Source organism: Nelumbo lutea, chromosome 4 (genome assembly GCF_056320005.1).
Source record: "Nelumbo lutea isolate HS-2025 chromosome 4, American lotus-T2T, whole genome shotgun sequence".
Taxonomy (NCBI): Eukaryota; Viridiplantae; Streptophyta; class Magnoliopsida; order Proteales; family Nelumbonaceae; genus Nelumbo; species Nelumbo lutea.
The window spans coordinates 26,379,673-26,438,609 of NC_142687.1; the positions used below are offsets into that span (position 1 = coordinate 26,379,673).

The following is a 58,937-nucleotide window of genomic DNA, read 5'->3' on the forward strand; positions in this document are numbered from 1 at the left end:
AAATATAGAAATAAAAAATAGAGCATTTTTAACATACATATTGAACAATAATAAGTATGATAAATAAAAAATATTTTTATTAATGATGGAAATGGAATGCAAATTTAAAACCAAAACAAAACCATTTTCTTCCATCTCGATGGTGGGCAAGCAATTATTCCATTTGGGGTCAAATGAATTAATAAATAATGATATAATTAAATAATAAATGATTAAAATAAATAATTATGAATTGTAATAAGTATTTTTAATAATAATGAAAATGGAATGATAAATTTAAAATCTAACTAGAAATGAAAAGATGTCATAGTAAAATAATAAAATTTTTAATAATAGAAAAATACAAAGACACAAATTATATATATATATATATATATATATATATATATATACATACTTACATACATACATACATATAAAGAAAATTTTGGCACATATCTAATGTTAAATATATAAACATATATTTATAAAAAATAAAATATTGGGTACATCTCTAATATTATGCATTCATTATATTGAAGAAAAATAAGTTTTATACATAAGAAATAATTTTATCAATGATGGAAATGTAATATAAAATTTAATGTCAACCTATAAATCAAACTAATTTTCTTTTTAAATGGTGGGTTAGTGTATTGAGTCAAATGGTACCATAGGCAAACAAACATTAAGTGCGATAAGTAAAAAACATTTTATATAATGTAAATAAAATATATAATTTAAAGGGAAAATTATAGTCAAAGTTGGTTGTACATTTAAAATCATGTTGTATGTTGGTCCAGAAACCAACAAAACTCTGACAAGCGGTTCTACATTTATAATTATAAAAAATCGCCCACCATGTCATCGGAGGCTTATGTGGTTGTTGCCAACAAGAGACTTTTAGTCCATGTTGGACACAACAAAAAACCTATACCGAAAATATGTTTATAGTTTCTCTCCCACTCCATCTCTCTCTTGATCTCCCACCCTTCTATATCACTCTCATAATTATTTCTCAATCTCCCACTCCCTCTATCTCTCTCACTCTTTCAAATTTGGTCTATAACCAAATTAGAACATCTCTTTCTCTTTATATCGTTCTCCCTCAATATTTCATTTTATTCTCACTCACTCTCCCTCTCGATCTATATCTCCTTCTCCCTCAACCTCTATCATTCTCCAGTTGATGTAAATTTCATAGCCAAGAGTTTTTTGTGAAGTTTTATCAAATTGGTGTAATGATTTTTGAACCATTATAAATTGCTCTCATGTTTTTTTATACAATATGATTAATACCATATAAGTGTGTAAGAAAAATAGAAAAAATAATGAGAGAGGGAGCGGAAGATAAACTGAGGGGGAACGATATAAATTAAGGAAGAAAGAGACATTGACTAAGAAAGAGAATGAGAGAAATTGATATAGATAACATAAATATAGAAACCAAAAACCATTGTTATTTATTTTCAAATCACATAGTTGTTGAGCGCATAAAGATGACTCTGGGCGTGAGAGAGTGTGAGGGAAATTAAGAGGGAGAGAGACTAAAAACCTTTTATTTTTTATTTTTCCAGTCACTCAACATTAAATGGCAGTTTCAGTATAAGCTTTTTGTTGTGTCTAATATGGATTAAGAGTCCCATATTGGCTACAACCACATAAGCCTTCGGTGACATGGTAAGGGTTTTTATAATTTGAAATGTAGAGCCGGGTGTCCGAGTTTTGTGCTTTATGGACCAACTTATAGCCCAATTTTAAATGTAAAATTAGCTCAAGCTACATTTTTCCCTAATTTAAAACTAATCCCAAAGTAAAGCAATTTTTCTTATCTAGATGGTGGGTCCATGATCCAACTTTTCAAATAAACTCATGATGTCATAATTGAGTAATAAATATTTAAAAAATGATAAAACACCAAAAATGAAAATGTAGAATTTTGTTGAAAACATTTGAGAACATTTCTCATATTATATATTCATCATATTAAATAACATAATTGTTAAAATAAAAGTTATTTTCTATTTATGATAAAAATGTAATATAAAATTTAATAACAACAACAACAACAATAATAATAATTGTTATTTGCTACAAGCATTTAATTTTATTTTTAATCATATTGTTACTTTTGTTAATTTTCAATTTCTATCTTAACTATGATATATCTAAAATTTAAATAATTAATATAAAGAAAAATTTCCCATGTGCAACGCATTTACTTAATTACTAGTGCATGACAAAAATCAAAATGATGCTTTTATGGAATGACATTCTCAAGTATCATTAAAACTAAAGCTGCATAAGTATTCACTAATCTATATTTTTATCTAAACTATTATTAAATTAAAAGTACCAATAAATGTATGGATTTTTTTACTACAATACCCATATTTATGAATTTAGTTTGTATCTAATTGTGAGGACTGAAAATGTAATTTCAACTATTATTTTTTACTTTATTTAATCCCCTTTCATTAAATGTTATATTTAGCGTATTAACTCCTATTCTCCTTCTCATTAAATCATGTATTTAAATTATTTTTTCACTAATAAATCACAATAATTAGATCTATGCTCAGTGCTTTTACGAATGTAAAACACATGACATAGTAGAAAACAAAACCATTAATTCTTATGTCCAAGTGGTGATGACTATGAAATTCAACCATCAAAATAAAAAATCAATCAACCCATGAATCCATTATATCATTGCCAAATAAATATATTTTTAAAATACAAATAAATATAGTAAATTATAAAAATGTAAAAAAAAAGTAGTCACATTTTTTATATTCTATATTAATAAAATTAAAGAGAAATGTGTGTGATAAACAGTAATTGCTTTTATTGACGATGAACATGAGATACAAAATTTAAAATTGATCAAAAATGAAATTGTTTTCTTATTCGGTGGTGAGTCAATAGTTTAGTTTTTGGGTCAAATGTGTTAACGTTTGTGTCATAATTAAATATTAAAAACCATTAAAGGATAAAAACACACAAAAAAAGAGAAAATATACGTGTGAAACTTTCTTGCCCCATTTAACCACGAGGGCAAAAGTATAATTTGAAGTTTGAACTATTCTATTCACTTCATTCAATCATCTCTTATTAAATCTTACATTTAAGACATTAACTTTCATTTTCTCTTATTATATCCTATATTTAAGGCATTTTTTTCTCATCAATAAATTCCATTAATTACATCTATATCCAATATTTTTAATAATATAAACCCGTGTTTTTTTTTTAATTGAGCAAAAAACAAAACCTTCTTTGATCCACATGGTGGGTAAACAATTTATCTATCCGAGTCAAATGGGTCAATCTGTGATGTTATATTTGAATAATAAAAAAATAAAAAATACATAAAATTTATAGAAGTACCTGTACACATCATCATCGTCGTCGTCTAAAATTGCCACGTGCAAAGCACGTATATTTACTAATACATCAAAACATTTAAGAACACTAAAATTTCATAAATCCATATCCATACCATTTATAAAAATGATGGTGGTAAGAATGTTTCGTCAAAAAGCCTGAATTTTCACTTTCCATTTTTACCCTTTATAGTGTTTTTTTTTTTAATTTTAAAGCTTGATTTTCACTTTCAATTTTTTACTCTTTATTATGTTTTTTATTTTTCCAATTTTATTTAATTAACCGTTAACACTTGTAATTGGATAATCTCTATACCATTTAAATGAGGATGGTGACAATATTTCATAAAAAAGTATAATTTTCACTTTCCATTTTTACCCTTTATCATGTTGTTTATTTTAAAGCTTGATTTTCACTTTCCATTTTTACCCTTTGTTATGTTTTTTTTTTATTTTTCAAATTTATTTAATTAACGGTTAACACTTGTAATTAGAAAAAGCAAATAAATAAAAAAAAATAATAATAATAATAATAATAATAATAATAATAATAATAATAATAATAATAATAATAATAATAATCCTTGCCTTATATGATCTTCTCCCGAAGCACCTACCCAATGAACCTCTTCATTGATTAGAGCCAACACGTGTCAAGTATCGGATGGTTTGCCCAAACCACGAATTTGAATTGAAGGGAGTAATGTATTTTTTCAACCTCTCTTTTCATCATGGAACAATCAATTAGATAATTAAATGAAGCTTTTTTTTTTCTTTCTCCATTTTTTTTTCAATTGTCTCCAATTAATGTAATAAGATGTATTGGATCAAGAAATACTCTTAAGTTCATTATATTGATTCGTTTTAGGGTATTTCTTTCTCGACGATCATCGGGCCAATCTAGTAATTTGACACCCTCCCAATGTAACACCATAGGAGTTATATTTGGTACGATCATACGGGGTTTGGAATGCATTTTGTTGGCAGGAGATCCAGACTCTTCTATATAAATCGAACGGATGTTCGATTCGAATCTGAATATAAACGAATCAAGATCAACCTATATCTTGGTGCTAACTGTTAGATATGCAAATAACAACCTCACATTGACAAGTAGAACGACAGAAGGCAAAAAGACCAAATGTCATCATTCACACATAAAGAGAAGACATAAATTCTAAAACCCCAGTTCTCTCCTTTAAACCCCTCTTTACATAATGTATATCTTATCCATTCCCCCTACTTTACAGTAGGAAGGAGGAAGAATTAATGGTGTCTCTCTTATCCTACACACATTTCTCCTCAAAATGAAGAAAACAATATAAATTACAAAAAAAAGACAAAAATTTACAAAAAATATAGAAAATCATAAAAATTTCTATATCTATACCATACTTAAAAATGAGAATGTTGCAATTGGTTTGATCAAAACACCCTAATTTTACTTTCCAACTTCACCCTCAACTTTATATTTTTCCCTATTGTGTATATTGTCATTGCAGAATAATTATGAAAAACATAAAAATGAAGAAAACAATATATATTACAAAAAAGCAAAGAAATACATAGAAATTTTACAAAAAAATATAGAAAATCATAGAAATTTCTATACCATACTAAAAAATGAGAATGTTGCAATTGGTTTGATCAAAACACATTGATTTTACTTTCCAACTTTACCCTCAACTTTCCATTTTTTCCCATTGTATATATATATGTCATTACAAAATCATTATGAAAAAACACATAAAACGAAGAAAATAATATAAAATACAAAAAAAAAAGAAACAAATAGAAAATTTACAGAAAAATATAGAAATTTATAAGAATTGAAGAAAAAACACAAATTACAAAAAAGAAAGAAAGACCATAAATTATAGAAAAAATGAACAAAAATTGTAGAATAAAATAAAAATTTATATCTACTACCATATATAAAAAATGAGAATGATTTAGTTAGTGTGGTCGAAAGACCCTGATTTTTTATACTAATTCTACCCCTTAGTTTTTTTTGTTATTCTGACATATCCTGATTCTATATGAGGGTGCATGATAGTTGTTGGCAAAAAAAAAAAAATTGTCTTTTCTAAAAAGAAATTGGGTGGGTTAGGTGCTTAGGTTTGGGTTGAGCTTTAACCCAACCCATCGGACCCATCAACTCACTAAGGACCCATTTTGGGTTCAACCCAAACCTACCATAACCCAACCTAACCTGCCCAACCCATTATTTTTTCACATAATACATAAATTCTAGAAAAAATATACCTATATAAATAAAAATATGAAATGTAGAAAAATAACATAAATTAAAGAAAAATAAAAATTACAAAATAATTATGAAAAAACACATAAACTAAAGAAAATAATCTAAATTACAAAAAACAAAGAAATATGCAAAAAAATTACAAAAATGTAGAAAATCATAAAAAATGATGAAAAACAACAAAAACTACAAAAAACCATAAATTACAGAAAAAAATGAAAATATAGAAATTTCATTCCATGGGCCTTGGACCTGTTTGTCAATTAGGCCCAAGTCTTAAAAGGGCATTTGGCCACTAGGACTGTATGTTATCATGCATGTGATTGTTAAGTAGGGCCTACAACTCATACCGTCAGTCGTATGCAACACTGTGACGCATTATGAATTGTGTGGAGGTGCTCAACATGCCTAGAAGGTGTTTGCATACATGTTAATTTAGTGGTTGGTTGATAAATTTTGCTTCCAACTAATTTCTTTATCTCCTCTTAACTAAAAAAGCAATAATAAAATGTTTTTAGGCTTAAATGTAAGTCATTTAATAGTTATCTTAGATAATGACTTTTGCTATTCAATGGTTACTTGTGTAAATTAGCATAATAACTTTGTTTACTTCTAACCATTAATAGTAATTATTTTTATAGGTTTCAAGTTATTATAAAATAGGAAATCGGTTAAGAGTGGCATCTCCTATTCTCCACAAATTTTGTGTTTCATTGGGATGAACTATATCTGTATATAATGTTGTTGAATGTAATTTTATGATTGATTTGGTGCATTAATGTTTCAATTTGATGCATTTTCAGCCAACATTGTATGCATATTATAAAATTTAGATCTTGACATTTTTGTGAGGGTAGTCTTTTTATGTATTATATAATTGTCTTAAGACTTGAATGATATGTAGGCTTTCATCTATGCCTGAAATATAAAAGTATAATCATACATCGCCATCAATATCAAATACCCCATGCATCTCAATGGCCATTCCGCTAATATTAAAAAAAAAAAAAAACTAACCTGACCCATTACAAAATCAGGTTTAGTCGAACCTGCCTTCAGAATACTCCCAATCCAACCTGAACCAAACCTGGGTTGAGCCAGTGGAGTTGACCTGCCCCAAGCTGCACCATTAGCCCCGATTGTGGGTCATCGGGTTAACGGGTCAATGTCATGGGCCTGAGTTACTCAAATGCCTAAATATGAACTTCTAAATTTGGGATGAAGATGGATGGGGTAAGAGTCAAATTATGCCCATTCTGACACTACACTCACCATGATATGGCCCAAACCCATGCTATTTTTCAAATGTAAATTTCGTAGAGGAATTATATTATGCCTAGATGAGGATGCAATTCCCAAGTCACTCAAAAATTTCATCCATGATTTGTATTTTGGAACCAGGGAATGCTCAACTGCGCGGAATTCAGGGCATTTAAGTCAAAAACACTTAGTAAATGGACAAAATATTAGGACACTTCGGCCAGAAAAAGATAGACCCTTTGTGACTTTGTCCCTTTCCTAGGCTAACAGACCAAAATGCCCTTCGACACTGTAGGATTCCCTAGATGTTTTCACAGTCAGTACGGAATGAAGTAGTGGCAAACTTGTCTTTGTGAATGTTGATGGTAAAAGCTGGCCATATTGTCCAAACAAAGAAATTGGGCCAGCATCCGGCGGATCCTGGGCGGAGATGCTGATCACATATGATAGTGGCCTAGTTTGATAGTCATACCCAATATTGTTTATTGGCCTTCAAATGTGGGCTCAAACTTAAAAAATGGTGGCACGTGTTCTATGGTTGTTGATATGTGGGAATCGAATGGGCTGGGTCGATCATTTAGACACATCCAGCTCGAATGCATTCCTGACTTCAAATGTGGGTTATACTTTGGATCGATCCGGATTTCCTGCCCACAACTCTCTATTACACTCCGCCCGTCTTGAATTGCAACCACACATCACAATCTTGTATTGTGAGATGTGTGGCTGCAGTGTACTGTGCATAGGGCGTGGTTAGAGAAGGTGAGTAGGAAATCTTTGTTCATATTTGGATACCAATGCTGTAATATCCGCTTTTTGTCTGAATATTATATGGCAAGGGCAGATCCATGTCCAATACAGATCTGGCAACAATCCTATTGGCTTTTTTTAGTGCAATTTCATTTGCCCTGGTGCAAAAATATGTGAATGCAAACGATTCGAGTTCAAATTCTGATTTACCTTTGTTTTGTTTCATTTTTTTTTTTACCTCATTTTGTTTGTTTGCAGTACAGATGAAGCAAAACAAAATCTGAAGAAAAAGTAGAGCAGACCTTAAGCAAAGATGGACCAGAATCTGAATTATTCCTGTCTGCACAGTGCCCTCTCATGTATTTGTACTAATACAAATAAAACTGTGCTACAAGCAAACAAAGCCGTAAGGTTCATATTCCAAATCCCCTAAACCATAATAGAGATCAAGTCCAGACATGTCATTATGTAATTCACCCACATCTTATGCAGTATATCAACCAATTTGTACTGAATAATTGTATGTAAATCAGTTAGTTTGTTTTCTGAGAAGGAAAAGGGAAACAGGATTCAATATTCTCCTTGAGCATCTCTGGCACATAGTAGCTGAGATGACAATTCAAAATGGATTATTTGTTTTCTCCACTGTCATCACCATCTTTTCAAGTAGTAAGTTCTACTAGTCCACACCCCATGCCACATGGTAACAATAATTGATGTTGTCATCATTGATCTTACCAAACCATCCACGTGGCCGAAAACTCGCCGGTGCAGGCTTTACAGAAAGTACAGGTCATCATTGATCTTTTGGACAGAGGTCATGGTACCTCTGTCCAAAAGACCAACTGGCTAAATTTCCACGCGGAAGAGAAAAGATACAATTTTCTCAGAGCAATAATAATACAATTTGTTTGGATTGTTCTCAGATTCAGATTCTTCTTTTCAACCACATTATTCCGATTTTCAAAAGACTAGGCTTTTGTCCAACTTAAGATTAAGATGGAGGCTAATTCATCTAACAGTCTGAGTGGGTTTCTCAGAACTTGATGGTTCTGCTAAGCACATTGAAAAATAATTCAGCAAGCAGTGAGAACACTAATTCCAGACTTCCAGCAGGGTTCTGAATAAGGTTTGGTTTAATTATTAGATGGACGAGTTCAGTATTGAATGGGGTCCTGACTCCTGAGTCGTTGATTGGTTTGGTTCTAATAGGGCGGAATAAGTGTGGTGCAACTTTGCTACTTTTGGGGTTCACTAAACAAGTACCTGACTTCACCAAAGACCAAGCCAAGTTCTGAGGGAGTAGTCAGAGAGATGATGACCATATCTGAAAGGACCGGACAATTTAGAGTTGAGATGAAATGGGCTGAATCAATATTGTCAGAGGAGTCTTATTCAATTGGGTTGAAACTTGAAAAGGTTGAATCTGTGCCTCTGGGGAAACCTGAGTCATGCATACACGGTTTCTCTTTTTTCTAGGAATGCTAGTACCACGAGATTGGGCTCCACATCGTGGTTCTTGTAGGGTTAGCATTTCACCTTCACATTCAATTGGTTTGAGGGAATTCGTTTAAATGATTTTTTTTTTGGTAAGAACGTTTATTATTTTAATTATTAATGCATTCTTATTTTATTATTATTATTGTATTATTTTTTTGGTAAACATTATTTGATTATTGTATTATTACTTTTACAATATTTTATTATTTAATTATTAATGTGTTGTTATTATTTCATGAAATGTTTGTATTATTATTTTATTAATTTAATTATATTGTATTCATTTTTTATTTATATTTATTGTTATTATTATTATATTTTAATAATTAATGTACACACGTGTTATTATTAATTTAATAATATTTTATTAATATTAGCGTTCGGGTTTTTTTTTTCTTGTCATGAGTTGTTCACTTATTGACAGGACAAACAGTTCGAATTTAAATTGGCCATTCCGATTCCAGGCATCTATTCCAGAAGACCAAACGACCCTTAATTGATATATATGTATATATATTAATATAATATAATCAAATTCAGATTTTAATCAGATTGAATGGAATTAGATCTACATCTTATCCAATTATTAATCAAATGCAAAATTTAAACGGTGAAATCTAGGATAATCGGATTGGATGTCAAATAGGGTATGGGACTTTTAGAATTCATTGGCAACCCTACTTAATAATTGAACCATAAGAAATCAATGCCAAATGAAGGTTTTCATATTCATCTTAAAATCAAGTCTCCACATCTCATTATGAAATTCGTCCTGTATATATTATGTTATTATTTCAACAAAGCTGATTAGACGTTACAAGGGCCTTCAACCACAAAAGAGCAAAAGAGCAAAAGAGCAAAAGAAAAAGAAAATATCACAAAATAAAGATGATTGTATTGGGTAATTGACTAGAGATCTGCTTGCCATCTGGATGAGAGTGAGGGAGGGGGGAGGGGACTGGCCCAGTACTACGGGTAGAAAATCAGTGGATTATTCAAACTCATGACTGAAACTACAATAAAAAAAACTCTCCAAAATTATAAACTAGCTAATGGAGAATCTGTTTCATAATAATTTGCAGAATGAGAACCCAAAAGGGTACATAGACAGTAGCCATGCACACAGGAACAACGAGTTTCGGAAAAGAGTTGCAGAACGAGAGGGCTTTGGGGTCCTGACTTCTGACTAAGGCATGGTTCAATCATTTGCTTGCCCAGAGTCATGGGTCTATGAGGTACTGAGTCGAGTGGCCTAATTCAACTGGGGTACGTACCTTAGCCTTTTTAGGGTTCATTCACAATGGCCCTGACTTCATGGACTAAGCCAAGCCTAGCTTTGAGACAGAAGTCAGAGAGATGGAGTGGACTATGTAGAGCCCATTAAGAGATGGGCTCAATAATTGTGAGAGAGGATGAATCAGTAAACAAATGAAGTTAAGAAAATTTGGTTAGTGGCAGGATTTGTAAGTTGAAATAGGCAGAGAGGAGGTTGGGCACTTGGGCCAAGCCAAGTCTTAATGAATTAAAGGGGGCCTATATTGGTGTTTATTGTTCATGGGCCAGCAGCATGATTGCTTTGTGGTGGTAGGCTTGGCTGGCACTTGGGTCCCAGGAGGTGCTTTAGCCAATGGGCCTAATTGGGTGGGCACCCCCTCCTCGTGAATGACCCATGAGTAGCACGAGACATGGGCCACTGTGTTCTTCAGAGGTGAATATTGGGTTTCTCCCAGAGAATGGACAAAGAAACCTTATTCTCCAGCTGGTTTGGCCTGGTTTTTGGAGTGCCATACATCAGGTGTTTGCCCCAGAACACAATCTGGTTGAGACAAAAATTCTTCTATTATAGATCAGAGTTGGAATCAGGCTGCCCCGGATGAACTTAAGTGATGGTTAGCCGGGTTATGACCCAACCCGTTTCAACCCATCATTGTCATTCGAGTCATTCCTCATCCTCAGCCCTCACTGAACTATAATTGATTAAGAAGACAGATGGGATTCTTCCACCTAGGAGTCCATTATTGAATCTGAGACTTTTTAGGGTTCAAAGTTGAAGCAGAGTTTGTCTTTTGTCGATAGTCCGGTCTACAGTGCACAGTGGCGGGTGGGAGAGGATATCGATGAGCACAACCATAGATGTGTTGTCTATTATAGCAAGAGATGTGGGGCCATGGAGGTGGTGGGGTGTGTGGGATAAGGGGTTGCACGTGGGCTTGATAAAGCTGCCATTTGACCCATCGCACTCTGTCGGGTCTCGGGTCGAGTTGGCAGCTCTTGGGTGGCAGGCAACAGAATATAAGTTTTGGGATTCATCTCCCGTGCGGACAATGCCCACGTCCGATTCTGACCCACAAAAACAAACAAACTTCTTCTCTCCTTTCTTCTCACCTCTCCCACTTCTCTTTCTCTCTTTTTGATCAGACCAAACAAGAGGCTATACTGTTGGATTTAGACCTATCTTTGTCCTTACACGTGGCACACGTCTATGTTGGCTGGAACCCATAATTGTACTGGACCCCACAAAATGGAGTTCTGATCATAAATGGACAAAGAGATATTAATCTGACTAGTCATGGTAGTACATCTTTTCAATGTAGTCAAAAAGAATTGTCAAACCAAATGATCAAGGAATGGATTAAATTGGATGCAGGATTCACTTATGAATTTAACTCATTGGTATAGTTCTGAGCTTGAGATTGGCCTTATATAAGATGGGGGATTTCTCTTGTTTGCTCATCACTTGTTTCTTTATATTCAGGACTACATGATTTTGGTTGATCAAGTGGTCTATTTTCTCTAGTAAGAAAATGAATTCATCAAGCTAATTGGTTTCAGAGAAAGCATAAAAGGAGATCATCATGCTTGACTCATCCACTAGCTCAAAAAGATGATACCCAACTTTAGTATACCCATGAATCCCATTGTTGTACCATGATATTGGAAACTACTTTGATAGCTTACTCCGGCAGTGGTCGACGTTACCGGAGACTGGCCGCAGGCCTGTCATTAGATACAATTTAAGTGTGATTACTAGTTTATAATACAATCAACCAAGCCACCAAGTTAAACCTCAAATTTTTTTTTGGGGATAATTTAGTAGGCTAATGAAGTAACAGTAGGGAAGACTGAACGGTTCAGACTTTACAAAAATTGGTATCCACATTGACTAGATCCAACCGGGAAAAAGGGTGCTCTGATAAATCTCCACCAAAAGAAAAACTTTTCTTGTGGATGCTGCAAAAGAAGAAAAGGTGGGGGCCCTGGGGATGTCCTTAACTCACTGATTTTTACTCTAACCAAAATTACAATATTTCACTGAATCCACAGTTGGGCTGTTTGTACCTTGTACGAATTGTTGAAATAATTTCTCTGCCTTCATTTTAAAGCAGGTAGTATTTTCATCAAACGTCCTGGATTAAGCCCAGAATTCTTTACCCAATTTTCCTTTGCTTTTGATGAATTTTTACCCAATTTTCCTTTGTTTTTGATGAATTTTTACCCAACTTTTCTGAATGAATCCAAAAGTTGTTTCATTATATTTGAATCTGAAATAAGCAGTACTCCAGAAAGGAAGGGCTACTCTGAGTTTATACAGATTGCGTAACAACTCTTTGTAAAACCTGGAGCAATCTCAAATTTCTGTGTTAAACTCTCCTTAGTAACCTCCCCCTATCAAAAAGAAAGAAGTTTTGCCTCTATATGCATCTCAACTTTTGAGTTTGTACTTTAGAAAAGCTTGGAAAAAGAAAAGAAAAGAAGTGGGTAATAGATAGATTAGTAATCAGTGCTGAAGAAAGATATATTTTAAGATTATCAACCATAGGCTAGAGGTATAGGCTTCAGAAAAAGAAATGAATCAAATCAAATGAGCAACTAAAGGTATGTGGGCATCTATCGAATGTGAAGTTCCCAGTAGAAAGAAAGACTGAAAGAAGCTAAGAAAGGAGGAAGAGGAGAGAGAACTTTTAATTTTAAAAACACAAGTTGCATTTAACTATTTATTTATCAAACTCCTAGATTGATCTCGAAATATTCTTGATGAAACTTCCTTGAAGAAACTCAGAAATTCTTTCACTTGTACTCGGATCTCAAGTACTGAAGAAAGATTGTCAAAGAAATGAGTTAACTCTATACTAATACAAGTTGCATCACAACTATCAAACCTCCTGGACTAGTCTCAGCTCTCAGGTAGTCCTTTCACACATTACACCTGCTGGAATATCAAACACCGTAGAAGTGTAACAGATCAGAAGCACAACCGATTTTGAAACAAACCCATGATAGAGATATGGGCTTGACAAAGAAAAACAGAAACCAGAAACAGTAACTTCTAACCCTGTGTCGAGGCCAGGGTTTTGGTGGCCGGAGCTGAGCAGTGGTTGAGATAATTCACCAACAAAAACAAGAACAAGAAAGGTTTGTAAGATAGAAATCTAGCTTCTCATTTAACTTCTTTCCCATGTACAAACAAGCCCAAGAGGGAAAAACTGATACAAAAATTTGCAATTCTTGAGAAAAATCGTCTTCTGCTATGTACACTCAAAAAAGGAAAAATTAAAAGAAGCGCCGCCTACATTGATTCATGGCGACTGGTAAAGACAGTCAGATCATCCTTATGTAGAGCCTGCTTCAATCATGCCAGCAAAGGAGCATGATTACACATCTCCTTATTATGTAAAGCCTACCTCTCTGCTCCCTGAGGATTCCTCCGAGTCCTCTGCTAGACAACCTTCTCTTGGAGCCTCCAATGGTGGCACTGCTCATCTTCATCTTCTTGAATTGATGTGGGAGAGAGACTGTTTTCTCTCTTTTCTACTTTTTCTACTTGGAATGACTTGGTTTGCTTGGTGTGACTTGTGAGTGAGAGAATGTGGGATTTATCCTTGTAATGTTGAATGGAATGGAAGGGTAAGGCCTTCTTATAGAGCATTGAGGGCGTGGTCCTGGATAGCCCTGGTCTACCAAAGGGGCATCCAGGAGAACACAATGCCCCCAAGCTCACCGAACAACACACTCTGGGCCCCCACCCACTTTTATTCCTATTCCAACCACGAGAAAATAGGTAAAAGAAAACAAACCCCCCCTCTCTCTCTCTCATATGTCAAAGTCGTTACCTTCACTCGTGTGGGCAACGCCCACCAACGTAAAGGGTCGGCAATTACTTTATTGGAGAATGGAGAAGCCAATTTCTTTAGTTTTAAGCCATTTCAATTTATTCATGATGGGGTGATAACTTGAGGAAGAAACTCATTTCTTTTCTTCTTGATGGTTCCACAGTTCCACTTAGATAGGGAATGCTCATGACTGGATCTTTTATTCTCTCTCTCAAATCCCACCTTCTCATATGTTTGATGACTTAACAATAATAAGAATTAACTACTCTAGCTATGGCTTATGTTATGTAATGGTTGATAAGGGTAAGCCTGTTTTAGTGATCATTGATGGGTCACCATCTTCTTTCCTTTCCTTTGTATTTTCTCACTCCCTTCCCCCTAACTTTGCTTTTGGGTACAGTGATTGGTCCCTTTAAACGGTGATGGTCATCTATAACTAGTCCATAAGCATCAATATCAGGACTAGGGCAGGAGGTCAGTATCCATCACATATCCACATGGTGTGTTGCAGTGGGTCAATACTCAAAAAAATTGTTTGTTATACTTGAAAATGATTTAATGGGTTTCTTTGGATGGTAAAACTTAAGCGTTTAACATAGATATTTGTATCAAACACTTCTTCCAACCATCCAATTGTATCGAGTCTATTGACTTTTGTTCTACTTCTACATGACACACCCATTTTATGGTCTGTAAAGGTTAGCCAGAAGAGTAGACATTACCCTTTCTTTTCCCCATGAATGTAGACTTTTAAAAACGTGATTTATGGAACACGCTATAACACGTACACATGCTAGCAACCATTGATTGGAATTAGAACCTCATCGGATTCCAATCCCATGGCTCACGACACTTGTTTAATTTCTTTTGAATAAACAGAACTGTGGGCAGTGAGTGAGCTTTGGGTATGCATGACCAAGATTCCACTTCCATACCCAATTGGGAACTATTTTTAGTAAATTTCTTCTCTAGAGGAGCCCAAAACTCAAAGTAAACATCGAACCCTAAGGGAGAGTAAGGGACATTTTCTTGCACCCAACTTCCTAAGCTCATTTATTTAACCAAAACTACTTTCACTTAAAGCAAATAAAAATCCCAGTTGCTTGGTCTGTGCTCCCCATTCCACAAGGGACAACGACTTCCATTCGCTTCATTCAAGTAAAAAAGAAAGCAATAACGATGAACACTGAACAGTTCGCTCCATTCAAGTAAAAAGAAAACAACAACAATGAACACTCAACAGTTCGCTCCATTCAAGTAAAAAAGAAAACAAAAAATAATGGGACCATTCGGTTCATTCAAGTAATTGATGATCAATATGTGACTTCTTATGGATTATACAGTTCAGAGTTAAATGGATGGATGGAATAAAAAATATTAGGGTTTGGGTGGGGAGACGCCCAAGGGCGGGGGCCTGAACTCTGAAGGAGACCAGGGAGATTAAATTAAGATAAACAAAAGGGGTGATGCTGGGGTTATGGGTGTACCTAAAACTATTATATAACATGTAAGCAAAAGCTAGTTGTACTGTACGGGTAAGTCAGTGGTGCACGTGAAGGTGTTTTTAAATACGGCCGTTGCCTGTTATGCAGGTGGCAACCTTGACTATTTTATTTTTATGGTTTGAGTTGAGTCACCTCCACCCATCTTCACCTTTCTTGTTAAAGCAAGTTACTTTTTAGGTGTTCCATCTTCAGGCTTCAGCAGTCACCATTCTTGTTCTTCTTGTTCAAGGAGCTTCGTGCTTATCACTTCATCACATCTTAAGGGTAAGGATTTAGGAATTGGTTAACATGGTCATTTATTTATTGATTGATTGAAAGTTGGAACACAAATGTGCATGTGAGAAGAAGAATGGTGGGTTTTTGTACGAATTGATTGGAAAGTACGTACAGATACAGTTGTTCCTTGGGCTTTTAATAGAAGAATTACGCAGATGATGATTAGGGGCATGAGGTTATGTGTGAATTATTACGAGTACGTTCAGTTTTGGCACGTTTAAGTCTCACTTTAATTGTCAGTTCATGTTGACTACCGACATGTAAATTGTAAAGATGCCAGCTGGGTTTCTGCTATAAAGGACAATTGGAACTTTAGTGACATTTTTCATGGGGCCGGGTAAAAAGTAAGCACAGTTGATGAGCTTACAATCTTGGGTCTGATGAGGGTTTTGTCACGCTTAATAATACTTTATACCTGGAAGCTTACAGTGTCATTTTTATATGTTATCTTATACATTTTAATTCCTGCATTTCTCAGATCAGTTTTCTTTTTTTTTTTTTAATTATTTATTTACTTTATCATGCCAACCATGCTTAGGTCATGCACAAATTATAACAAATAATTCCAAGAAGAAAATGGGAAGCGTCCAGGAGCCACGAGGAGCCATTAACTTTGATAGATTGGAACTGATAATCAGAAATTCCTAGCAAAAAGTTCTTTGTACGCGTTTTTCTTTTCTCCAATCCCTTTTAGTATTTTATTTTACCTCATAAAATTATGCACAACCATTCCTAAATCCTAATTGATCTGTTTTAACTCGTGCTGTCCTAAAAGTTGAGACAAACTTATTGAATTAAAGCATCCAGTATCAAGAATTTTTGACTGGTTTTAAACACACGAGGATTCTGGAAGGAAAAGTAAGACCATATGCATGTGGCGCATGTACCTGCTGGTGTTCACACAACAACCAACAACCAGTGTTTAGGGTTAACTTATGGCATTCTACGTATTGGTAGGTGATAATGGGTTGGGAAAGGTGAGTTGAATCTAAAATGAATAATGTATTAAACTCAACATGACAAATTTGGGTTGGGTTAGCTGCTACGTTTCTGGAAAAGTGGGTCAAGGAAGAAAGTTTGGGGGGTAGTACCCAAATTAAACCAGATTGGTCCTAGCCAGCTAAACCTGGGCATATTGTGTGGCCTTTGATGGATTGGGCCAAGAGTGAATGTAGAGTATGAAACTCATTATGCAATTCTTCTACACTGACTTGTCAAAGCAAAAATAAGGTGCAGCTTTTGACCGTGTGAAAAGGTGTATATAAGAAGCAAAAGTTGACATGCATTTATGCCTTTTTTTTTTTTTTTTAAATTCAGTTGTCACCTTTTTGGTAGGCAACTCCATGTAACATTAAGCAATCAAAGATTTAAAAAGCTCATTATTAGTAAATTAAAAGCCACTTCAATCATAACATACTGATAAAAACAATGCTGCTAATAACAACAAACATGGTAACTAACAACCAACAGCCAATTAATAACAAGCATGGTAACTAAAGTATTAATGCTAATGCTTCAAGAGGGAACAATGCTGCTAAAATGACAGGCATGGTTGTTACCAACCAACAGCCAATTAATATATGTCAGTCGTGTGGGAAGCAAGAATGATGATGCTCCGCTCTGGTAAGTAACTAGTTTGCACCTAGTTTCATGGTTTTGCACAGAATCCTGCCCCAATTTAACATAAAATTTATAAGCCCTTTGTTATATACATTTAAAAATACTCGGTTAAAGAAACTCTAGGAACATCTTAGAAAATGTCTTTAAATTCTTATAACAGCCAGATTCTTGGTTAGCTTTCTTCCAAAGTGATCTCTAATGCAATTTCTAAATTACAGTAGTTGGGTTGCATGGATCTTCTTTCTAAGAGCATGTGAGTTTGCACGGAAAGGTCTCAGAAAACACAAATTTGGAGCATATCATCATCCTTATCTAAATTAATGGCATGAGGGAGCTCCATAGTCCATTTGATTGCTCTAATACGGATGCAAGTATTCCATGTTTTTTCTTGGCTTCAATCGCAAAGGATAAGCAAGGTAACATCAGGACACAAATGATGTCTAAGCTATTTTTTCCCTATAGAAATACACAAAATGTTATACATTAAACTATATGGGGTTGGCTACATGAATCCTGTTTTGGCAATCTGTTCTATTTAAAGCCATATGAATTGTTATCCATTAACTCTAAAACTAAACAAATGAGTTGCATTCCCTGGAAGGCTGGAAGTTGTACTGCTGGTCTATGGCAAGAAAGAGATGATGCTAAGAGTTATTTACAAAATACTCTTGCATTGTTTGTCTTAGGTCCCTACCATATTAGAAGTTTCACCATATCACCTTCTGAAACTTGGTCACATAAAAGACTTGAACTTCAAAAATCTCTGTTTTGGGGAATTTATACCGACATATCTGAGCAGATATCAGATTTCTGATAAAACTGACTGTCCTCCAGGTGTCCATATTTCAATCATTTTCTCTCAAAAAATGTCTGATCCATTGTTAGATGCATGAGGATGATGCTTGCTGCATATATTGCAAGTTACAACAGAGAATTCAGTAGTAATCATCATAAAAAATGAGTGGAAATATACATTAGAATCTATACACCAGGTATGTTACAAACCCATACTGACATAGTGGGTTACAGGTTTACTGCCAATTGCATTGAATAGATTACACATTTTCATGACAAATAGATTCACTCAATTTGCAGAGCAGAAATACAAACATATATGACTTAACAATGACATGCAATTGACAATGGCTTTTGGAATATGAAGTAAGATATCCTTCTCGAGACATTAATATCAAAGGCAGCATATGCAATGGATAAGTATTTCGTGACTATCAAGTAGATACTTGATTTGAGTATTGCTTCAGAATGGACCATCTCTCACAGTGCACTCTTCCTGATCTTGAAGTGCAAAGTAGCAAATTTCCTTAAAAAAGCTAAGATAATGGTTATATTAGATACGAGTTATTGATGCCTTATCCTGGATATATGGTTTTACATTTTTAGGTACTAAATAGCAGAAGTTTAGGATTTAAATATATGCCCAACATGTTTATAACCCTGCCATTTTTTTGAGGATATTCTATCTGTAATTTGGAAAAGGTTTTAGAGTAGGATAAAATGAGTATCTTTAGGGACTAAAAAAGATGGTTGATGGTAATTGATAATAAGAATAAAGTTTTACAAGGGGGATGGTTAAGAAATGATTTTTGATCTACAAGGAGTTGTTAAATCTTGTCCTTATTAAAAAAGGTAAAAAAAAGGGGGGACATTGCTTGGTGCAATGATAACATCTCATACTAGCAATTGTGAGAATGCAGGTTAAAGTCTAAGAGTGTCCACTTTGTGCAAAAAATGCCAAAGGTTAGGCCCATATTAAGTCCACCCCCTCCCAAGATGACAGATAGCCAGGACCAACATTGGATAATGCCATTTTATTCAAGAACTTCAGGAGTTCGAGAACAAGACCTCTGGTCACTCAAAGGATCACTAAATTTGAATTCTATTCATTCTCGAGTAGTCATAATCCACATGCCCCAAGATCCTTCCTAACCTAGTCAATCCCTAACTTAAGTTCTAAAATCATCCTTAAACCCTATTCTAGATAACTGGTTCCTTCTTAAAGACACCCTTTAAGTCATTACCCCTACAATTCAGGATATGAGTAAGTAATTGTACATAACTTACTCCAACACCCTGCACCATCTTTATAATTTCTACATTCAAAATCTCCTAATGTAAAAGTCAACATGTCCGTCGTGGATTTGATTCATTAGCTCTCTAACTTTTTATGGAAATTATAGGTTAAATTTCATTTACAACTTCTAGCTGTTTTAAGCACTAGTGAAGGTGCATGGTGCCAATGGGTATTTTTACTATTTTATCAATAAATAAGAATAAAAGGTTACACTCAGCTAAGGGGAAGGGGCAAAGAAACAAGATGATCAAAATTTCCCATCCAAGAAGACAGATGATAAATATTCAAAACAAAGACTCCATTTATCAGAGTTTAAAGCATTCTTTATGGAAAGATATTAAAGCATATTTCTATATTTTTCAAGAGAAACTGCAGAGTGCAGTCGTACTCATTTGAATAGGACAAATGCACTACAAAAATATACAGAATCAACAATCAAGGTTGCCCAACTAACAAAGGCCATACCTGGGAAATACACCATATGCAGAGGGCATAATGGTTGCCGCTAATGCCAATAAAGGCTATATTATTCCCAGTCTTAAACACTATGACTTACTTGGACAGGTGCTTACTCAAGCTGTAGCTTGTGCCGGAAAATATTAAACAAATAAATCATTTTTGAGATCAAGGATAAATCATGACATTTTTCATTGTTGAAATAATCTAATGCAGTTATTTAAAATTGAAGGTGTTACATACTATTGATAGAAGGATCGTCAACAAACAGATAAAGAGGTATTAACAGCAACATAACAACAAAATAGTATAATTGAATTGATATGCATAGGGAATATGTGGTTGAGTTTGGCTTAATATTGAATTTACCAGATATTATTATCAGATGAACTTGTCGCAAGTAATGAAGTCTTCAACTCTTCAATATCATCCAACAATTTCTCATTTTCCCAATTTTGATGTTGTATTTCAACTTCCAAGGCTGCATATACCAACATCTTACAATAGAATACATAATTAGAGATGCATTCCTAACAAGATTAGCCAATATATTGAGAAAAATATACCTGAGCACTTTGAGCATTTTGTCAAAAAAAAAGGGCATAGTACTGTGCTATAAGAAAATGCTATGACCAGGATTAGTCAAAAAAAAAAAAAAAGAAGAAAACCTTGATACTGAAGAAAAGAATAATATGACAATGATGGCAGGTAATGGATACTCCAATCCACTTCAATGCCACTTCTTGGATATGGTTATAATGATGTCAGATGGATTTTTATGCCACTATATGAATTAAATTCAACACCTAGAATCAAGGTAGTATGGCTTATAGGATCAATAATTTCTAATAATTCCTTCAAAATGTTTCATTTCCATGTCTAATAAATAAAATTGTAAGTTGTAACATTTCCCTAACAAATTTCCAATGTTTGGATATAATTCATAACGTTCTAGAGGAGATTTTTGTAGTGAGAGGAATTCTGTCCATATCCTTTTTTTATCAGTGATTCTGTTAATATCCTTGCGCATCAATGAACATCCTCTCATGTACTCTTCTATTTTTGATATCTAATATAGTTCTCTTACCTTCTCTCGAGAAAAATATAGCACTAATAAACACTGGATAGTTGATGCTTCTAAAACACAGTTTTTCTTCTTTCCTATTATTGCTTATTCTTTTAAACTCCCAATAGTTCTCATATTAGTTGTAACCATCAAAAGGAACTATGCTTTACATGATCTTACTATAAGAAGTTCTGAACATTTTAACTTTGGCCCGATGCAAGTAGCTTAAGAAGCTTTAAACACATTAATGGAATGATTGTATTTGTGTCTGTCTAGGATTTGAGGATTTCAAGAACCGTAGCGCTGTCTCCAATATTAGACATATGCACCTGTTGACTAGATCTCATAGCTAATATTTTCTTAAACCATATATGGCTATAAAATGAAGCAAGGATAAACAAATTATATGTACTAGAAATTAGTGGAAGCAGACTGATATCATAAAGAAGAAAATTGAGTTAATTACAAACTCCATGCAAGTAAAAATATAAAAAAAAAACTTATAACTGATTTGTTTGTTCAAATATGGAAGCATACTGCACGAGAAAAGAAAGTTTCTAGTACCAGAATTAGAATTGTGAAGCTCCTCAAGGGTCACTTCCACAAATGCAGACATTGAATTTCTCAAAGCATTAACTTTCATACTCAAATTGTAATTTTCATTTTCCAAAACCTCTTTCTGTGACAACAGTTTCCATAATTCATCATCTTCTCCCTTGGTAATGTCCCCTTGGAACTTTCTGCATAGAATAATAAATGCTTCCCTAGACAAAAATAATGCAACTTAATTAATAACAAACAGCATATGCTTCAAAGGTTTATTACATAAATGGATTTCAATCATTAAACTCAATTATCATCATAACTAATTTTAATGAAATCTGATTTTGAACTTATATCTAAGCCTTTTAGGGTATTTGTTATAGGTTAGAAACCTTGCCTGGTGCAATGGTAAAATCCCGGGCTGACAAGTGTGAGAATGTGGGATAATATCTGAGAGAAGCTACTTTATGCAAAAAATGCTGGAGGTTTGGTTTGTATCTGGTCCACCCTTCTCAAGACCCCAGATTAGGTAATGGTCTTATCTCATTAGGGTATTTGTATTGGTAAACTATATTAGTTGACAAAATATAAGAATTAGACCTGAATCTCTAATATTTATATTAGGTTATGTTATAAATTGTTTTTATGGGTATCAAAATGAAGGCATGTTGGTTAACAAACATCCATATCCACAAATAATATATTTCTATATGGATAAGTAGAAATAGGTTATATGTGCATGCATGAAAAAAAGCAATAAATAAATAAATTAAATGAAACTTGTAGTTTAATTCTTATGCAGAACAATCATTTTGTTCAGGAAAGGCATTTTCATTTTTTCACATGTTTTTTCTTAAGAATTTGAAGAGAAGGGTCTATATTTCTACCAAAAAAAAGAATAAATAAAAATACGAGAGAAGGGTCTACTATAGCATAGAGACTAAAGTCCTGAATCTTGATTCCAATCAAGGAGAAAAGAATGTAGCTTTCAACTGACCAAAAAAAGAGGAAGTTTCTTTGACTTTGGCATCTGACAGCCTCACAAAGTGTTCTAGAAAGAATCAAGAAAAGAATATAAACACAGAATCTGAAATAGAAGTGAATGCGGGAATGAAGTATAGGAGTGTTATCATCCAACAATAGATTAGAACAAACATGCATTACAAACCCGGTTACCCACATCAAATCCAATAAGTCAAAAGAAAAAAAAAAGAAAAGATGGAAGAAGGCTATGAATGTTCAAAAGGGCATCAGAGATTGAAACGGATGCTTCCTTAATATCTTTATTCATGGTCTAGACCATATCTGCTCGAGATCATCAGACAAAATATTATTTGGCTTTCTAAGTAGTCTTCAAAGCCAACCACAAAAGACAGTAATATTATTTTCCGAAGACTGCCAATGTTCAGACTTACTTTCTTCTTGATGTTGGGTCATGAATTTCTGCAAGTCTGTTCTGAATACAAGGCCATATTGATGAAGTCCCTCTTGACATAAATTTAAATAAGAATCCTATCAAGGATTTACCCAACTTATCCATGTATTTAACTAGCAAATATAAGTGTTGAATAAAAGAAAATTGTACTTAATACCTGTTTTCATTTCTAGAATCATGCTTTCTCATCAAATATCTTATACCTGAAAATTCCTGTTTTACATTATAAAGGTGAAGCAGACAGTATGAATGGTAAGATACTGGGAGGAATGGAGTGAGAATGGATCCCATCGACTTATAATTGGATTAATTATCCCTTCATGTTGTAGGTTGGGGTTCGTGTGGTTAAAATTTACCATGAGAAAATATTTGAGATGAAAATATATCGAGTTAGTTAAAGTTGATACTTAGTTTCAGTTGCTTTTTCTAGGATATGCATTCAATTGAGCTTTCCACAGTTAATGAATCAACCAAATTTATCAAGGTCCTCTTTGGTTGGGGCTCTTCACTACTTGGAGTGTTAACTTGGTCCTTTCAGTAGTATAGATTTTGAAGGTCTCGTGCATGTTTTATGAAGTCCTCATCATGTCACTCCAAAGAGACTGTTAAAGTAACTCACAGCATTATTCATTGCCAAATCGTGCATTTGACCTTGCTCACTACAAGTTTCTTTTGAAGCAGTGAGAATTTCACAAGGGACAATCATTTTAAACTGTACATCTACATATGGACCCCCTTCATCCAGATCATATTATGGAGCACCCCTAATATAGGATTAAATGGGTTTCACATTTGCAATTTCATATTCACAGGTCTATATGGAAGTTTCAAGGAATACCATTTGTCAGTCACTCGGTTTATCACCTCCTCCCTTTTCATTCTCAAATAACTCAGTTCCTTCTCCAAGTGTTCCAAAGAGGTTCTTGCAACAGCTGATACCAAGAAAAGCTCAATAAGATGACTAAGAAAGGTAGAACAATGATCTAATGTTGGAAAACAATTTGGAGATATCAATAGAAAATGATCCCTTGGCATTAATAAGTACCTGCACTTGCCTCTAAGGACAAACAACATTGATGTCAAAGATAAAATATACAGGTAGTTCTGAAGCCAAAAGGAGCATAGAAGCAAGAAAAGGAACTGCAGAAGAAGAAACCAAGTTTCTTCATATTCTTGAATCAGTGGCAATATCATAATTTCTGGGTGATTTACATTTTGGTATCTTTGAGCTTTGTCAAAGCTATTTTTCAGTTAGTTGGTGTCTCAGGAGTTTTAGAATTTTGAACACTTGAAGATGTAATCATGCCATTTTTTTTTTCCAACTTATCTGTCGGGGGTCAAAACTTCTTAGTTTTGTGTGACTTTAGTGTCATTAGATGGACAATTGAGTTATCCATCCAATAAGACCCATATTTTGTAAATCTTACATGTTTTTAGGGAGTTACAGACATTTTAGTAATAGGTTATCAGCCAACAACAAGATCTGAATTTTTCTAAATTTTAATCTATCTTGGAGTTGTTTTGTTTTGTTTAACTGTAGTAGAATTAGTCAATTAGTAATGGGTTATTAGATTTGCCTTAGGAGTTACAGTCCTTATGTTAGGAGGTGTTCCACAACATGGTTAGTTTTGTTTTTTAAAACAAAAAAACTGCCACATCAGCAAAATTGTATTGTTTTGCTGACATGGCAGTTGGTTTTGTTTTCAAAAACAAAATGAACCATGTCCTCGAACACCTCCTCATGTCCCAAAGGTTACCTATAGGTCTGTTTTTGTCCTAAAGCAATTAAGAGTTGCATTTGGATAGTGTTTTAAACTCCAACATCAGCATGGTCCTAGGCATGCTGCACATTAAAATGGAACTTCAATTCTTTCCATGCTAGAGCATCATGTACCTCTCTACCAAAGTACCAACTACCAAGTAAGCGTGGATCAAGAAATGGATATAACGTAGAATTCCTTAGTAAAAGGATGGATATAACAGAGAATTCCTTAGCACCATATTTTTCTAGATCATACATTACCACTTCCTTACTAAAGTATAATTAACACTAATTCCTGAAGGAAATTACCGGATACTTGGATCAATTCGCTCATCTCAAACTCCGCAGCAAATATCATCTTCCTCAACCCCGATTCTCTCGTGGCAATCTCGTTCTCGATTTCATCACATTTCACAATTTCAGATTCTATCTCTCTTGTCGTCTGAATATTCGCCTCAATCTCTTCGTTTACCTGGTTGCGATAGTGAAAAAAAAAAAAAAAACGGATAGAAGTAACAGATGCAAATAGTTGGAAGTAAATTTTCTTGAAACATTCGAACACCGTAACAAGGCAAATCAGACGCTAATCAAAAGCAAGCATAGTTCATCAATTAATGAAAACATTGAAGCTGGATATTTGATTTGAAAACCGTAATCCTTTGACAAGCCCTAGTAGAGAATGTACTTGGTCTAGCATGTCCTTGAAGGCCGATACTTGACAGAGAATGTCTCCCGAATCCTCCATTCTGACCAACTCTTCACATAAACATTCCCCGCGCTTTTTTGCACTGTTATATGTTTTTTCAAGCACTCACACTCAATGCCCGTTTGGGATTGGCTTCAGCTTTGACTGATCTGCTTTCACTGAGCCGCTTTGAAGAACTTCAGCTTGATTGAGCTGCTTTCACTGAAGCCGCTATTACTCGAGAAGAAGAATTTCAATTACATCAGACTCATGCTTACCGTATTGATCATTGACGTTTATGATTGAAATCTCACAATTAAAAACAGCAATTTGTATTGATCAAAATGTTTGATGCAGACTAAAAATTTGTATTGATTAGGTAAAAACAATAATGGTCCGGTGTTTTAAAAAGCGTGAAAGGCATTCGCCTGAAGCGTGCAACAGCCATGTATCTTATGCTTTTTTTTTTTTTTTTAAATGAGGCGTGCTAGAGGCGTACGACTCTTGCGCCTCAAGCTTCTTTAAACAAAATACAGAGCCAAAAAGCCACAAACAAAGCCCTCTAACTTCTTGTACAGGACTTGTTTTCAGACCCATGCCAAGCCATCTAGAAATATCTGAAACTGCAATAGAGATTTTGTCCACAAATTACATACAGAAATTTTCTGGAAGATTTATGCTTGTAGGATTTCAACTGTTCAAAACCCTTTAATCAATTTTGGATCTTGTTTACCTCGCATTTTTTTTTCTTGTTAATCCTTGTACAAAAATTTGATGTTTTCTATACAACATTTGATACTTGTAAGGATAAAAATAGCTGCAAATTCTTGTCTTAGAGAGCTCAGTCAATCTATATACACCAAGCTCAGAAAACAAACCTTCCTCATTCAACTAAATTGGCCAATTACAATGCTAAACAATTTACAAAAAGTATATCTTCTTCATTCCTCTCTAGGAATCCACCTGCTCCACCATAGGCTTTTTCTACGTCGGTTGAGCTGATCCATGCTCTCATTTAGTGTTTTTACAATCTTTCTCTGTAGACGAAGAGCTGAAGCCAGGGCATTCCGTTGGGCACTTGCCTTCTTCTTTGGTTCCACTTCCTGCAAGAAAGGAAAAGGAAAAGGTGAACACTGATACTCTTGGCAATTCTTTTGATGGGTAGAACTTTAGATTATCATTCAGATACAGACTCTGAGCTCCTGCAGCTGAGATTCAGTGAAGCCACCATCCTTCTTTGTCCCAGATTTTGCCATAAGGTTGATTACCCACTTGGCTGCTTCACTATAATCCTGCTGAGTGGCACGAAACAACTGTAGCCTCAAGTTCTGCATGAAGGATAAGGCCAACAGACCTTCCCTATCAAAATATGGATGAGCTAAAGCAGCTTTGGCACTTGTTCTCTGCCGTGCTTTATACCGAACCATTGATGTTAGAAGTTCCCACCCTATCCCACCATCTAAATCCAGTAACTCAAATCCTCTTCGGAGTTCTGGTCCAGCGCGAGGCTCTACAGTTTTCCTCCATTCAGCCAAGTCATATCCACATCTTTTCAGTTGCCGATTAAATTGTATAAGGCTACTGTCAGTGCGCAATGATGGGAATGCCTAAAAGAACCATAAATATGTTGAATGAGAATAAACAAAAGAAAATCCCATAATGACTTGGGACTAGAGGATTAGTAAAATATATAGTCACTGAACTTGATATATAAGAATACATCTTAGGAAAATGACATGATAGCTTTTTTTTTAATCAATGGTTTAATGTAGCGTCTCATTTATCCCCTTGAAGAAAGGATTGAAGACCAACTCTCTGAACATCTAAACGATAGGGGTGTTATTGACTTAGACAGTTAATCCCAATGAGCATAGGTTCTGCCACATCTATTAGAAGTTCATTACAACCTGAGCTTATTCTAAGTGTTTCCCTTCAAATTATATTGTGCTCCTCAAGATCAATTACAGTCGTCCTAGATGGAACATGACCTGGCTAAAATGTTGGTGTTGAGAACAGTGCCTTTAGTTCCAACGCATGTATGTGGGTCTCTTTTAGGTAGTTCCTATTTGGAAACCAGTATCACTTTCTTATTGGGTTTTCACGTGGTATAAGGGTCTTTTCACATCTATAAATATTTGCTTTCAGGTTATTTTTCAGTAAATGATTTTGGTCTTCCATGAGAGACCTTTTGGAATGCAAGATTTTTTTGGGTTCTCTACCAGTTTTCTCTGGTTATGGGCTTTGGGGTTCTACATAACTGGGTCCTCTACCAGCTTTCTTGGCTTTTTGGTATAAGGATCCTTATGGGTAGGGGTGCAAGATCCAAAGTCTGATCCTATATTATCGGATTTGGATAGCTTCATTTCAGATCTTCGGGTCGAATCAAATCGGATAATAGGATCCTATCAGAAATTGGATCGAATTCGGATCATTCCCTATCTGATCCAATATATATGTTATTTATTTATTTATATAAATATAACACACATATACATATGTTATTTATTTATTTATAAATATATTATTTATATTGCATTTTTTTAAATTTGTTATATTATTTTTTTATAAAAAAACATGTATATATATGATCAAAATAGTTGAAAAGATACTTTAATATTTTTGTTTTTCTTTATTTAAATTGTTATATTTTAATTTTCTTTTAATAATTTATTAAATTAAAAAAAAATCAAATCGGATCGGATTAGATCCGAAGATCCGATGCCTCATCGGATTCGAATTCAAATCCATGTTTTTGAGATCCGATCTGCAATTAATAGTGTCAGATCAGATTCGGATCCCTGGTTCGAATCCAATCCAATTGGTTTACATCCCTACTAATGAGGAATTTTCAGTAGGGGTGTTTCTCTTGAGAAGAACATTGTTTCAAGGAGCGAAGGGCATTTCCGAAAAGAGATTTTCTCTTTGCTCTTTTGAGTTTGGTCTCATTGTAATCTTGTTTTGATTATTTGTAGATTTATTTTGATCAATTTTCAGATATGGACATATACATCCTGCCGAACCATGTAAATCTTGTGTTTTTGTGTGGTTGGTTCTTTGTCTACTACTTTCTGTATTTTATTATTGTGGTGCCATCATTCCCATTATTGTCTTTGTGCACAACATTTGGCCATATCTTAAGTGTCCTTCGAATTTTAAGAACTGTAACTAGGAATCGTGAGATGGGAAACAGATGAGGGAAATGACAGTGGTGTATAATATTTGAAAGCTCCAGAATAATCCAAGTGATCATTACTCTAATATGGTAAATAAACAAGCAGCCGTATAAAATATCCAAGAAATCATATGTTGCTTACCATTTGCAGGAATATGAGCCCAGCACTGTAGATATCAAACCTATCAGGTAAATTCATCTGTTGAAGAACGATACCGTCACAACCACAGAAAATGGATTTTACCCTCTGAAACTAAGTTCAAGTAAAGGACAACCAAGTAGGAAAAGTCTCTATGGATATAAGACCTGCCACAGGACTGGGGACAAAGCAGTTGCCACAGGAGCTGAGGGAGCTGATGGAGTTTGTGTACTCATGATGTATTGCTCTGGTGCTGCATACCTGAACAAGAAAAGGACTACAGAAAATAAAAACACCATATAATGAAGAAAGCAGCGTTATGTCCTAAGGGTGAAATTTTGTAGTACAAAACTAATTTCAGGTGCATAGACTAGTGAAATGACATAAGCAACACATGCTGTCAGATCTGAATAATGTAGTGCAAACAACCTGAATTTGAGGTATTAGAAGGAAAAGAAGAGAACTCAGGGACATGGTGTAAAACAAAGAAATGACCAGTAGAATACAAGATGCTAGTGAATGACAAGTTACTCCCAACCATAGTGGCAACTAAATTCTATATTTAATTATTCTAAAATCAAATAGCAAAGTCCATTCCTTCTTTCAGACATTGAGTTTTGAGATTTCTGCAATCAAATTGTATATCCCTGCTAGAAACCAGTGAAATACCTAGAATCTTGTTCCTACCTGTTTAATTTAAATTCAAATTTAAACTAAATCTAGATAAGGCCTTTATTTATCTAATAAAAAATGAATAATAAATTCTAACTAAAATAGATAAGAGTGAAACCTACATCATTTAATTAATTTTTTTGGAATGACAATAGAGATTAATTTGGATTGTAATTAATGTAACAGTTCAGTTCTGCAATTACCTTGGGTCTAACAGAAACTCTTTTGGAATGTAGTTAATTCCCACTCGTAAATCAGCTGCAGCACCAAGGTCAATGATCTTAAATGTGCGAGACCCTGTTCAAGCTTAAAATGGAGGAGGGTATTTAGTTAACCTGAAACAGAAGAGTTGCAAAAGTTTACTAACAAAAATGTTTATTCTTGCCTTCAGAGAAAATAATATTCTGGGGCTTGATGTCTCTGTGAACAATCCCCGTTGAATGGAGTCCATCTAGAGCAAATAAAAGCTGTCTTAAGACTGTTTGAATGATTTTGTTTTCCCTCTCCAATCCCTTTGGAAAATCCTGGACCTCACCCAGAATCATTGCTTCGACCTGACATGGTTTATAACTAATACAGATTACCCATTGCCGGAAATGGAACTCAGCATGCAGCACTAACAAAAGAGTGTGTTGTGCATCCATCTTTATTAGAAGTTTGAAACATAATAATATTTCATACAAATCATCATCATCCATGCTTTATCCCAACTATATTTCATACTAACAATGATATAATAAAATTATTAAACAAGTACGGTTAACGGCAAAATCAACATTTACTGTCGTACTGTAAGTTCCAAAAAGATGAAAAAGATAGGGCAAATTTTGTAAAATTACAGGCTCAACATTTCAACGTAGGAACATCTTAAGTTCACATTTAATGTTATCAAATGACCATTAATAGTAATATTCTCTGGAAATGTATAGCATGATTAGGCCTTAACCTTATACTTTTCATAACTGCAAGGAAAATTATCTAGTGCATACTGTTCATGGAGACAAGCAATTTCATTCTTCAATATTTGGTGCAACAACAAATTCAATGAACACTCAATTGATATTTAAACATAACCATGTTTAGAATACATGCACCTATGCTAGTCCTTCAGAAGTAGGGATGGCAATTTCTACCCTACCCGGTGGGTACCCGCCCCAACAGGGAGGTTTTTTTATCAATGACAGAAACTCATATTATTAATAAAAACCATGATTACAAACTCCGGGGAGAGAAAATGACTAAACTCTCCCCAAGAGAACAGGAAAAAATTACAAATTAGCCCAAAACGATTGATCCCTTCCCACCCCCTGCTTTTCCAATGTATCTGCAAAGGCATTTGCAGTTCTCTTCACCCAATGAAACTGAACTTCCAACCCCCTGGACAACCACTTAACTTTCCTCCTATCATTGGCATATTTCTAGAGTCCACTGTACTTCCCTAACCAGCTTAAAACCATCTTTGAGTCTCCTTTGACAACTAGCTTTTGAATATTCAGCTCCTTTGCCTTCCATAATCCTTCCATTATAGCATACATCTCAGCTCTAATAGAGTCGCCAACCCCAATGGGACCTGAGTACATTGTGAACCTTCCCATTTTCATCTTTGAAGACACCTCTAACTCCAGAAGGTCCTGGATTGCCCTCACTACTACCATCAAAGTTTAATTTTATAAAACCAGAAGCTGGTGGTGACCAATGAGGACATGCAGTTGAATTAGCTGGTTCAGAATTTCCCACCACCTTTCAACTGTTAAGCAGCATACCAATGGAGACATTAACAAAACAGATACAAGGATTTTAACCATTGTACCCCCCTAACTGTTATAACTTCAATGGTATCTTCTTTCTTCCTTTCCTTTTCAGAAAAGATCCTTGAATTCCTTTCCTCCTATAGAGTCCAACATATGACAGCTCTCACACATCTCCACATGATTTTACCCCTTTTATTCGGCCACCTAAAGAAAGAAGTAGCAAACAATACTTGTATATTTGGAGGAGGGGTCCACCTGTAACCAAATGAAGCCATAAACCACTCCCAAATATCAGAACCAAATGGGCAAGAAATTAATAAGTTATAGGGGCTTTTACCATTAGCCTTGCACAGGATGCACCGGTTTGGAGACAAGCACTAATTAGGCCTTTTCCTTTGGAGTAGGTCACAAGTATTGCATCTTTCCAAGAAGGCTTCCCAACAAAAAGCTCCAATCCTTGAAGGGATGGTTTACCCCATACTTCTTTTACTGGGAAAGTTTGGTCAATGCTATTGGCAGGTGCATCAAAGACTTAAAGAAAGAAGCAAAAAAAAAAAAAAAAAATCTAGACGGAGATAAGGTCCAAATTCTACTATCCCCTTTTTGAAGGGTCCGATACCACCCCATTCAAAATCTGGATTAGATCCAAAACATTCCCAAGTTCTGAATCCCTAATGCCTCTTCTAAGACCCAAATCCCAATCAAACCCAAAGTTTGACTCAAAAGGGACCAAAAAATTAGACACAAGTTTCCCTTTATACTGGGAGAGAGAAAATAAAGAGGGAAATTGATCTTTCAAAGGCACACCTCCAACCCAAAGATGCTCCTAGAACTTCACCTAGTTCCCAAAACAAAGACCATACCTGATGTACTGCAGAAAAAAGGGAATAATGGAATGTATGGATCTCCAAGGAGAAGCACTTATAGTCCTTACCAAAACCTGAGTCCCAACCATCATCTGCCTGCCCAAGAATACTTAGTATTACCTTAACCCACAACTTATCCCTATCCCCTACTAGCCTCCACAACCATTTTCCCAGGAATGCTTCATTTCTCTTCCGAATGTTACCTAATCCTGAACCTCTTTCAGCCATGCTCCTTATTTTCCATTTTGCCATATGGTCTTTGGGGTGGGGACGGGTTTTGGGATTTCACAATCCATATGGGTACGGATACGTTATTAGACTAAACCGACCCTCCCCGACCCACATATTGTTGAAAGGCATAGGAACTTATGTACTAGGTGTTGAATGTAATAATATTTTGAATGTTATGTGAATTAATTAATAGTTTGTGTTTCAAATATTTAATCAAATAATTGGAAATTTTGATGTTTGTTCATGCTAATTTACTTGTTATTTCTCATACATAACAAGAAATAATAGGAAATTAGATGTAGGTTCTAGACCCAACCTGCCAATCCGACCCACCCCACCCTCAAATGTGGGGAGGGTAGGGTTGGGGAGGTTTTGCATTTTCATGTGCGGGGAGGGTTCGGATTCTGAAAATCCAACCCACTATGGGTTTTGGGGAGGGCACGGCTGTACGAATTGAGAAGTCTAGGGAGATAGGTAGAGTCTAGAATTTACAAAACCCTCCCCAAACCCACTCCATTGCCATCCCTATCCAGAAGAACACTTTACATGGTCTAAGTGAACCTGGAACATGTTCATCCATGCTCATTGTGATTCACATTTCCATATTCTGAGGAGTGTCTGGAAGAAACATAAAAGATCTCTTTGTGGTTTATTAAATGATAGCATTCAATTCCTGTGGATTGCAATAACTTGTAAGATATCATCTATATTGAAGCCACGGGATGAAGGCATATTAGAGTCTACCATTTCTACATTTTGTCTTGTTCAATACATTCAATGACTTGGTCCTACTCCTCAACTCTTCAGTTAGATGTTAAAACCTAGAAGAAGCAATAATTGAAAGAACAAAAGAAACTTTTGTGGAATTTTCTCATTTATTTCCCCTACAGTGGGAGGACCTAGCATTAAGTTTACAGATTGTTTCCATTTCTCTTTTCTTGATTTATAATAGGTACCTAGTGGTTTGCACCTTGCAGACAGTGAGGAGCACTTTGAGTGAATTAAAGCTTGAACTATGGAATAAACCCAGCAGTAAAGCTGCCAAGGGAAGGAGAAATTTCAAATGAAGGTATATGAATGACAGAAGTTGGATAACCAACACCATTGTCAGCCCCACATTTTTACCACAACCAAACCTGTGAATTGGTTGGCCATGATATTTTCATTGGGTAATAGTTCAAATTTTATTCCAAGTAACTACTCATTCCCCCAATCCCCAGTAAGGAAAACCCTGAATGCATGAACAGATTAATTTCTATTTGCAACAGACAGGACGACATAACTTTCGAGTTCAACAAATGAATTCTACAGTGGAGTTATCACTAGAACTATTCCATTGACAATCTTGTGGAAGCTAAAAAATGGAAATACCAACATTGTAAGGGAAATCTTTACTCAGCATCAGGTCAGCAAGAGTAGCCTCCCCTTCAAACTTCCATATGAGCCAGTACTCCCCTCTTTTTCTGGAAGAATTCTGAACCAAAAGTCAAGAAAGTAGAATTAAGAACCAATAATGCGAAAGAATGAACAGAATCTCTCTCATATTGGAAAAAAAAAGGATAACATCAGAATGCTGAAACACCTCAAGAAAGCCGTATACAAAATCCGCACAGCTACTAGCACAAGCCCTTCGGACCCTCTCATTCATCCAAATCTCCACTGCGCCATATTCACTAGCCTTCTTTAACACTAGATCACTTTCCTATTTTGGCAACCACCAAAACCCATAAATTTTAGACTATCCATTTCCCAATTCAGTCCAAAGTAGATGACTTGGATGCCTTAATTAATGTAAAATTAACTAAAATTCAAAATTATCACTTCCTAAACAGAAATTAATCAAAGTACACCAAGCATGCAGACCTACGCGAGCAAGAATGACAAATTAGTACCTTAGAACCAGGCTTCTTTGCCAGTGAAACTCTATAAACCACCCCGAAAGAACCTTCACCCAATTTCTTCCCCAGAACAAAGTCATCCTGCCAAAATCCAATATCCGAAAATTCAAAACCAAAACATGCATATCAACCGGAGATGATCGAAGCATCAAAAAGAAGAGATGATCGGAAAAAGCGAACCTTTCTATAAGTAGGCCTGAAGAGTCGCTCTACAAAAGCAAGAACAAACATATCCCAAAAACCAGGAGCCACACCAGGGGTAGCCCAGAGATAGGAGATAGCACCCAGGGCTAAAACAACTCCAGGGGCTGTAATGGTGAGACCGTTGGACTTGGGAAGGGTGCTCCGATAGATAATGTCACCACACTCCATGACAGTGCATGGAAGACCAACGCCGACGCCGACGAATAGGTGGTGAACGAGATCCAATACATCGCCTCCGGCACGTACCACGGAGACGGTCTTCTTTCCTGCGACGAATTTAGTTGAGATTCTGATTTCGAGCTTTCTTCCGATAAACGGAGATGAGGAGACAGTTGGGGTCTTGGATTTCAAGCGGGAGAGAAGACCAATCGTCACTCCAACTCCTGTAACTGTAGCCATTTCCGTGTAGGCACTAGAGTCTAGACTAACGGCTCTACGGCACTCAGCTCATATGGATTATGGATATTCAGTACCTTGGCTTTGTAACGAGATTCTATGATTTTATTTTTCAGTTTTCCATTTATAGTGAGATCTGAGACCTGAAGGTCTGAAACCATTTGTGTGGAGGTGGGAGCTTGGCTGGATTGGTGAGCGATACAGACCACAGGTTACACGTAACTGAAACTTGAAGGCCTGAAGCAATTGAAGGTCTCTGTTTGAATCTCTCCTGTCCTTACTTTGGACCGGCTTGGATTATTAGTACAAGCTAACGAACCGGGCCTGGTTAATACGCTTTCTGGGCTTTGGATAAGCCGATGAGATCTAGCCATCTGGGGCATCGGGGCCGCTAAACTGAGAAATGGATGCCAATGTCATTGGGTTGGCTTTGCGCCTGTCAGGGATTTGGGCCAATTTGGAGAAGACCTAACCAGATGAGCTGGAGATAAAATCTTGCACACCCGTTGGCAGAATTCACGTCTGCGCCCCACTCAGGGTGCCGCACAAACGCCCCACAGCACATTCTAACCGTGCATCGAAAACATCTTCCAAAGACAAGCATGGGAGATATTCTCCATGCACGCTGAGATGTGTTGTGAGGCGTTTGTGGAGCACCCTTTGTGGTGTACAGATTTTAACTCAGTTGGGAGTGAACACGTCAGTGTTCTGTACATGTGGGCCATAACCCACACTTTTTTTTTTTTAATGTTTTACTCCACCTCAGAATTCTGATCTGAACTGCATATATACAATAAATCAAAATTATAAATATCTTCACCTATAACACTTAGTCGAGCTAGAATTTCTGGAATAAACTGAACAGTAAAAACCCTTTTTGTTTATTGAACACTATCATATTCAATGCCCATTTAGGAGTGCTTTTGGCATTCTCGACTAGATCCTATAAGAAAATGTCAGAAATTGTGTTTAGTGAAAATCCATAAAACTAATCACTGTGTTTCAGATTTTCAGTCAGTAGAAAATGCAGTTGAAATGGGAAGCTACTCCATGTATAGTTTTTCTGGAATATGAGTGCTCAACCACCATGGCTGAATCGCTGCACCTTGCCTCCAACCTAAAAGTCCATCCCAAATAAACTCTCGGTCTTGATAGGTTTCTCAGTCTGGGTCAAGAGAAAAGATTAATTCAACATGATGGTTGTTCAGTAAGCTGCGTAATCAATGATAATTTTTCATGTCAGTAATAAAATACATGAAACCCACATCTCTTATTGCTCATGAATTTATTATTGACGTAGAATGTTATTTTTAATTCCACAGCCCACTGTTCAGACACCGTGTTCAGCTAATCCGAATTATGATGGCATTTTCTCAATTGTGGGTTTGGTATTTAGAATATAATTTGAAGTTTGAATAAGCATTGTGCAAATAGTATCCATAAAGTGATCCAATCAATCTACAATTGGATTGAATATAGATTCACCTTAATCTAATCTGTTATAATTCAATTCAGCAGTTGTTTTCAACCCGTTATTGGTCTAACCAGTCAGACCGGTGGTCATGTTACAATTCTGATTTGGGTCAACCTTTAACCCATTTTATTACAAAACTGTTTAACACGTTTAATGGAATGCCAGTATTTTTTTAAACAATTTATAATTTATAATGATGACATCACGGGGTTGGCCCGTTAAACTGGATGGTTGAACCAACTATCCATAAATCCAAATAAAAAACGATTCAACCTCTAAAACTGCGGCAATGATAACACCACTGGGTTGGTTTCATACAGTGTTGAGTGTTGGCATGGAAAAACACCAAATCACCGCCGTCTGTGGGAATCGAACCGACGACCACATGGTTAAAAGCCATGCTCTCTAACGGCTGAGCTAAGACGGCATGCATTCAAGAATAAAGGTTCTTATATGCAAGTTAATTTGAAGCTACTTTATCCAAAACATACAATAACCAGCTACTTTTTATTCATTTTATCAACAAATTAAAATAATTTCATACAGGTCGGGTTGGGTCGGTTTACTGGGTTTTTCCCAACCGACCCGACTTAGTCGGATTATCTGAGGTGGAAACCGAAACTGACCCATTGGTAGACGAAACCGACCTAGTCGGTTTTCTGTTTTGCTCCTGTACAAAAAGGGCAGAGAAGCCTAGAACTAGAAGGAAATTTATTTGAGAAGATGGGAAAGTTTGGAGAGCAAAGTTCAAAAATCAAATGACGTCTTTAGTTGATGATTTGACGGGGGCAGACCAAGTTAAAGAATAGAAGAGAAGACAAAAGTTATCAATAAAATAGAAAGTCAAACTGTTTTATAGAAAGAAGGCTGAAATATTTATATTTCAAGAAACTTTCTAAATTCTAATATAGGTAAAAAAAGGACACCTAATTCTAATAAAAGACAAAAGTTATCAATAAAATAGAAGGTCAAACTGTTTTATAGAAAGAAGGCTGAAATATTTATATTCCAAGAAATTTTCTAAATTCTTATCTAGGTAAAAAATGACACATAATTCTAATTGTAATTGCCTAGTGGGTTGCTTATTTGGTGTAAAAGACTATAGAAACTATGATAGATACAATTTAATTAAGTAGGAACCAGAAGACTAATTAAGTAGGAACTACTGAACTAGAAGACTAATTGGTTCGGGTCGGGTTGGTTTCGGTTTTCATACAAGAAAACTGAAACCGACCCAATATATTGGTTTATGAATTTGCCCAACCCGAAACCGATCGATGCTGATAAAAACCCGGCCAACTCGGGTTGGGTCGGTCCGGGTTGGTCGGTTTGGTCGGATTGGGCCTTCTTATGAACAACCCTAATGCTGTCTATAATTAATCAAATGAACACAAATGTTTATTTCCTTTGGCTACAAAAATCCTTCAATATATTTATTCTTAAAAAATCTCTAAAAAATAAACAAATATAGAAAATTTGGGCACATTTTTTATATTTATATTAATTATATTAAAGAAAGATAATTATAACAAATAATAATTCAGGCTATGAATGATGGAAATGAAATATAAAATTTAAAATCTATTAAAAATGAAATTGTTTTCTTGTTTAGTGGTAGATCAATAGTTCACATTTTTTTGGGTCAAATATGTCAATTGAAAAGTGAAAGCTCAGTTTGCCCTGAGGTCAAGCTAAGCTTGGGCTAAGCCCTTAGGAATCCCAAGTCCACTAACTTCTAAAACATGTTGATAAAATGCAAGGTTCAAAATTTCGATAGTATTGAATCATATCGGCAGCTTCCCGATATGTCCCTACAATGAATGTTTTCGGGTCTAATCTGGTTCAGGGGGTAGAAGGACCTTAAATCAACCCCTTTGAACCAGATTGAAAAAAAAAACACTAAAAAAAGAAAGAACGGAACCTCAATAAAGGTCAATACACCCCTTATCAGCCTATATTAATATTTTGAACCTTTGACTCCATGTATATGCATATATTATATGCTCGGATGATATGGGCTTGGGACTGAAAAGTGAAAAACTCGGGTTTGCCCTGACTCTGAGGTCAGGTTAGGCTTGGGCTAAGGCCTCAGGTAGCCCAAATCTGACCCAAGCCCACTAACCTTCTAAAATATGTTGATCCAATGTTTATACGCTTCACTCAGTGACTATTTATATATTTTATATATTGTTCACCTTTTAGAGTATTATTTGCCATATGATCAACTCCAGTTTACACCCATGCATACAGAAGCATGTAGAAGCATATACATGTACACGTATTATCTAATGATTTGCATGTATAGCTGAAAGAGTACAAATACAAACATACAGAATAATACAAATTACAATGTTTTGTATCCTATATATTTGTATATTTGTATTTGTATATATACAATACAAATACATATAAAATAATATAAAATATAAGGTTTTGCAATTTGCATATTTGCATTTGTATTCCTTCCAAATTAAGCATTAGGTTCAGTTTGGAAAGAGTGCAAATGCAAATATGTATGGTACAAATACATATAAAATATAAGGTTTTGCACTCTATATATTTGCATTTATATTCCTTCCAAACTGAGCCTTCATTATATTTCTACAAGTCTGAAAACCTTAGATTTGAACCAAGCTGCTCAGGCCTTCATAAGCCCAACCCAGATGGTTGGGTTGCTCTCCATTTTGGAGGCTAATTTAGGCATCGGAGAGTCCCCACTGGGGAAACATCCATGGGTCATCTGGTTCAGTTCTCGCAGGTCCCCCAGCTCTTGCCGCCTACAAAGGAGAGGAGATCACCTCATGCAGAGGGCAGTCGGGTTGCGCTGCACTAGGGAGCTCCACCATCTTCTGAGTTGCAGGCCGCCTAGGAGCAGGTCAAATGACGAGTCCACCAAGGCAGTTCTCCACCAGGGAGTTCACCACCAAGTAGCTCTCCACCAGGGAGCTCACCACCAGGCAGTTCTCCACCAGGGAGTTCGCCATCAAGCAGCTCTCCACCAGGGAGTTCGCCACCAAGCAGCTCTCCACCAAGGAGCTCGCCACCAAGCAGTTCTTCACCAGGGAGTTCGCCACCAAGTAGTTCATCACCAAGGCACTTCACCACCAGGTAAAATGACGAGGTACTTAGCCAAAAAAATTGATACACCACAAAAATTGGTACGTGACCGGAAACGATTACATCAATTTGCTTTACATGAAAGTAATCACCTTCAACAATCACACATGTACAAATACAAATAAGAACCAAGGGTTTGACTATGATATTTGAAAAGTTTTTACCAATCAACTGGTATCATAAAACATGGTAGTCAATCAGAGGTTGTTTATCAAAACTCATGGGTGGGTTTTGATTAATCAAAACTCTTCCGATACCATATCTTTCTCACATCATAAGTTTTCCCAAGAATCAAAAGGACTGAATGAATATAAATGAAACGAAATTTATATGGTTATAATCCAAATAATCAAAACATTCCACATGATCTTGTCAAACTACTTTAAGAAGATTGCCAAAGGCTTTCTGTTCTTTGTATAGGATAATTGTTTTTTGCTTTTTGTTCATGATGCAATGCTTTTCTTTTTATGGCCTTTTGGGTTGTGTTTAAATGGTGAGATTGTTTATTTTATATTTTGGTTTTGTACTTCTATCTTTTTTCCCTCACCTTAGGCTGCATTTGGAAATAGTGTAAATGCAAATATGTAGAATGCATTTTAGTCTATACAAATGCAAAGTTGGTTTAGTTTTGCATTTATAAATTTACTTTCTTGCCAAATGATTTTTATTTGTAATAGGTGCAAACACGAATCCGGATATTTAAATATACCTTTTTAACATTGATCACTTTGAGGGTAAATATTTACTTCCTTTATTTTTTTATGCAGAGTTACCTCTCATTTCAGATGTAAACATGCCTAGTAAATTGTGAAATTGTTTTTCTCATCATTGTATACACAATTCCATTATTGTCAAACACTAGCAAAACTGAACAAGAGTGCATATACGCACTCAATCGGGATTTGCACTCTTTCCAAATGAAGCCTTAATAAATTTTAAGGTGACCCCTCTTCCAACAGCGGTCTTAAAAAAATCCAAATACTCTCTATGCAAGACTGGCCTCTCTTTCTCAAGTCTCTTGCAGAGGGAGATAGTACGAGTTAGAGAGGATGACAGAAAGAAGGTACAAGAATTTCAATGAAAGGCAGCTATGCGATCTCTAAAAACTAAGTCCCTTTGTCTTCCTTCACTCTTTCCATCCCTGCTATGAGAGAAGGAAAATAACATCCTTTTAGCCCTTCAACTAAGAAGACGACATGGTTTATAAAGAGGATGAATGTCTCCACCAAGTTTGGGCTTCTTCCTTGCTTCCTTGCTTCCCGATCATGTATGTTTGAATGAGTTCGATGCACAAGACGAGATAAAAGCTTTAGTTATTTGGATCAAAGGAACTTAGGTCCGTTTGGTTCGTTGTTGGAATTTAAATTCTTTAGAATCAAAATTAAAATTTCCTATTCTTCGCCTGTTTGGTTCATACATGAATCGGAATTGGATTTTGTAAGCTGATATGCAAGATTTTCAAGGAGGGTTAGACATTGGATGAAGAGAAATAGGGTTTGGGGGAGTTATAAGTCACTTGTCTTTTTTTTTTTCTTTTTTTGGCATGCTGTAATGAGATTTTGATTCCAAATGGAGGAGGCTGGAATATACTATTGCACTATAAATGGGAATCAAAACCCCATTCCACCTAACCGAAAGACTGAAATCCCAATGGACCATTTTGATTTCAATTCCAAACCTCTATTTTTGTGAACCAAATAAAAAAAAAAATATGACTAACATGTTAATGAAGTATCAGTTTAATCGATATAAGAAAACAATGAGAAATTTATGATTTGTTCCTCCTAAAACTTTATCGGTTTTTGATATATATATTGTCTCAAACCCCATTTATGCTACAAATTCATAAAAGTTTTTTAGGTGAAAACATTAAAAAAAAGAATCTCAAAAATAAAAGATTTGATCAACAGACCAAATGGCATCCACAACCCAATCCAACTCATGGGCCAATGTGGTTCTAGACCCAGTTTCCTTCCATGTGGCTTTACCCAAGTTTTTACTAATGTAAAGACAGTATTTGAAGATAACGGATTAGAGATGAATTGAATCATTTGACCTGTTGATCAAATGGCTTGCCGGATTGGGTCAACCTCAAACCTGTTATGTTATGAAAAACCGTTGGCTCGCTAAATTATCCATTCATCTAAATGGTTGAACCGTTGACCTACATGACCCATGTAATGGATTAGTGGTTTTTTGTGCTATTTTATTTTTGAATTTTTATATTAATAACATCATAAACTGATCCATTAGAGTTCAGATCTGTGCTCACAACGCCTCACAGTACATTCCCACCGTGTATTGAAAACATCTCCTGATAATAGTACAAAAATGATGATATTATCATCGAGAGATGTTTCTAATACACGGCGGGAATGTGCTATGAAACATTGTGGGGCACAAATGTGAACTTGATCCATTAACCAAAATGGATTAATTGCTGACCCGTTGAAAAGCAGCTCAACCTTTGGATTGAGTTTTAAACCATTGGTCTACAACCAAATTAAGTATTTTAAAAATTGAAGGAACCATATTAGGAGTTTTAGTGTTTTACTAGTGGCCCTTTATTAAAAATCGTCCTTATTTACTTCTATAAGATTTTATCTCCGCATGAATCTACTTCTCTACTTAATAATAGTTTTCTAACATCATTCAACAAGGGCATTTGGTCTAGTGGTATGATTCTCGCTTTGGGTGCGAGAGGTCCCGAGTTCGATTCTCGGAATGCCCCCCCCATTTGGCTTTTTCTGGCTTTTTTTTAAACATTTTTTATGACTAAGCAAAAATAGGTAGTGGATCATTTAATCATTTATTCATTTGCTTTCTTTGTTATATTCTGCAATCTACTTGGCATCCCCACTAAAAGGGAATCTATGGCTGGCCGGTCCCAGTATCAATGATGTGGTGTTAGTTGAATTCCACAGTCCACACACACACACAGGCCCAAGCCTTGCCCAGCACTGGATCTAGCTCTATCCTCGCCTGTCACCACCAAGAGGAAATTTGAATTATTGATGCCACAACCCACAACCACCTGCCCAGTTGGATCATTCACTACTGTACAGCGCCATACCTACCATGTCCACCATGTGTTTGTTGTTTTTTCTTTACTTCATCTCTGTTGTTTGTGGCAAAGACACGTCTCTCTCAACCCTATATCAATCCACATTGCCATGGACCCCTAACCAGTGAATAATATTTATTTCTCAACAATGTTGAGAAGCATCTTAATCATGCAATATCTGACTTGGGTCATCAAAATTCAAATCCAACAGTATCACCGAGAGCTTTATCTTCTTGCCTATTTTTAAATGCAATCCCAGGTGACCAACCAAAAGTTAATTCTTGCTATGTTCACTTAATAGGCTTCCTATTCTTATCTGTTGAGCTTCCATTTGGGTTAGAATAATTACTCAAATATTCAAATTGGTAATCTTATAGATTCAAACACTGCTCTCTAACTATTGATGAACCTGATCTAAACCTACCCAGGTTATTGCATTGCTATAGTCGTCTGCAGTCTTCATTCACAAATGAAAACAAAAATTGGTTTCTTTACCCCATAAGTTTACTCCAAGAAGAGAAAACCTAATTCCATCAAAGTCAACAGGCATCGTGCCTTGTACCAACTGCCTAGCTTTGTCCCACCTGACCCCCAAAAAGATTCGATTCAATCAAATTAGTTTAGGTTGAGTAACAGTTTTAGGGTATGATTGATTCCTCAACTAAGTCATGTTACAGACTGAGTTTTGTTCAGCAAATAGTCTCCTAGACCTAATTTAACCTACCCAAGTTACATCATTGTATTTAAATTTCGCCAATCTTCACAAACAAATCAAAAAATCAAAATAGGGATATTTTAACATCATATTGGTGCTTCATACCAAAGAATAAAGAAAAAACCTCCACCGAAATTGACCTGTTTTGGCCTTGTTCGGTTGTTCCAACTTCCATTCTGGGCTCAAATTTTTTTTGCAGTATTACTTCTTGTCCATACGCATGTGTGGGCACATCACATTTTTTATTCATTGGGCTGAGGTTGATCAAAATTGGTTTGGGGTGGCCCAAAAGAGCCCATTTCTTTTGGATACTGCAAAACTAGACCGGGCTGGGCCGGGCCAGCCCGATCCTCAGACGGGCTTGAACATGTTTATCGGCCTGAAGGCTTAAATTCGGGCCAAAATGTCGGACCCGCAATAAATTCGAGTCGGGCTCGGGTTTTGTCAAAATAGCTCGGTCTGAGTCCGGCCTGACTCGACCTAATATTAAACTTAAAATTAGTTATATGATTATGTCCATTTGAATACATTTTTTTTATTTAAGAATGTAAAATTGTGTTTTAAAATATAAAAGAAAGGGAAAAATACCATCTTGTAGGCCTATTGTTTATTTGAATAGGAAAAATTGTTTTTTTTTTTTTTCAATTCGATCGGACTTCGGGCTCGGGCTCAGGTTTTGGGCTTTTTATCAGGGCCGGGCTCGGATCCAAGTTATAGGTCCATTGGTCGGGCCGGACTCGGGCTAGGGCCTAGTATATTTTTATTAGTGACAAGTAAAATCCCGGCCTGAGCCCGGCCCAGCCGATGAACAGGTCTATGCAAAACCTTTCACCCGAGTGTAGAGGACATAATACATGGTGATGGCCTGATAGGGGATTAAGCAATAGAAATATTCTTTTTATTCAAGAATGCAAATTTGAAGCCTCTTTTTTCTTGGGTAATCACATATGAAGCTTCTTGAATCTAGAAACTCGATTTCCATCCATCTTTATGGGTCCCATTACTATTCTGATTTGCTAATGAACATGTGGGATCCACTTGAGAAGAGTTGGTTCACCTAAAAAAAAAAAACAGTGATGTTTTCTTAATTTAATAAAAAACCCATAAAATTTTTTCATAAAGAACCAGATTCTTAAATCAGGTGTCCCTCCACCCCCACAATTTCATGAAATGGCACCCAAACGCTTGTTTTGTTTTGATGTGAGGTCGCCCTCAACTGTACCCTAACAGACTGAACCAAAGATTCAACCATAAAGTTCTTACTTCTTAGAACCAAGAGCTGGAGTAGGAGCTCTAAAGGCATATGATCACTAAAAGCTGAAAATATTCTGATGTCTACATCATGTAAGTTTTCGTTGCAATAATTGTAGAGGAAGGTGCCAAATTTGTACTCTAATTATATCTTGTTATTTTGTTTCTTGTGTTTATTTTATTTGTGCAGTAATTCAATTTTAAAACGCATAGCTTTATTTCTTTATTTTGTAAAATGTTATAGTATACCATCTCTACCAAACCAAAATTACTTAAAAAAAGAGGTTGGTTCTGAGGTGTAAGTTTACGCCATGTCTGCAACTTTTTGATGAATAAACAACTAAAATTGATCAGTTTGAATGAAAGAAAGAAAAGTGTTAGAATATCCATTTCATCTTGAATTCTTCTTATTCTTTGATCTTGATAATGCATATACTTGTCTGGCAGCGAAAACATAGGTGATGTTTGGCATCGATGCCATTTTTTGAAAAAATGGTGTCACATAAGCACTGTATCAGAGAAAGTGGTGCTTCAAACAATATCGTTCTTTCAGAAAAAAAAACATTACTTCAGACCATGTCTTGGAAAACGGAAAAGTATAGTCTGGAGCAATGCAAAATTCAATGTTTCTGAGAAAACAATATACTGCTGCCAATGGTGCGATAATGTGGCATCATCTTGGACATTGTATAATGTAAATCAATGTTAAAAACATTACTGCCAGCATTGGTACTGAACAAAACCAGTATTTTCTGAGAAAATACCTATATGGCAGTACCGATTCTAAATAAAAAATAAACACTATTTTCTGAAAAAAATAGTGCTTACAACTCCACATGCCCAACAATGTTTTTATGAAAAAATGGTACGATATTCCCAGCACCGATTCCAAACACCTGCATAGTTTTGAGGCTGGCGGGGTTCAAACAGATGAAAGAAAACTATGGGTTCAGATTCTCCATTAAACAAAGGGCAGTATAGGTAATGGTGGAAGTGGATGCCAATGGAGCATGCCAGAAGTCTTTCAGATCTTTTGTTCTTCTTCCAAACCAAAATTTTGAATGGAAGAGATATTCAATGGCTTATAAATTTAGCCTTGTTACATTCAAAACTTTGTTTTTCAACCCTTTTACATAGAAAGAAACAACTGTAGTACCAATGAAACTTTTAATCCCATTAATAAACTTTACTTTTGATCTTCTATTAGTTCCTTAAATTTAGCTTCAACCAAGTGCTTAAACCCTTCTTAATCCCCCTCCCACCCAACTTTATTTAGGGTTCAGCTATCAACAATTGCACCATAATTAACTTACATAGCGTACATGATTTGATCTCTCTTTTGGCCTGACCGTCATCTTTCCATGAAACAGAGTAGCATCTGTTTACATCATTATTCTTTCCTCCAGTGAAAAGCAAAATAAAGAGATGCTCCTTTTTCCCACATAAAAATATAAATATTTGGGCCAAAACTTGCCACATGGAGGTCAATTGCCATCTGCTTTCAAATTGACACATCAGCTCTCAGCGGTAGGGGTGTCAATTGGACTGGATTTGGTCCAATCCGATCCAGTCCAATGAGAGTGCATTATAAATGGATCTGGTCCAATCTAATCCAATGAATGTTTTGGACCAATTTGGACCAGTCCAATTCAATTTTTGGACTATCCAATCTGTTTAAATTTCATTTTGATTTAGATTAATTTTAATCCAAATCCGGTCCATTAACACATATATTCTTATCTTATATAAATGCACCAGCTATCAGCTTAATACAATTCAATCCAATATAAATTTATTACGGATGGACCAGGTCCAATTTAATCTAATAAATATTTTGGATCAAATTAGTCCAATCCAATATGTTTTGTTGGTCCGTCCAAATTGATTTTAGACTGGACGGGGTCGAAAACAAAACCGGTCCATTAATACCACTCAACGGCAAGCTTTAATTATGAAGAAGAAGAAAGAAAAAGAAATACATGGTTCCAGCCCTGTTTTGTTTAAGATTACATAGCAGTGACAAAAGACACATGTAAGACAAATAGAGGATGACAATAACATACCAAAAAAGTTGTTTTTGCTTACATTCAATGGCAACATCATATTTGCATCCAGATGAGAAGAAATCATTTAATTTTGGTTCCAGTTGCCTTCCTAAGTCATAATCTAAAATGGAGTCAACCCAAAAAGTAGAAGCACAGTGAAAAAGTGGAAACGAGTTCAGAGTTGGGTTTTGGTAATTTCTCATCTGGGGTAAATAACCTTTCCGCAGGAAAACCAGGCTCATCATACGGAGGTGGATATCATGAGAAAAATGAAGGAAAAGAACTAAAGAACCTCTCTGTAAAATACATTAGCAAAGATACAAGAATGGAGAGAGGCAGAGATAGAGAGAGAATCTTTTATTGAAAGCTGTTATTAAATGGAAATGTGGGAAGAGACAAAAGGGAAGGATACAAGACAAAACATATAGAAATTAAGACAGTAGCTGATCTTTTATTCATGGCTTTTAAAATGAGAAAAGATGCAGAGGAAAATTAGGAGAATTGATGTAGAAATAATTCTACTCAAGGCTTTAACTACAGCAAAAGAAAAAATTTGGGAAAGAGAATTTAGGGCCTACTAGCTTTATTAGGAAACAAGCTTAAGAACACACCGGAAGGAGGAAAGGTGTAATATGATAGATAGACAAAGGAAAGCATTTGATACCATTAATGAGCTTCTAAGTCTTGATAAGAGAAAGCCTAGAAAAAAGCTATACTTGATGGAATGTGAATCAAGGAGATGGAATGGGGTCTGGCAACTAATTAACATGATGAGCTTCACCAGGGGCTCAGGGCTTGTTTGGTTTGATAGAAAATAAGTGAGAAATTGAAAGTTGGGAGAAAGTTATAGGTGATTTCACAAAATTTGTTAAGCACTTTCCTTTTCTCTCTTATTCCTATAAAACCAAACACAGCCTGAATCACATTTCTGATATTCAAAAAAATAAAATAAAATAAAATAAAACTGAACCAAAAATATCTCCATACAATTGAATTGACCCCATCAAAATCAAACTAGTATCGTAGGAGCAAAGCAAGCACTGAATCCAAACACACCCTAATCAGGCAACTTCCAAGCAAGCAAGCAAACACTGCCAAAAGCAATAACAAATAAATTAAGAATATTCCAAAATAATATACACACTTGGAATTTAGAAAAGGAAACTTTCTTGAGTTCTTTCACTAAAAAATCTTCATTTCCTTAATTCAATCGTCGCCCAAAATAGAATTTACACAAATCATCGTCATCATCGCTCATCTTTATCCCTGTTAAATCTGGACCGTTGATGACAAAGTCCAAGTAGATCCTCCGCTTGCATACGTCATTACCGCGTCTCTCTTTTTAACTTTTCTCCCTTCTTGAGCAACGCCGTTTCGTTTTGTTCTCTGACCCGCTCCGCCTCCGCGTATTCACAGAGAGGAGTCCCGCCATGAATGATCATGAATGCCGACCGTGAACGACAACGCTTTACTCTTTACAGTGATTGATTAGCTGTCAGAAAACAGTTGCTCGTGCCGGAACAAATCGTACGGTGCCCACAAGCTATCCAACGGACACGGCCGCTTCGAGTCCAATCTCAGCCATGGCTTCCCCTTGCCACTCCAGTGCAGTAGACTCACCGGTCCGGGATGTAGATCCCTGCATAGACCTTCCAGATTATCCCCACCAAGCCCGTGCTGGTTCCATCTGTGCTCGACCCCTCTCACGTCTCCGGCAAAAACCAACAAAAATGGAGGCAGCGAGCCCAATTCGTATATACGGTGTCGCTTCTGTATTCTCATCCACGACTCTAGCTTCTCTGTGTATTTTCCTTCCCTCCATTTCCAGACATCGATAACCATCACGCCGGTATTGAAGTAACAGGGAACCCGACCTTGAAACGTTTGGGAGAAAAATGGGCCGGACCAGAACTTGTCGGTAAAGTAATTGGTGAAGTTGGCATGGCAGTACTCAGGTGCACCAAGAACGTGGCTACCCAGATCGATTTGCCATAACTTAGCCACGTCGTCGACCACAATGAGATCAGAATCGAAGTAGATAATCCGACGGACTCCGGAAGGAAGCAGATCGGCCAAGTAGATTCTGGCGTAGTTGAGGGGCTGATCCAGTGCTCGACGAATGGAAGACGAAATCTTGCCCTTGACGAGGTTGGTGTCGAAATGGTATAGGTGGAAGTTGAGGTAAGGGAAGGTAGTGAGAATGGTTCGTCGCAGCTCTGCTCGGCGGTGGGAGGCGAGGAAGTGAAAGACGATATTTTCAGGGCAAGAGGCGTGCTGGAGTACGGAGAGGACGCCTGCGACCGATCCACGGAGGTAAGTAGTGTCGAGGGTCATCGCTATGTGGATGATAGACGGGTTGTGCGCGCGTCGGTCCAGGGGAGACCATACTGCCTTGGGGCATTCAATGCCGTTCCTGAAGGCCGGGGCTTCTCTGAATCTGGGGAGGCTTCCGGTTGTGCTGGTGGCCACCGCCAGCGGCGGAGGCTTGGTGGCGCTTAGGGTGGTGGAGAGTAGAAGCAAAGTGATAAAAGGGAGAAAGAGTCGGAATCCCGGCGACATCGCGGGGGGTGGTGGTGGGTGTAGGCGGTAGACCTAGTGGTGTGGTGTGGTGTGATATTGCAAGGGGAGAGAGGAGAGATAAGGAGGAGATGAAAGGAATTAGAATTTAGAGTTGGGGAGTTTGTGTTGTGGTCCCCAGCGGGTAGAGCGAGGAGGAATAAAATGTGGCAAGCCAGGCTGGAAAGACGCGTCTTCTGTCTACAATGGGGGAAATTTGATGATAGGTGCAAGTACCATACGCGTCGATGGTTTCGAAAACTGGCAAGCCGTACAGATGGTCGGATTCTGAGCGAAATAGGGAATCGATGGTTGAGATTGATGAGGTGGATAGTTTTGTCCACGTGGCGAATAGTAATGGGTCTGTCGAGTGTTGTGGACCGGTGGGGCCTCATCTGAATCTGAGCAGTAGTGTCTGCGTTTTGTAGTGCTCGATACACGGAAACGGTCCGTTTATACCGTCGACATTTATTGTGAGCATCTATTGCCACTAGACCAGGGAGCGTCCACGGGCTTCGTTGGATCCACCGCTCGCTCTGTCAGTGTCACGGATCAATATGGTATTAACATTTGACCCGAACCGTTTACCCGGATAGAATCATTATTAAAATGTGGTGCTTTTAATTTTCTCGCCGATGTTTCTGGCTTTACCACTAGTCAGTAGCCAGTTAGCCACCTCCAAGGCTCCAATCAATGTTCGTTTGTAGATTTATTAATTTTATTTAGACGGGTCGAACTGAACCCACCGGCCACCGCTGTGTCACGAATGGAACAGTTCAAAGTTGTGTAATTCTTGATCTTGTCCCCTTCCCGGGTGAGGGTCCGAATAATCAGTGAAGATCCATTGAACCGATGATTGGTAAGTGGTAACTACTAGCTAGATGAATGACGTGTTTTTCTTTACGCAAAGGACCTTAGCTCAAGATCAAATGGTTGAGATCCTGTAGTGAGTAGTGAGTGTACGTGGGTCCTACTTTGTTATGTCATATCGATGGTGGCTTGATGTAGAAAGTAGAAACAGGTCAAAATGTGGGACTCTGTAAACAATTTATGATTCCAACAACAACAACAGAGCAGGTAGTGGAGGTGAGGAGCAGAAAGACTTCAGGGAGAGTTCAGAGCTGGGACTGGGAGCAAAGGTCGATACTCCTACCCTCTGTAAACCTTAATAAAGACCGGCTATCTTATGGAAGTACGGTACCTAAGTACCTTTGACGTTTTGACCAGAGAGGGAGAGAGAATCGTTTCTGGTTTGGATGAGAAGAAGTCTGGCACTCTGGCTAGCAACATAAAACCCAACCTTCAACTTGGTCTTGTCCATTGAAACGAGGGGTACCAATAAGGGGTGTCAATTGGTCTAATTCAATATGTCTTATTGGTCCGTTCAATTCGTTTAAATCAATTTTGCTTAAACGCATTTATTTCAAAATCAGTCCATTGACACCTCTCGATACTATTATGGTTGTTGCAGTAGTGCTAGCAGATGTTTTCAAAACTGAATTGGATCAGATGGTTGGATCGAAAAAATAGGAATCAGTCAGGTGACTGATTCCGTTTCTCCATTTCACCTTAAAATCGTTTTTTGGTAAAAAATTATTGATTTAGTCCATTAACCTAAGTGGTCAAACTGTTGAACTGTTGATCCCAACAATAATTTTTAACTGTTTTTTTATTTTTTATTTATTATTATTATTATTTTTAGAATGAACCGTTCGACCCAGGAACCGGACCCATAATGGCTCCTTTCCCCGTCCGGTTTTAAAAACCTTGGTGCTAGCATACTCAGTTCTCGCATGATTCCAACGGTATCTAGACATGTAATTGCACATGAGCTGAGCTTTGGTCATCATCAGATAAGCCCAATGTCTTCTTGGGCTTTGGTCATAATGGGCTTTGGACATTGCATACGGAGAAAGAAAGGTCAAATCTATTTCCAGCCGAATATCTTCAAGTCCATTCAGTAGTTAATCAGGATAATAGTAGAGCCGGTTTGCAGTTATGACATCCTTGCGTTGTTTTCATTTATTTATTTATTTATTCATGATATAGATGAATAGGTCCATTTGATTCGCATAATCGCATTGTCAAATCTCAATCCGCACATTGGGCTTAGTTTGGAAAAATAAAAAATACAAGGTTTAGAAATATCGTATATAAGGTCTTTTATTGTATATATTTATATTTGCAATCTTTTCAAACTGGACCTTATTTTTATATCGGTATATACAAAAGATGAGATCATATGAATAGTTATAGGATGTTTGGTATCGTAAGCGTTTTTCTAAAAAACGGTGCTAGGTCGGATCCATGTAGGTGGTTCCACTTTTCACCGCCTATATAACTGTTTGGTTCAGGCGATTTTTGAAAGAAAAAAATAGTGAAAAACCGGCATGCATTGTAAATTGCATCCTTCTTATTGCATGAAACGTCAAATTCATGCATCGGCAAGCCGTTGCCCCCAACGGTTATATGATGTGGCGCTTACATGTATCTTGGTTGTCAACGGAAAAACAGTGTAATGTGTGCACGTACATGAAAAAAGGTGATGGAAGTCACTTTACTAAATAGAATTAGTATTGCTTACCGCTTACGTGACAAAAACACTACCAAACATATGAAGGTGTTTATTTGTGAAAATAGACATTTTTTTTTTTGGAAAATCGGTCCCAAAAACCACCCACACTTCCAAACACCATCTTAGAAAGCATCTGGCATGATAACCATAGGAAACAAACCAAACAGGGCTTTAACTAATAATTCTATCAAACATTTTATGAAGTTTAAGCAAGAAACATGTAATCCAACTCTTATTATGTAACTCATCATCATCCAAGTCATGTCCCAATCATATGGGGTTGGTAACCATATAATTGCACCTTCTATTGGGTCCCTCTATGAAGTGAGTGAAATTACACCACACTTTGTAAAGGGTTTACAGAGCTAGACGTAACACAAATAATTGCACCTTCTATAGTCAAGGGTTTCTATTTCAAACCATGTTCTCTTTAGTCTTCCTTTATCCCTTCCATCCTCTTCAACTTGCAAGAAATTGATTCTCCTTGCAGTTGTTATAGATGGTCTTGTATGCATGTGATGATTAAACTATATAGTCTATATTTTCTCATTTTATCACCTATTGGAACTATTCCTATGCTCCTTTGAATGATTTCATTTCTGACCTATCCATTTTGGTCTTTCTAGTTATTCTTTTAACACACTCATTTTTTGGAGATGTTGTTTCTTGTTTGCCAACACTTTGCTCCATGTAGCATCTCTGTTCTTACAACTGTTTTATAGAATTTTCCTTTCAACCTAAGTGGCGTTCACCTATCACATAAGATTCTAGATATATCCATCCATTTTAAACATCTAACACCAGTTATAAATTATTGAACCAAGGTAACAAAAAAATGAAATGAGAATAGTCTATGTAAGCTAAGGCCATGTTTGGTTCAACTCTTATTCTTGTTAATTCTTTCCAATAATAAAATTATAGAATGGACAGAAATGGGTAGAATGAGAAAATGTTGCTACTAATCAAATAATTTTTTTTTCAAAAGAAAAGAATTATTTTTATGACAATAATGAGAATAAATTCTGAACCTGTTTGGTTACAAATTTAATTTTTCATTCATTTTTATAGAAGCAATTATCACCTATTTAAAACTAATTAAAAAGAAATTAGTTTGTTGAATTGAATAGGCAGTTATGCAAACAAAGAAAAGAGCGTAGAACGGAATCTAAAATTTGTAAAATAAAAAATAAACTTAATATCCTTAAAAAGTACAAAATTTCAAGCAATTTCATAAATTTGATAATAGTATATTCAATAAAGATAATATATTAATAAAGTCGTAAAATATAATAAAACATTATAAATTGTGCCTTATACAATTTATTTTCATTTTACAAATAAGCATTGTGTCGGACTGGACTGTCAACGATCAATATATGTTAGTATATGTTTCCACAATAGACTACCGGCCATCTGTTGGTAAAAATCTATGTTGACAAATTTTGAGACCTACAGTAGCGGTTTATGATCATCGACATAGAGTTGTTTTAAAGAATGAAAATGAACAATGTGATGGACTATTATTTTTCATGTTGCAAGTTAGCTTAATTTTTTCTAAAATGAATGAAGCCAATGGCAAAAATTTTGTAATCAAACGCTTTCATTTGATTCATTCTTTCTCAGAATGAATAAGAATTGAAAAAATGAAGCTCACAATAGCAAACCAAACATGGCCTAAGATTATCCTATTAGTATAAGTACCTTAGGTCACTTTTTCTGGAACAAAGGACGAAAAAACCGTTTTTAAAGAATGTTTTCTTTTATCGAAAATTTCAAAGGCAAAGATCATTTGTACAAACTTTTGACTATTGGGCACAGTTTGGAATAAGGAGTACAAATATAAATATGTAGAGTGCAAAACCTTATATTTTGTATGTATTTGCACTGTACATATTTGTATTTGTACTCTTTCCAAATTGAGCATAGGGTACATTTTTGGGCATGACATGTTATCGTGGGTGTGGCTGTGAGGTCAGTGTGGAGAGGGCTCTGTGAGTGGTAGATCCAGTCTTGGGTGTGGCCCTTAATATTCTTTTGACAAAAAAAAAAAAAAAAAAACAGAAAAGAAAAAGTAAAGGACTAAATGAATTGACATATCATGCACAAAAATGTTTTCAACAAATCTGGATTTACTCTTCACTTAAAACTCATAACACCAATCTCACAATACATCTCAACTATGCATTAGAAACATTTCCCCATGAATGATAATATACAAACACAAGAGATATTTTCAATTCACGACTATAATGTATAAAGCAAATCCGAATTCATTCCCAACCCCCACAGCCAAAATTTCATTTTCTGCATACATTATAGGATTAGATAGGCAAATGAAAGGAAGTGAAGAACAGTGAACTTTAGAATATATAAATAAGCAATGAATGCTAGAATTATATACATGAATTCATTGTATATACATCCGAATATGGCAAAAAATATGATATCTGGTAGGGCAAATAAAATTAATTTTGTAGTTAAAGCGAGTGCAGTCATTGGCTCATTGTAATGCCTTGAATGGAGAGATGAACATATCAAACAAATTAACAAACACCCGGCTACAGAATTTAATATGATAGATATCCCGGTTTTCTAAAACCATAGAAATCTATGTTCACTCTGATTGAGGCAGCGATATATGTGCTAATAAATAGGCATAAACTGGCCCATCCACCTTAGTTATAGAAATCTGTATCTTCAAATAATGCTAGAGCTAAACAAACTACCATCAGAATCCATCACAGCAATTGATGGTCGATTTTTTTTTTTTAATCTCTGATTCTTAGAAATGTTGACTTGGTCGATAGAAATATCTATGCCTATCACCATTAACAAAAATGCGTTTTCCTCAAACACCCTGACTTTGTAGTATGAAGTTATATCAAGTATATAGATACTAAGAAAGAGTGTGCATGTAAATATGGAAAAAAAAAAGGATTTTTAGACTATACTCCATTTCAGAATTTAGATTTGAACTGCAGACATACAATAATTCAATTTTATAATTACCTCCATCTATAACACATGCCCAATTGTGAATTGGCATCAATTCCAAGCTGGCACCTAACCCCAACTGTACGATGGAACTAGGATTTTAGAGGTGGACAGATGGTGAAAAAAAATAATGCATGATTTGGACACTCGTCACAAACCACTGCATGTTTTGGACATTTGTGATAGACCAAATGTTAAATGTTCTCCAATTCTTTTTTGAATGAAAATGAGAGGCTTACCAACAAAACCAAGACAATTTAACATGGGATACATGCCCTGATACCCAAAACATTTTCAACGTTGCCGATTTCTTAATGGCAGAGGTCATTCTCAAGTTAACGATCAACTTTGTTTGATTTACTAATTGGAGGTTCATATTTTGTTCTTTGGTCCTTTCTGTTTTCAGTAATCTTTGACTTTCTTAGTGAGCTGATCGAGACAATCTTTCTGATTAAAAAAAAAAAAAATGAAAGGGGTAGAGGATGCCGAAATTAAGTGATTATTTAACCAATTAGTAAAAGAGGTAAGTCTGTTCTATAAATCAAATTCCTTTGTATTATAACCCCTGTAAAGGGTAAAACATGATGGTAAGTGGTTTGTCAAAAATAAATTATTATATAGGAAAAAAATTGCGAAAGGTAAAACTTTTAATTAAATTTTTATTGGAAAAAAATCTATTTAAAATAAATAAAAATTTATGGATAATAATATATTTAATTTAATAAAATAAAACAATAAATAAACAAATAAACAATTATGGCCATGGGGCAATAGATTGAAAGAGGGAGAAATGACTTTTGTCATTGTATTTTTGTTTTATATAGTGGAATAATTGTAAATAGTTAAATAATAATAATAAATTTACAAAATAAATGAGATAAATAGACAATCAAGTGAGAGAGTAAATATATATAAATATATACACAATTTTATATCTTAATTTGCTAGGAATGGTAATTTGTTAGATTATTAAATTATTAACAAATTAAATAATTTAGTAAAATAGGTAAGTAAATAAATAAAACTTTATGTATTATCAACACAATATTGGTAAATGCTATCTCAAATTATTTAATAATTAATTTAGCGTTGTTAATAGGTCGGGCTGAACTATTGAGCTACCAAGCCCATGAATAGGCTTAGCTCGGTTCGTGTCCCAGCTTGGCCTGCAGACCAGCCTGACCCGTGGCACGGCACGGGCCCGTGTGGGCTTAAGTTAAAATAAAATTTTAAGATCTTCTTTATTTTTGTCTATTTTTTTTTAAATTTATGTTAAAACTTTCATTACTTTTTTCAAAAGAAAAAAAAAAAGAAAAACATTGCTTAGCCCAGTTCGTAGATCAGCCTGGCCTAAGACTTTGCCCGAGAGCAGCCCGATTCTGGCTTGGGCCGTATATTATATACAATAATTGTATAATATATTAAAATATTATTTTATTTTCAAATTTATTATATTATTTCATTTTATTATTGTATATATAAACAATTTTACACACCAAAGTTCTTATAAAATAAAATTTTAAGATCTTTTTAATTATTTATTTATTTTTTAATTTATGTTAACCTTTTCATTATTTTTTTTTCAAAATTTTTAAAAAACATGGATTAGCTTGGGTCATGGCTCATCTTGGCCTAAGACTTGGCTCACGAACCAGCCCGACCCATAGCACGACATAGGCTTGCATGGGCTCGGGTCGAGGGCTGTGCTGGGCCAACCCCTAAAGCATCTCAAGGGAGGGAAACACAACCCGATTGCACATATAATAAGACATAAAGACAATTTTTGACAAATATGAAAAAGGTAGAAATTTAGTGGCATCATTGTAAATAGTTTGCAATGGCACCATTGGAAAGGAGAAAGGACAAGTTATGCTTTTTCTTTTTTTTTTTTTTTGGTTTTATTCAATTACATCATTTTAATTAATTAAATTTATAATGGTAATGGTTAAAAGCATGAAAAGGGAAAGATTATAAGATTTTATTTAAGTTATATAAAAAAATATTCCAATTGGCAAATGCACAACAATTGGTCATACAACCTTTTGCTTTAGGTCATATATATTTAAATAATTTTCATTGTCGCCACCTAAAGTCGTTATAGTAAGTTGAGGATAAGCTCATGATCCTATAATGTAAGTTTTTTTTTTTTTTTTTTTTAATTTTAAAAGTTGCACTTTTGTATTTGTAAAGTTATCTATCCAATTTCTGATTTATAATTTTATTTGAGTGATTTTTAGAGATTTGGCAATGATGATTGTGGGGGCTGAGATGGGCTTGACGATGGTGAAAATATCAATGTTTCCTCATGAACCAGTTGCAGATATATATATATATATATATATATATATATATATATATATATATATATATATATATATATATATATATATATAGTCACTTGAAGCAAAATATGTTGAGGGTCTTGGATGTCAAAAGGCTAGGTCATTTGGAATTCTTAAGTTCCCCTTCTTTTAATTTCATTGTTTGTCTCAAACTTTAAAATTATATATATATTTAAACCACTTATTCTTGAGCTATGGCATTGAAACATTATAAGGGTTCTTTGTTCTTTTCTTTTTAATAGAATAGTAGTATTTTGGAGATTATTTGTATAGATTACAAGTACGTGTTTTTATTTGCTCTCTCTCTCTCTCTCACACACACACACACATACACACACACACACACACGATGTGGGGTCCAACAACAACCAAGCATCTGTTTGGCATCAATGCCGTTGCTCCAGAAAATGGTGATCCGTCGGAAAATACAATGCTCTAGGAAGCGTTTGTTTATTTGGAATCGTTTTTTCCATAAAAAAACGGTACTCCAAGCCATGCTGTGGAAATTGGGAAGGCGTGACTTAGAGCAATGCTGAATTTGGCTTTCCTGGAGCTATAGCTCGTTGCTGCCAATAGGGACATGGCGTGGCATTGGATAATGGGTACTAGTGCTGAAAACGTTTCATGGAGCATTGATACTAAACAAAAAACATTGTTGTTGTTCCGAGAAATGTCCTACTCGATAGAAACGTTTTCTACCAAAAAAAAAGACATTGTTTTTTCATAAAACAGTGCTTCCAACCGACACATCAACAGAGAAAACAATGCTATATGTGCAATATATATGCCAAACATATACCAAATCAAATTATTTTGCATGTAAAATCTACGTACTCCACTAATTAAAAAAATGGACTAACTATCAAATACTTAGTTTGAAAAATAAGTAAAAAGCATTGCACAAGCTTTTTACTAGTTTTAATACAAAAGAATATATATATATATATATATATATTCTTTTAAGCTTATTTTGATGTAAGGCAGGACCCGCCAATAGAACCTTGGCTGCTTTAACAGGTAAATTAATACTGACCTAGGTCTTCTTTGAGCCCATAAGAATTCAACAAGGTCCAGTCACTATTTCTTTGCTCATTGTTGCGCTATTTGTAGACTAGGGTTTACAAGCCCCTTTGTTTTAATATTTAAAAGCATGTATTAAAAGGTTCAGTTTGGAAGGAGTATAAATACAAATTTGTAAAGTGTAAAATTTGTATTTTATATTATTTTGTATGTATTTATACAATATATATCTATATTTGTACTCCTTCCAAACTGAGCCTAAGGCTATGTTTGGTTGCAATGCAAATGAATTTGAATTGATGCAAAATCATGGCAATGCAAATGATTTGAGTGTAAATTCTGACCTATTTTTGTTTTAAAATTTAGCTTATTTTGTTGAATTGCAGTACAAAAGAAGTGAATTAAGACATGAAATAGAATAAAGTAAAATCTAAAACAAAATTAAACCAAAATTTGCATTTTTTACATTTGCACTCCCATGCATTTGTATTAATGCAAATAAATTTGCATTGCAACACAACCTAAGTTTCAATTTGAAAAGCATACAAATACAAATGTGTACAATGTAAATACATACAAAATAATACAAAATACAAGGTTTTGCACTTTACATATTTGCATTTGTACTAAGGCTCAGTTTGGAAAGAGTACAAATACAAATATATATGGTGCAAATACAAACAAAATAATACAAAATACAAGGTTTTGCACACTATATATTTGCATTTGTACTCCTTCCAAACCGAGCCTTAGGCTGTGTTTGGTT

At 35.5% G+C, this 58,937-nt stretch overlaps 4 protein-coding genes, 1 long non-coding RNA gene and 2 other non-coding genes across 8 annotated transcripts; 2 read left to right on the forward strand and 5 right to left on the reverse strand.

Annotated features, from left to right (window-relative positions):
* Positions 1-13,552: 13,552 nt before the first annotated feature.
* LOC148854736 (small polypeptide DEVIL 4-like) lies at positions 13,553-14,039 on the reverse strand. Its single transcript, XM_088982081.1, has one exon. It carries the CDS (start codon positions 13,903-13,905, stop codon positions 13,765-13,767), a length of 141 nt encoding a protein of 46 aa, XP_088838207.1. The 5' UTR covers positions 13,906-14,039; the 3' UTR covers positions 13,553-13,764.
* A 3,514-nt stretch (positions 14,040-17,553) lies between these two features.
* On the forward strand, positions 17,554-24,740 carry LOC148854737 (uncharacterized). The gene is made up of 3 exons (XR_016094931.1): positions 17,554-17,653; positions 17,869-18,066; positions 24,055-24,740. It is a non-coding gene; the product is annotated as an uncharacterized LOC148854737 (long non-coding RNA).
* On the reverse strand, positions 18,086-26,044 carry LOC148854738 (uncharacterized). 2 transcript variants are annotated; one of them, XR_016094930.1, is made up of 6 exons: positions 25,690-26,044; positions 25,314-25,476; positions 24,081-24,174; positions 21,829-22,028; positions 20,568-20,695; positions 18,086-18,555 (listed from the first exon to the last, which is right to left on the reverse strand). XR_016094930.1 is itself a non-coding variant. In XM_088941316.1 (6 exons), exons 1-6 carry the CDS (start codon positions 25,747-25,749, stop codon positions 18,510-18,512), a joined length of 675 nt encoding a protein of 224 aa, XP_088797442.1. In that variant the 5' UTR covers positions 25,750-26,044; the 3' UTR covers positions 18,086-18,509. The 2 variants fall into 2 exon arrangements, 1 of the variants encoding a protein (XP_088797442.1); XM_088941316.1 differs by having other exon boundaries at positions 20,568-20,679.
* A 318-nt stretch (positions 26,045-26,362) lies between these two features.
* Positions 26,363-35,291, reverse strand: LOC148854739 (serine/threonine-protein kinase STN7, chloroplastic-like). Its single transcript, XM_088941315.1, has 10 exons — positions 34,599-35,291; positions 34,413-34,499; positions 34,103-34,222; positions 33,896-33,994; positions 30,058-30,226; positions 29,876-29,969; positions 29,168-29,261; positions 29,004-29,060; positions 26,883-27,296; positions 26,363-26,792 (listed from the first exon to the last, which is right to left on the reverse strand). Exons 1-10 carry the CDS (start codon positions 35,019-35,021, stop codon positions 26,631-26,633), a joined length of 1,719 nt encoding a protein of 572 aa, XP_088797441.1. The 5' UTR covers positions 35,022-35,291; the 3' UTR covers positions 26,363-26,630.
* Positions 35,292-36,846: 1,555 nt separating this feature from the next.
* TRNAK-UUU (transfer RNA lysine (anticodon UUU)) lies at positions 36,847-36,919 on the reverse strand. Its single transcript has one exon. It is a non-coding gene; the product is annotated as a tRNA-Lys (tRNA).
* Positions 36,920-42,268: 5,349 nt separating this feature from the next.
* Positions 42,269-42,340, forward strand: TRNAP-UGG (transfer RNA proline (anticodon UGG)). Its single transcript has one exon. It is a non-coding gene; the product is annotated as a tRNA-Pro (tRNA).
* Positions 42,341-47,776: 5,436 nt separating this feature from the next.
* Positions 47,777-50,664, reverse strand: LOC148854742 (putative galacturonosyltransferase-like 3). Its single transcript, XM_088985722.1, has one exon. The coding sequence runs from the start codon at positions 49,241-49,243 to the stop codon at positions 48,173-48,175; it is 1,071 nt and encodes a 356-aa protein (XP_088841848.1). The 5' UTR covers positions 49,244-50,664; the 3' UTR covers positions 47,777-48,172.
* Between the last annotated feature and the right edge of the window lie 8,273 nt (positions 50,665-58,937).

Coding starts and splice junctions, on each gene's coding strand:
- LOC148854739 (XM_088941315.1), bottom strand. CDS start 35,021: ATGGCTACAGTTACAGGAGTTGGAGTGACGATTGGTCTTCTCTCCCGC. Junction 34,500..34,598: donor TCAGGCCTACTTATAGAAAG/GTTCGCTTTTTC, acceptor GGATTTTGGCAG/GATGACTTTGTTCTGGGGAA. Junction 34,223..34,412: donor CAAAGAAGCCTGGTTCTAAG/GTACTAATTTGT, acceptor TTGCCAAAATAG/GAAAGTGATCTAGTGTTAAA.
- LOC148854742 (XM_088985722.1), bottom strand. CDS start 49,243: ATGTCGCCGGGATTCCGACTCTTTCTCCCTTTTATCACTTTGCTTCTA.
- LOC148854738 (XM_088941316.1), bottom strand. CDS start 25,749: ATGGAGGATTCGGGAGACATTCTCTGTCAAGTATCGGCCTTCAAGGAC. Junction 22,029..24,080: donor AACCGAGTGACTGACAAATG/GTATTCCTTGAA, acceptor ATTTTTGTCTAG/GGAAGCATTTATTATTCTAT. Junction 18,556..20,567: donor TCATCTGATAATAATATCTG/GTAAATTCAATA, acceptor CAATATATGCAG/CAAGCATCATCCTCATGCAT.
- LOC148854736 (XM_088982081.1), bottom strand. CDS start 13,905: ATGAAGATGAGCAGTGCCACCATTGGAGGCTCCAAGAGAAGGTTGTCT.